The sequence below is a fragment of the Hemitrygon akajei genome, chromosome 5, assembly GCF_048418815.1.
Source record: "Hemitrygon akajei chromosome 5, sHemAka1.3, whole genome shotgun sequence".
Classification (NCBI taxonomy): domain Eukaryota; kingdom Metazoa; phylum Chordata; class Chondrichthyes; order Myliobatiformes; family Dasyatidae; genus Hemitrygon; species Hemitrygon akajei.
The window spans coordinates 37,162,953-37,223,900 of NC_133128.1; the positions used below are offsets into that span (position 1 = coordinate 37,162,953).

The 60,948-nt window shown below is 38.0% G+C and overlaps 1 protein-coding gene across 1 annotated transcript; it reads left to right on the forward strand.

The window, feature by feature from the left end:
- Positions 1-52,425: 52,425 nt before the first annotated feature.
- On the forward strand, positions 52,426-52,971 carry LOC140727198 (NXPE family member 3-like). The gene has a single exon (XM_073044466.1). The coding sequence runs from the start codon at positions 52,426-52,428 to the stop codon at positions 52,969-52,971; it is 546 nt and encodes a 181-aa protein (XP_072900567.1).
- Positions 52,972-60,948: the final 7,977 nt, after the last annotated feature.

The window sequence follows — 60,948 nt, forward strand, 5'->3', positions numbered from 1 at the left end:
TGCTCTTTAAATTTAGTTTACATTATTTTTCAGTTTAAACCTTTTCAAAAACGATTAATAGTTATCGTTTATAAACAGTTGATGAATGCTCGCATGTCGCCTAATGATAGGGTTCAACGCACCTGGGAAGTAGAACTTCAACATTCACTTTCAGATAATCAATGGAGTAAAATTTGTTATTTAGTCAATAATTCATCTATCTGCACACGGCATATCTTAATTCAGTTTAAGATAGTACACAGGGTCCATATGTCCAAAGATAAATTGGCGCATATTTTTCCTAATATAAGCCCTATTTGTGACAGATGTAATGCAGAAGTGGCTACTCTAACTCATATGTTTTGGTCATGTGTAAGTTTAAATAATTTTTGGAGGGATGTGTTTGGAATATTATCTAAAGTTATAGATATGGATGTTCAACCTAATCCACTTAAAGCAATTGGGATTATTCCAGAGGTAGCAAGCAAAGTGTCTGCTTCCGCCCAACATGCTTCCGCCTTTTTCAACTTTACTGGCTAGGAGAGCTATTTTGCTACACTGGAAAGAATCTAACCTGCCGACTGTTTTCTATTGGCTCTCCTCCATTATGTCATGTCTAAGCTTGGAGAAAATTAGAAGCCGGACATTTGATACATCCTTTGATTTTGAACAAGTCTGGCAACCCTTTATTCAATATTTTCACATGATTTAATTTTTTATTTATTTATTTTTCTTTATTCTCTTTGGGGAAAATCCTTATCCATGAAGGTTCGGAGATGACTGGAAGGATGTGTTTTTTTTTTCTCTCTCTCTTTTTTTCTAATTTTATCCTCAATTGGACTGCCCAATCTTTCTTTCTTTTTTTTCTTTCTCTTTTCTTTTGTTCCAGTTTAGTTAGTGTTTTTTTATCAATAAAATTTTGAATTTTTTTAATGATTGCTATAAGGAATTGTAGTTTTTTTTTACCATTGTATATATAACAGCAGAATATTTTACCTATTTGATTTTGACATTATATAATTTTCTGTTTTTATTATTGCTGTTCATACATCTTTTATATTATCTATTTGCTAAACTCCTCCTCTGATTTGTATATTCTTTATTTGAAAATCAATAAAAACATTGAAAAATGAAATAGAACATTTACACCCTTAGTCCAGTGGTCATGGAGCATACGGATCTCCAAAATGTGTCCGCAGCAGGGGTGATTGATAAGTTTGTAGCCTAAGGTAGAAGGAGATGAGTTGCACATCTCTTGTTACATGCACATGCAGTTCACCTCTTTGACTGACTATGCAGAAAGTTTGAAGTTAATCCCTTAACCCTTTTCACCCTCCTGACTGTTTCCCAGTTTCCCGTGTCATAGAACCATAGAACACTACAGCACAGTACAGGCCCTTCAGCCATCCATGTTGTGCCGACCCATATAATCCCTTTTTTAATTATTTTTATTGAATTTTCAAATAGGTTACAGAAAGAAAAAACAATTATCAACCCTTCCCCCCCCCCTTAAGCTCTCCCCCCTAACATACCCCTATAGAAAAAAAAGAAGAAAGAAAGAAAGAAAGAAAAGATGCCTGGATATCGGAAGATCCCCACATGCTCCATGGAGACAATAATAGCTTTAATATGTATATTTATTTCTTTCCCCAGATAACCAATAATTTTATCTTTGGAGCACCTATATATTTAATCCTACTTTTTGTAAATAAGGGCGCCAATTTTTCAGAACTATTTCATATTTATCTCTTAAATTATAAGTAATTTTTTCAAGTGGAATGCAGCTAAAAATTTCATTTTTTCAACGATCTATACTTAAATATGAATCTGATTTCCAAGTAACTGCAATAGCCTTTTTGGCTACTGCCAATGCAATTTTTATGAATTCTTTCTGATATTTATTCAATTTGGATTTCGATTTTATCCCTTCAATATCGCCTAGTAAAAATAATGTTGGATAATGTGGAAGTTGTATTCCAATAATTTGTTCCAGTAAAACTCTTAAATTTATCCAAACAGGTTGAATTTTAGAACAAGACTAAGTAGAGTGTAAAAAAGTACCAATTTCTTGATTACATCAAAAATATTGATCAGATAAATTTGAGTTTAATCTATTTATTTTTTTAGTGTAATATATATTTGATGTAAAAAGTTAAATTGTACTAATCTTAGTCGAACATTTATTGTATTTGTCATACTGTCAAGACATAATCTTGACCAACTTGTTTCATCAACTTTAATATTCAAATCAGTTTCCCATTTTTGTCTTGACTTATGAATTCCTTGTTTAATTGCCTGATTTTGAATCAAATTATACATACCAGAAATAATTTTTAAAATTTTTCCTTTATGAATTAAAGTTTCTATTTCATTAGGTTTCGGCAATAACATTGTTTGACTCAGTTCTTCTCTTAAATAAGCCCTTAATTGGAAATAACAGAAAAGAGTGTTATTTGATATTTTATATTTATTCTTTAATTGGTCAAATGACATTAATATACCTCCTTCAAAACAGTCTCCTATATATCTAATCCCTTTGTGAAACCAGTTATATAAAAGTTGATTATCCATTGTAAAAGGGATAAGTTTATTTTGAATTAAAGGTCACTTTGCTAATAAAGATTTCTTTATCTCATCATCAACATTTATCTTATTCCATAAATCAATCAAATGTTTTAGTATAGGGGATTTTTACTTTTCCCGTATCCATTTAGATTCCCATTTATATATAACATTTTCTGGTATATTTTCTCCTATTTTGTCTAATTCTATTCTAATCCATGTCGGTTTATCTTCATCAATAAAAGATGCAATAAATCAAAGTTGATTTACTTTGTAGTAATTCTTAAAATTTGGTAATTATAACCCTCCTAGGTCAAATTTCCATGTCAATTTTTCCAACGATATTCTTGACATCTTACCTTTCCAAAGGAATTTCCTCACACATTTATTTAACTCTTGAAAAAATTTCTGCAGTTATTGTATTGGTAGTGTTTGGAATAAATATTGTAATCTAGAGAATATATTCATTTTTACAGCATTGACTCTACCTATTAATGTTATTGGTAACATCATCCATTTATCAAGATCCTCTTGAATTTTTTTCAATAATGGCAAATAATTTAATTTATATAAATTCTTTATATCATTATCAACTCTTATACCTAAATACTTTATACCATTTATTGGCCATCTAAATTGAGTTTTTAATTGACATTGACTATAATCTCCTTTAGTAAGGGGTAGAATTTCACTTTTATCCCAATTTATTTTGTACCCTGATATTTTCCCATATTCTTCCAATCTAGAAGATAATTTATGCAATGAATACAATGGGTTAGTTAGATAAATCAGAACATCATCAGCAAATAAGTTAATCTTATATTCCTCCTGATTAACTCTGAAACCCATAATATCTGAGTCACTTCTAATTAATTCAGCTAATGGTTCTATCACCAATACAAATAAAGGAGGTGATAATGGACAACCTTGTCTAGTTGACCTTGTTAACTGAAATGATGTTGAAATTTGGCCATTTGTCACCATTTTAGCTTTGGGGTTAGTATTTAAGGTTTTAATCCATTTTATAAATGATACTCCTAATCCATATTTTTCCAATACCTTAAATTAAAAATCCCATTCCAATCTATCAAATGCTTTTACTGCATCCAAAAGCAACTGCCACACTCATTTCTTCCCTCTTTTGTGCCAAATGGATTATGCTAAGTAACCGAGTTACATTATCTGCCGATTGTCTATTTTTAATAAATCCTGTTTGGTCCATGTGTATTAATTTTGGTAAGTATTTAGATAATCTATTAGATAAAATCTTTGCTATTATTTTATAGTCCAAGTTCAACAAAGAAATAGGTCTATATGATGTTGGCTTTAAAAGATCTCTGTCTTTTTTTGGCAATACTATTAAAATAGCTGTCGAAAAAGATTCTGGAAGTTTGTGCGTTCTTTCCGCTTGGTGTATTAGCTCCATAAAAGGAGGAATTAATAAATCTTTAAACTTTTTGTAAAATTCAGGTGGAAAACCATCTTCTCCTGGAGATTTATTACTCTGAAGTGATCGTAGAGCTTCTTTGACCGCTTTTAATGTCAAAGGCACATCTAATCCCTTCTGTTCTTCTGAATTCAATTTTGGGGGAGTTATTTGTGATAAAAACCTTTCTATCTCAACAATCTCATTTTGTGATTCTGATTGATACAGTTCAGAATTAAAAAAATTTAAAGTTTCATTGATTTCTAAAGGTTTATAAGTAATTTTATTTACACTTGTTCTAATTGCATTTATCATTTTGGAAGCCTGGTCTGTTTTTAACTGCCAAGCAAGAATCTTGTGTGATCTTTCACCTAGTTCATAATATCTCTGTTTAGTTCTCATAATTGCTTTTTCTGTTCGGTATGCCTGAAGTGTATTATATTGTAGTTTCTTATTAACAAGTTGTCTTTGTTTTTCTTCTGTCATATATCTTTGAGATTCTTTTCCTAATTTTGTAATCTCTTTTTCCAATTGATCTATTTCTATCATATATTCCTTCTTAATTTTAGAAGTATAACTTAATATCTGGCCTCTCAGTTATGCCTTCATCACTTCCCATAATATAAATTTATCATCAACTGAATGTGAGTTTGCATCTAAAAAAAACTGAATCTGTTTTTTCCATAAAATCACAAAAATCTTGATGTTTTAATAATATTGAATTAAATCTCCATCTGTAAATCGATTCTTCCTTATCCATCATTATCATTGTCATTATCAAGGGGGAATGATCTGACAATATTCTTGCTTTATATTCCATATTTTTCACTCTGTCTTGAATATTTGCTGATAGTAGGAAAAAATCTATCCTTGAATAAGTTTTATGTCTATTTGAATAAAATGAATAACCTCTTTCTTTTGGGTTAATTCTTCTCCATATATCAATCAAATTTAAATCTTTCATCAATGATAAAGTTAATTTTGCTACTTTTGGTTTTGTAACAACCTTTGTTGACCTATCTAAAACTGGGTCTAGACAAAAGTTAAAGCCTCCACCTATTAATATTTTATCGTGTGCATCAGCGAAATTCAAAAAAGCCTCTTGTGTAAATTTTACATCATTTTCATTTGGTGCATAAATATTCATAAGAGTCCATAGTTCTGAAAAGATTTGACAATGTATAATTACATATCTTCCCGCAGAATCAATTAATACATTTTGTATTTTAATTGGTAAAGTTTTGTTGACAAAAATTGCAACTCCCCTTGCTTTTGAGTTAAATGAAGCTGCTATAACATTTCTGACCCAATCCCGCTTTAATTTTTGATGTTCTATTTCTGTTAAATGTGTTTCTTGTATAAAAGCTATATCTATTTTCATTTTCTTAATGTATGTTAAAATTCTTTTTCTTTTCACCGGTCCATTAAGCCCATTAACATTAAAACTTTAAAAAATTCATTACATTAGTCATTATTTTTAACGGGGTTACTCCAGTCTATAATAATACATAATATTTCAACTCTCGCAGTACCTTGGGGAACTATTTAAAAATTCTCCATGTTGCTATGTGTCTCCCCTCCGATCATCCAGGCAAAGAAAGATAAAAGAAAAATAGATTATAAAGAAAAAAAACAACCCCCCCCCCACTAATGTTGTGAATGAAATAAACACAACATTACCCCCCTCCATTGTGTGGGTCATGGCAAATGCCATGATTACACACGTGAATCCTGTAGCGATCGATCCGAAGTTTCCCCAGCTCCCCCATAACATGAAAAAAGCATATACAAGAGAAGAAAAAAAATATCACTACTCTCGATTAAAATTTCTCAAATTTTTACCTTTCTCCCCCTGTATCATATATTTAAAGTATATTTAAATATTCTTCTGTCCTTAACTTCAGTGTCTCCGTCCTCATCTTTAATCTGTTTCACTTTTAAATCTTTACTGTGTCAAGTGAATATTTGGGAGTTCTTGTGCAAACTCCTCTGCATCCCGATGAACAGTAAAAAATCTTCTTTTTCCGTCATCCAAAAAAATTATCAGTGTTGCCGGGTGGTGCAATATAAATTTATAACCCTTTTCCCATAAAACTTTTGTCGCTGGGTTAAATTCCTTCTTTCTCTTCAAAAGGTCATAACTTATATCAGGATAGAAAAGAACTGCTTTCCCTTCTATCATCAAAGGCTCATTTCTCTTTCTGGCATGTTGGGCAGCCGCCTTCAGGATCTTTTCTTTATCTTGATATCATAAGCATTTTATCAAGATTGGTCGTGGGTTTTGATCAGATTGAGGTTTTTGTCTTAAGGCTCTGTGGACCCTTTCAATTTCAATCAACTGGGTTCCCTCTTCCATTTCCAAATTTTCCAGGACCCATTTTTGAAATTTTTTTATTGGATTCTCTCCCACTATCCCTTCTTTAAGACCAACAATTTTAATATTATTTCATCTACTAAAATTTTCAAGCACGTCTACTTTTTTCCAACAGTCGTTTTCTTTCTGATGTCCAGGCAAGAATATTATCTTCCATTTTATTCACTCTATCAATAGTGTCTCCCGTTATTTCTTCCAGCTTTTTAATTATCTTGTCCATTTTCTCCTGTTTTTTCATCACTTTATCAAACATAGTCTTCATATTTTTAATATCTTCTTTTATTATTTTTAATGTTTTTAATTCTTTTAATTCATGCATTATTTGCGCCAAAGCTTCTCTTATGGTTCCAGAATATCGTCCACCTCCAACTTCTTCCTGTTGTTCTTCTTTTACCTCCTCATCTTCATCTGTATGTAACAGAGTTCGGGTTCATTTTCACTTCCGCTCCCAATCGTAGCTGGGATTTGTAGCTCAAATTGTTCATGTTTGTGCATGCCCTTTTCTGTGCGCACGCGCAGTTCCTGTTGTTGCTTCTTGGAGACTGTTGATGTTGCCGTCGATTTCTGTTCTGTATCGCCGGAGGTAAGATGCACTTGAGTCCGAGGCTGCTTCATGGTGGCCGGCCCAGCTTGTACTGTCTTCAAAGTAGAAGTTTTCTTCTTTGTCTGTTTAGGAGGCATATCTAAAGAAAATCCTGAGTAGTTTAGATGTAGTTTTTAGAAAATATTTACTAACTTTTCTTCACTTAAACATTAATTTATTAGTTTTTTTATGAGTGAGCTGGATTTCCATGTCTCGATCCTACGTCATCACGTGACGTCCCCCCACCCATATTATCCTTTTTTTAAAAGTACTAAACCCACACTACCCCATAACCCTCCATTGTTCTTTCATCCATGTGTCCAAGAGACTCTTAAATACCCCTCATGTTTTAGCCTCCACCACCATCCCTGCAAGTCATTCCAGGCACTCACAATCCTCTGTGTAAAAAACCTACTCCTGATGTCTCCCCTAAACTTCCCTCCCTTAATTTTGTACATATGCCCTCTGGTGTTTGCTATTGGTGCCCTGGGAAACAGGTACTGACTATCCACCCTATCTATGCCTCTCATAATCTTGTAGACCTCTATCAAGTCTCCTCTCATTCTTCTCCGCTCCAAAGAGAAAAGTCCCAGCTCTGCTAACCTTGCTTCATATGACTTGTTCTCCAAACCAGGCAACGTCCTGGTAAATCTCCTCTGCACCTTCTTCATAGCTTCCACATCCTTCCTATAATGAGGTGACCAGAACTGAACACAATACTCTAAGTATGGTCTCACCAGAAATTTTTTAGGGTTGCAACATGAGCACTCTACTCTTGAACTCAATCCCCATATTAATGAACTATAGCATCCCATAGGCCTTCTTAACTACCCTATCAACCTGTGCAGCAACCTTGAGGGATGTATGGATTTGAACCCCAAGGTCCCTTTGTTCATCCACACTCTTAAGTAACTGACCATTAATCCTGCACTCAGTCTTCTGGTTTGTCCTTCCAAAATGCATCACCTCACACTTGTCTGGATTGTACTCCATCTGCCATTTTTCTGCCCAACTCTGCAGCCTGTCTATATCCTCTTGTAACCTTTGACAACCTACAGCTCCATCCACAACTCCTCCAATCTTCGTGTCATCCGCAAACTTACTCACCCATCCTTCTGCCTCCGCATCCAGGTCATTTATAAAAATCACAAATAGCGGGGGTCCCAGGACAGATCCCTGCGGCACTCCACTAGTCACCAACCTCCAGGCAGAATACTTTCCTTCCACAACTACCCTCTGCTTTCTTACTTTAAGCCAATTTTTTATCCAAACAGCCAAGGTTCCTCTTATCCCATGTCTCATGACTTTCTGGATGAGACTCTCATGAGGGACTTTGATGTCCTGCATCTTGGGGTAATTATCTCTCTAAGTGTCCTGTCTATCACCCCTTCAGCCTCCTAAATGATCCAGAGTTCATCCAGTTCCAGTTCCAACTCCAGCTCCTTAACGTGGATTGTTAGAAGCTGCAGCTGGATGCACTTCTCACAGTTGTAGTCGTCAGAGACACTAGAGGTCTCCCTGCCTTCCCACATCCCAGAAGAGGAGGATTCAGCTGTCCTGCCTGGCATCTCTACTGTCGTAGCTTAGCAGATATGCAGAAGGGAAGGAAAGAAAACTTAACCTAGAGCTTTCCCTTTCAATGATTTCTCTGACTGAGGCCTCTCTTCGCTGAAGCCTTGAAGAGCCAAAGCCTCAAGATCACCACTCTGACTCTGTTCACTCAGACGACTGCTGCTGCACTTGCCCTTGCCTTCCTTTGGTTCACTCTTGCTTACTAATCTCAAGTGCTGACTGGTTGTTGGTCAAAGCTGGTTTTCGCTGTTGCAACCTACTGCTGCCTATCTACTCGGGCAGTGGGCCTGATTGAAATCGACTCCTCTCAAATCTTCCAATGTCCAGATTGGTCACTAGTCAAAACTCTACCTAAGAGTCTTGTAAATGTCTTTAATTACCTGCTTCTGCCACCACCCCAGGCAGTGCTTTCCATGCACTTGCCACTCTGTGTTTGGGGAGAAAAACTACCTCTGATATCCCCCTTATTTGTTTTTCAGTCATTAAGTCGAGACCGATTCTTTGTGATCTCATGGACTGCTGTACAGCAAGCCTCCTTGTTGGAAACTGCCTCTCTATGATCCCCTAGGTTCATATGCATTGTCTGAGTAATATTATCTATCCACTGTTTCCTCTGTTGTCCTCTCCTACTTATATCTTCTGTTTTACCTAACATGAGAGTATTCTCCAAAGAATCCTGTCTTCTCATGATGTGCCCAAAATATTCCTCCTTGTACTTTCCTCCAATCACCTTAACACTGTGTCCTCATGTTCAAGTTCAGTTGATTGTTATTCAATCGTGTTCATATGTACCACCAAACAAAACAATGTTCCTCCAGACCAAGGTGCACAACAGTCCATATAACTCACACACGATACATAGAGTAATATCAAATTAACAAACAAGGTGCGTTTACAACACAAGTTAAAAAGTGAACAGTATAATGCTACTGGTGCTTTATATGTGATAAAACCTAAATGGAAGAATGGAGTTCAGAAGTCTTATGCACTGGGGAAAGAAGCTGTTTCGTAACAGTTCATGTCATAATGCTGTAGTATCTCCTGCCTGATGGTAGGGTGGAGGGGGTCAATGAAATTGTTGGAGGGATCACTGAGAATGCCAAGGGTGCTGTATACACTCAAATATCTCTGAGTGGAAAAGAGACCCTGATGATCCTCTCAGCAGTACTCATAATCCTTTGTGGGGACTTGCGTCAGATGCCTTGCAATTCCCATACAAGACGCTGGTGCAGCTGGTGAGGACACTCTCAATGGTGCTCCTGTAGATGTTGGTCTGAATGGGGAAGGGAGGGGAGCCTAGTTTGCCATAATCTTCTCAGGATGTGGAGATGCTGCTGTGCTCTCTTGACTAATGAGGTGATGTTGAGGGACGAGATGAGATCGTCCATTACGTGCACTCCCAGAAACTTGGTGATCCCAACTCTCTCCACAGAGAAGCTGCCTACATACAGTGAGAAGTGATCAGACTGCACTTCCCTACGGTCCATGATCATCTCCTTGGTCTTGTCAATGTAGAGACTTAAGTTGTTGGGCTCACACCATTCTCCACCCCCATCCCCATACGCCATCTTATCATTGTTGTTGATGAGGCCAACCTCTGTTGTGTCATCAGTGAACTTGATGATTCTGTTTGAACTGGATCTAGTAGTGCAGTCATGCATTGGCAGTGTGCTGAGCTCGCAGCCCTGGGGGGAGCAGGTGCTCAGTTTGATGGAGCTGGAGAAGTTTCTGCCAGCACAGAATGGCTGGGGCAATTTTGTCAAGAAGTCCAGGATCCAGTCACAGAGAGAGGTGTTGAGACCCAGCAAAGACAGTTTACCCACCAGCTTCTGAGGGATGATCATATTAAATGCTGAGATGAAGTTGATAAAGAATATCCTGGTATATGAAGCACATTTTCCAGATGGGTCAGGATGGATTGGAGTGCAGAGGCTACAGTATTATCAGTGGATCGACTTAAGCGATAAGCAAACAGGAAAGGGGCCAATGTAGCAGCAAGATGGGATTTAATGTGATCCATAACCAACTGTTGAAAACATTTCATTATGTTGACGTCTGTGCCACTTGATGTTAGTCATTAAGTGAAGTTCTTTCACTCTGTTGGGCAGCTGATAATGGTGGCCGTTTGAAGCCTGTGGGAACAGTGGACTTTACCAGAAAAATGGGGAAGATGTTTGTTGGAATCTCTGTTAACTGGCCTGCACAGTCCCACAGCACCCGACCAACTATGTTTCAGGTCCCGTAGCTTTACATGTGTTAAAGCTGGCTAGCGTCTTCCTGACTGTACATCAGTTGTAGCCATACTGAATGCCTGCTCCTTAGGGGAAGGTTCTCTACCTTTCTTGTCATCCAATCTGCTTGCCCTTCACTCTGGTATAAGCTACTTCTGCCCTGGGGAAAATACACTGGCTGTCCACTCTATCTATGCCTTGTCTATCTTGTACACCTCTATCAAATCACATCTTATTCTTCCTTGCTTCAAAGAGAAAGGCCCTAGCTTACTTAACCTTTTCTCATTCCATTCTTCAATTTTTTATTGTAGTTAACATGATGGAAAAAATATGCCAAAAAAAAAAACAAATTAGAAAAAAAAACTAAACTAAGCAAAGCTGGGCTATTATATTACAACAGATATAATCAATAATGTCAATAACTCCGCTCCTCAATCCAAGTATTTAAGGATAATAAAAAGGATTCGGAAAAGGTCAAGTTACATAATATGAAAGTGTTGAATAAATGGTCTCCAAACTTCTTGGAATTTAACCGAAGGGTCAAAAATGACAGTTCTGATTTTTTCTGAATTTAAACAAGATATAGTTTCGGAAAACCATTGGAATTAGTAGGAGAATTAATCTCTTTCCAATTCAATAAAATGGATCTTCTGGTCATTAATGCAACAAATGCAATCATCCGATGAGCTAAAGAGGATAAATAACTACTTTCCACCATTGGTAAGCTAAAAATTGCGGTAATAGGATGAGGATGTAAATCAATATTCAAAACAGTTGAAATAATATCAAAAATATCTTTCCAGTATTTTTCTCCAGAGAAGGACAAGATCAAAATATATGAGTCAAAGAGCCTGCTTCTGAATGACATCTATCACAGATAGGATTTATGTGGGAGTAAAAACGAGTGAGCTTGTCTTTGGACATGTGGGCCCTATGCACCACCTTGAATTGAATCAGCGCATGTTTAGCTAATATGGAGGAGGAGTTAACTAATTGAAAAATTCTCTCCCATTTCTCTGTAGGTAAGAAAAGATGAAGTTCTTTTTCCCATTCATTCTTAATTTTATCTGATATACATGTCTGTATTTTCATAATCATATCATAAATAGTTGCTATTAAACCCTTCCGATAAGGGTTTAATCCTAAAAAAAATTTCCGTGATATCAGTTGGGTATGAATTTGGAAAAGTCTGTAACATATTATTCAGAAAATTTCTAATTTGTAAGTATCTAAAAAAAGGGACCTAAGTAAATTATATTTATCAGACAACTGTTCAAAAGAAATGAAACTGTTATCCAAGAATAAGTCACAAAAACATATTACATCCTTCGTTTTCCATATCAGAAAGGCTTGATCCATAACAGAGGGTTGGAAAAAGAAATTAGATATAATAGGGCTTGAAAGAATAAATTTATTCAATCCAAAAAAATTATGAAATTGAAACCATATTTGTAATGGTTATTTAATTATTGGATTAACCATTTGTTTACTCAATTTAGAAAGGGCAAAGGGAAATGAGGTCCTTAAGATAGAAACCAATGAGAACACTTGTACAAAATTACATTCCTTCCCATTATGGACTTTGAATTACATCCAAGTCCTGTGTCCAAAATATTAAATATCTAATATTAATTGCTCAGTAATAAAATCTTAAATTCGGCAAGGCTAAACCACCATCCTTTTTAGACTTCTGTAAATACTTTTTTACTGAACCTAGGATTTTTATTCTGCCATATATATGAAGGAATTTTAGAGTCAATGATATCAAAAAAGGATTTAGAAATAAAAATTGGTAGTGCTTGAAATAAATATAAAAATTTAGGTAAAATAATCATCTTAATAGCATTGATTCGACCGATCAGTGATAAAGACAATGGGGACCATTTAGTAAACAATTGTTTAACCTGATCAAGTAAAGGTAAAAAATTTAACCTTGAATGGACTCCACCCTCCGCACATGGACATGTAAGACACAGTTTATGTATGTTCGCCTTTAATCTCTCCCTTTTCCGACTTAAACTTTGAAATTTCAACTTTACTCAGTTGGATCTATAGAGTAACAGTTATAATTATGACTACTCTCAGAAGTGCCAAAAGAAATCCGGAAGAATTGTTTTGGATGTGTTTTTCTTCCCTTATCTAATATTATGAAGGTTACTTTCAAATTGACGGTCGTTTTGTTTTACAAGAAAAATACTTTCCTTCCAAGTTAATTATATTGAGATATATTTTGACTGTAATAAGTTTTATGTTCGGTAGAGGGAGACAGAGATTACTTTTTTCACTTCTCTTATGACTTAGGTATGTGGAGTTTGTATCTGCATCTATGCTTTTCTTGGGGCTTGCGTCGATTGGTATCGACTTGTTTCTGGGCTTTATAGTTTGGATGTTTTTTTTTCTTTTTTTATACCCATTATGGAATCCCGGAGCATATGCTAATTATTTTTATTGTTGTTCATCTCCGCCATTTTCGACTACCTTATCCGGACATGCATCTAACTAATCTTTTTAGATACAAAGTTTCATGATGATATCTAAACAGTTAAATGTTTTAACTTGGAATGTTCGCAATTGGAATCATCCTATTAAGCGTAAGAAAACATTTAAAGTTATTAACCGATTCCAGCCTGATATAATCCTTGCTCAAGAGACGCATATCAGGTTATGTGATAAAAATCGATTTTTTTTTTAATTTTGGAAGGTTTCTCAGTTTCATGCAAACTCCCAGAGTAAAACTAGATGTGTCTCTATTTTTGTTGATTCCAATATCCTTTTTAATCAGGAGGATATTATAGCCGATATTAATGGTAGATTTTTGATTGTTACAGGAATAATTTTAATAGGAAAATGGTTTTGGTTAATATTTCTGGGCCAAGTGTTGATGATCCCTCATTTTATAAAGCTGTTTTTGCTCTATTACCTGATTTAAATGAATATATGCTATTAATGGGTGTTGATTTTAATACTTATCTAAATCCTTTAATGGATAAGTCATCATCCAAACATCAACTTCCTAATCATTCTGCATCACTTATTAATTCATTTTTAATTGATTATGATTTAATTGAGATCTGGAGGCATATGCACCCTAGTGATAGAGAATACTCTTTCTTCTCACATGTTCATAATAATTTTTTGAGAATTGACTATTTTATAGTCGACCCTCAACTTTTATTTAATGTTCAGAAATGTGAGTATGATGCAATTGCTATCTCTGATCATGCTCCTTTAAACTTAATATTTGAACTGAAAGATGTTGTTTCTACCAGACCATTTTGGTGTTTTCCAGAACATTTATTACAAAGTTCAAAATTTGTTGAGTTTATTGAAACTCAGATAAAAGAGTTTTTTCTCTTTAATAATACAGAAAATGTTTCAAAGTTAGTAATTTGGGATACATTAAAAGCTTATTTATGTGGTCAAATTATTTTGTATATAGCTAAATTGAAGAAACAAACAAGAATGGAATTAGATGAAATCTCTAAACAAATTAAAGAATTAGATAACATCAATGCAATCTCTCCAAATGTTCTTTCATTTAAAAGAAGAGTAGAATTACAATCACAGTATAATTTATTACTAACATCCTATTGAAGGATATTTGCTTAAATTGAAAAGTCAATTTTATATCTTTGGGGATAAAAATAATAAGCTCTTAGCTTCCCAATTAAGAGCAGCTAGAGCTAAAAAACAAATTTTAAAGATTCGTAAAAATGATGGAGATATAGCAAGTAACCATGAGGATATTAGTAATACTTTTCAGGATTTTTACTCTGATCTTTATAGATCTCAATTTCCTGCAGATTCCTCCAAAATGATGGCTTTTTTACATAAGATTAAATTCCCACAAATTTCTGTTGAAGATCAACAGATGTTTGATGCTCCAATTACCGAGCATGAAATTCAGAAAGCTGAATGCAATCAGGTAAAGCTCCTGGACTTGATGGTTATTCAGTGGGATTTTACAAAAAATTTGGAAGATTACTTTCTCCGTATCTTTTGGAAATATTTCATGAATCCTTTGAGAAGTGTAATTTACCTTCTTTTTATGAAGCATCTATTTCCTTAATTCTTAAAAAAGATAAAGATCCTGTTGAATGTTCATCATATGGACCTATTTTGTTATTAAATGTGGATGTAAAAATTCTCTAAAATAATGGCTAATTGCTTGGAAAATCTTTTAACTAAAATCATCTCTATGGATCAAACGGGCTTTATTAAAGGCCGTTACTCTTTCTCTAATGTTCAGAGATTGATGAATATTATATATTCACCATTATCTAAGCAACCTCAATGTGTTATCTCTCTCGATGCAGAAAAGGCATTTGATTGAGTTGAGTGGTCATATTTGTTTAAAGTATTAGAAAAATTTGGTTTTGGTAATAATTTTAATAGGTGGATTCAAATGATTTATAAGAACCTTATTGCCACAGTCATTACTAATAATTACAGGTCTTCTTTTTTTCACTTTCTTGTGGAACTAGACAGGGATGTCCATTAAGCCCTTTATTATTTAATCTTGTATTGGAGTCTTTAGCTATAACATTATGTGAAGCTAAAAATATTCATAGTATCTCTATGAATGGAACCATACATAAGATTTCTCTTTATGCAGATGATCTTTTGATTTTTATTTCGAATCTTGAGGAATCAATTCCTAATCTTTTGGAAATACTTAAAGATACTGGTTAAATTTTTAGGATATAAACTTAACTTGAATAAAAGTGAATTGTTTGCATTAAATGCCCCTGTTAGTATATATAATGATATTCATTTTAGAATTGTTAATATATTTAGATATTTAGGTATATAATTACTAAAAAATATAAAGACCTTTATAAAGCTAATATAGTTCCTTTAATGGACTCCATGAAACAACTATTTTCTAGATGGAATCCACTTACTCTCTCTTTAAAAGGTCATATCCATGCTATGCAAATGATGATTTTACCTAGACTTTTATATATTTTCCAAAATATACCTATCTTTTTAACTAAAAAGTTTTCGATCAAATTGACTCTCTTATTACTTCCTTTATTTGGAACAATAAGAAACCAAGAATGAACAGGTATCATTTACAAAAATCCAAACAAGACGGTGGACTTGCACTTTGTAATTTAAGACTGTATTATTGGGCTGTGAATATTAGACAATTATGTTTTTGGTTATAGTGGCTCGATAAGAGCCAAAAACCACTATGGGTTGATTTGGAATTAAAAGATGTTAAACAATTTCATTTAACTTCAATATTAGGAGCTCCATTACCTTTACAGCTCTCTAAAATTCCAAATTTAAATCTTTACCCAATTAATAAACAATCCCTTTGGATTTGGGTTCAGTTTCACAATTTTAAAAATTTTAAACAATCTAAGTTGTCTAGCTTTTAATATCAAAAATTTTCAGTTAAATCTTCAATAACCGACCCCATTTTTCTCCTGTGGAGAAATAAAGGGATCCGTTCTTTTACAGACTTATTTTGTGATGGTCAATTGATGACTTTTGAAGAGTTAATTAACAAATATTCTCTCCGTCATACACATTTTTTGCAATATTTTCAGGTTAGATATTTTTTACAACAGTATTTACCCAAGTTTCCATATTTACAAGAATCTGATTTGTTGGATATCATTTTGAAGTTGAATCCTTTAGTGAGAGGTTCCATTAGCAGAATTTATAATTTATTTTTGTTACAAAAAGAGAACCTACCACTAAAGATTAAACAAGATTGGGAGGGAGAACTTAATATGATCTTTGTTAATGAAGATTGGCTTTGAGTTTTGAAAAACATGAATTCTTCTTCTATATATGCCAACCACTGTTTAATTTAATTTAAAATTGTTCACCGTTATTACTTAACAAAGGAGAGATTATCTAAAATATTTCTTAGTATAGACAACTACTGTGATAGATGTAAAACTGAAGTAACTACTTTGTCACATATGTTCTGGTCATGTTCTTCATTAAAAATTGTTTTGAAAATCTTTATTTTCTACAATTTCTAAAGCTCTGAAAATTAATTTGAAACTTAATAGATTGACTGTTCTATTTGGAATAGGTTCGCATCATATTCAGATCAACATGTAATTGCATTTGTTACATTATTGGCAAGAAGGGCTATTTTATTAAAATGGAAAGATATCTCTTCCCCTACATTAATTGAATCGTTTTCTCAAGTAATGTTATGTTTCAGTTTGGAAAAAATTAGAAGTAGAACTTTCGATCCCCAATTCGATATTGAGAGAAGGTGGGGTTCTTTTGCCAAATATTACCATTTAATTTGAATTATTCTATATGGTTTTCTTCCAATTTTCTTTTTTTATAAATATGAATTGGCGGTTGATGACTCTTTTTCTTTATATATTTAGATGATGGTTAAACGTATTGCTCTGGGGGGTTGATTCCTAACAGTTCTTTTTCCCCTTTTTTTTGTAGTCAGTGTTTTTTTCCCCAGTTAGACAGGGTTCTTTTTCTTCTTTCTTTTTCCTATATATAAAACAGTTTTTTCTATTTTTATATATTATGATCAGCTTTCTTTCCTTCAGTTTTATTAATTGTATATATATTAATCTGTTGAAGTTTTGTATCATTTTATAGCTGCAGATTATGTACCAACAAAAAGATTCTAAAAATGAAAAAAAATATAACCTTGAATAAATCTTTATGCTTCTTAGTAATTTTAACACCAAAATAAATAAAATTGTCTGTGACTAATTTAAATGGTAAATGTTTATAAACTGGAAGTTGCATGTTTAATGGGAGTAGTTCACTCTTATTAAGATTCAGTTTGTAGCTGGAAAAGCTACTAACCTGAGCAAGGAGAGATAAAACTGCAGGAATGGATTTATCAGGAATGAATTTATCAGGATCAGAAATATATAGCAACAGATCATCTGCATATGATGATAACTTGTATGTCCCATTCCCACAGTTAATGCCAAAAATGTTGGGTGAATCACGAATTGCAATAACTAAAGGTTCCAAAGCAATATCAAATAATAAAGGGCTAAGAGGACAGCCTTGCCTAGTACCACAAAACAACTGAAAATAGGAGATCTTTGATTATTAGTAAATATCGAAGCCAAAGGGGTATAGTATATCAATTTAATCCAAGATATAAATTTCAGACTAAAATTAAAATTCTCAAGTGTACTAAGTAAATATGGCCATTCAACTCTATCAAATGCTTTCTCTGGAGTTCTAGGTGAAGGAGTGTAAACTATATTAATTAATTTCCTAATATTAAAAGATGAATAATGATTTTAATAAATCTAGCCTGGTCAACAGAGATAATTTGAGTTATTATGTTCTCCAATCTAGTTGCCAAAATTTTTGAAAAAATCTTAGAGTCCACATTCAGCAAGGATATGGGCCTATATGATGCACATTCAATCGGGTTTTTATCTATTTTAAGATTTTGGGAAATAGAGGCTTCGTAAAAAGATTGTGGTAGTTTACCTATGGTTAATGCCTCCTTAGAAATTTTACATAAGCAAGGAAAGAGTACAGTAGAAAAGGATTTTTAAAATTCTACTGTGTAACTGTCCAGACGAGGTGCTTTACCTGAATTCATTGAAAAAATAGCCTCTTTTATTTCTTCTTCCATAATAGATGCATCTAATTTTAAACATTCATTGGATGATAATTTTGGAATATTCAGTTTCCTTAAAAATTTGTGTATTATAGTAGGGTCATCAGGGGATTCTGATTGATATAAAGAATTGTAAAATTCTTGAAAAGATTTGTTTATCTCATCATGATCAACTGTCAGGGTACCATCTCATTTATGAATCTTTATAATCTGGCATTTGGCTGAAGCAATTTTCAATTGATTAGCCAGTAACTTACCAAATTTATCACCATGAATATAAAACTGGGTCCTAGTTTTACTTAATTGATTTTCAATCAAAGAGGTTAATAATAGACTATGCTCCATTTGAAGTTCAATTCTCTTTTTATAAAGCTCCTTACTAGGAGCCATAGAATATTTCTTATCAATTTCTTTAATTTTGTCAACCAGCATAAGTATTTCACTATTGATTCCTTTTTACAGTCCAGCAGAATATGAAATAATTTGTCCACGAATATACGCTTTAAAGTGTCCCATAATATTCCTTTGGAAATTTCTTCTGAAATGTTTGTTGAAAAGAAAAAATCAATCTGTTGTCTAATAAAATTGACAAAGTCTGAGTCCTGAAGTAGAATAGAATTGAACCGCCATTGTCTAGCACTAGAAAATGGATCCATTATCTTCACAGATAGTCTCAAGGGTGCATGGTCGAAGCAAAATCACAGAAAAAGAAAAAGAGTTTTTACCTAGATATACAAGAATTTCCTACACTACCGATTGAACATTCTTCAATTTTTGTTTTACTTTCATTATTAATGTTCATTTCATATACACTACTATCCCCATTCAGGAAGGCCTTAAAGTTCTTACTTCTTTCTGGACAACAGACCTAACCAGTTTACTACAGCACAAATCCCCTGCATCAGACAGAACTAGTTCTCACCCTCAACAATGTCCCTTTTGGATTCTTGCCACTTTCTTCAAACCAGTGGTTTCCCCATGGCCTCCTGAATGGTCCCCAGCTATGCTTGCCTACTTATCAGCTACATGGACCGGCCCATCTTCCAAGCTTAGACTAGTAATGCTCCCCAGCTCTCTACACTACATTGACAACAGCATTGGTGCTGCTTCCTGCACCCATGTTGAGCTCAACAATTTCATCAACTTTGCCTCTAACTTACACCCTTCTCTCATAGTTACTCGGTCTTTCACAGACACCTCACTCTATCTCTATCTCTGGAGACATACTATCTATTGACATTCTCACAGTTACCTTAAATAAACCTCTTCCCACCCTGTCATATGCAAAAGTTTGATACCACTTTTGGACTGTTGTTCAGCATTCAACACCATAATTCCCTGCAGCCTCGACAAGAAGCTCATAGACCTTGGCCTTCACCCTACCATGCGTAGCTGGATCCTTGACTTCCTGTCAGATCGCCAGCAGGTGGTAAGAGTGGGCTCCCTCAACTCTGCCCCTCTGACCTTCAACATAGGCGCCCCTAAGTGCTGTGTCTTAAGCCCCCTCCTTTACTCTCTGTATACCCATTACTGTGTTGCCACCCGCAGCTTTAATCTGCTAATTAAATTTGCTGATGACATTACATTGATTGGCCGAATCACAAATAATAATGAGGCAGCCTACAGAGAAAAAGTCATCACCCTGACACAGTGGTGTCAGAAAACCAACCTCTCCCTCAATGTCATTAAAAAAAGGAGGTGGTTGTGGACTACAGGAGGAATGGAAACAAGCTCACCCCTATTAACATCAATGGATCTGGGGTTGAGAGGGTTAACAGCTTTAAGTTCCCTGCATAAACATCACTGAGGATCTTATGTGGTCTGTACATACTGGCTGTGTGGTGAAAAAGGCACAACACTGCCTCTTTTGCCTAAGTTGGTTGAAGAATTTTGGTATGACTCCCCAAATCCTAAGCACTTTCTACAGGGGCACAGTTGAGAGCATCTTGACTGGCTGCATCACCGTCTGGTATGAGAACTGTACTTCCGTCAATGCAGGACTCTGCAGAGAGTGGTGCGGACAGCCCAGCACATCTGTAGATGTGAACTTCCCACTATTCAGGGCAGCTACAAAGACAGGTGTGTAAAAATGGCCTGAAGGATTGTTAGGGACCCGAGTCACCCCAACCACAACTGTTCCAGTTGCTACCATTCAGGAAACGGTACTGCAGCATAAAAGCCAGGACCAACAGGCACATTTAGATGGAGACATAACAGAAAGATTTTTACTCCTCATGTATATGAAGGATGTAAGTAATAAAGTCAATTCAATTCAATTCAGTCGCTTTGTCTCCACGATATCTGTTCTCAGGATTAGGCTTTCCATTCTAACACTTCTTCGCAGTCCTCTTTTTAAAAAAAACATGTGTTTTAACTTCCATCACCCTCAATGCAGCCCTCCCCATGCACCTCCTCTTTTTCCTGCATATCTGCCCTTGCCTCTTCCCACCTCATCATAACAGGCTTCCAACACTAATTTCCCCTTGTCCTTGCCTAACATGCCATGAGTCTCTGTATCCAGCACATCATTGTCCCCAGCTTCCACCATTTCCAATGGGTTCCTTGGACTAGACACATTGTCGACTCCAACACCCTCCCCCCACTGACTTCCCTAGGGAATGCACTCACTACGTGACACCCTTATCCACTCATTCCACCACCACCCCCCACTGATTTCCCTCCTGCAACACCTGCCCTTATACCTCCTCTCTCACCACCATTCAGGGCACCAAGTAGTCCTTCTAGCTGAGGTGACATGTCAGCAGCAAGTCTGTTGGGTTTATCTACTGCATCCACTGCTCCTGGCATGGACTCCTCTGCATCGTGAGATAAGATGTCGAGCAACTTTGCTCCATCTGCCACAAAAGGCAGGATTTCTACTTCCCATTCCCATTTCCACATGTTGGTCCATGGCGTCCTATATGGTCATGATCAGACCACTCTCAGGTTGGAGGAGGAATACTTCATCTTCCATCTGGGTATCCCCCAACCTGATGTCACGAACATCGATATCTCTAATTTCCTGTAACCACATCTCTCCATCTCCATTTTCTATTTTTCCATTTCCTGTTCAGGCTGCTCACTGACCTCTTCTCCTCCTCAGCAGCTCATCGCCTCCCTCTGGTGCCCCTCCTTCTTCCCTTTCTCCTGTGGTCCACTGTCCTCTCCGATCAGGCTCTTTCTTCTCCAGCCCTTAACCTCTTCCAACTATCACCTCCCAATTTCTTATTTAATCCCATCTCCCCATCCACCCATCTCCCTCTTGCTAACAGTACACATTCCCTGATGGTTTAGATGTCAGTCATCAGGATTTCAGAACTGTTCGACTGTGGATTTTCAGGGTCTTACTGCATATCTTGTTGCCAATTCCAAATATCCCCAACACGTTCCCTGTTGTACTCTTGTGTCTTCTGTAAACTTGGAAACCTTTCACTCTGCCTCTTCTCCAGATCATTAATTGAGGATCAAGAACAGATCCTTGTAGCTTCCCACTAGTTATCGCATTCAGCCTGACAGAAAGAGGAAAAATTAATTCGAACTCCATGTGATACTGGTCATCATTCATGTTCAACTGCTCCCCAAATCTGCTTGTTTCTTAGGTACTACCTATTTATGAGGCACCTTATCAAAAGCCTTTGATAAAAAAAATTACAAATAAAATCTATCTAGAGATTTTCCTCTATTGACTTTGCTTGATGCATCCTGTAAGAAGTTAACAATATTGTTTAACTTTATGGACGTATGATTTAACTACATTCACTTAATTTGGCTACATTAAAGTTCTCTAAATGACTTGTTACTTATTTTTTTGATTATGGACTTATTCCAGCAACAGATGTTAAGGAGACAAGCTTAAAGTTTCCAAGCTTTGTGTCCATCCCTTTTTGAGCAAAGGCGTAACATACACATAGCTGAAGGCACTGCCACCCTCCAGGAGTTCCACCAATTCTGCATCCACTTTTTTGAAAACACTGGATGTGGGAGATTGGGTCTTCCCAACATCTCTGTTTCAGTGCCATTGGTATTTAGAATATTTTGTCCCTTAAAACAGGGAATCTTATTACTTGAAATCAGCCTGTTTGTCTTCCTTAGAATGTTTACAGTGTCCTCTATCATGAACACACACTGGATTAAATTATCTGCCAATTTCCTGTTTCCCACGATTAATTCTCCAGTCTCACCTGCCAGAGGTCTCACACTAAATTATCCTCTTCCTTTTTATATATCCACAGAGGTTCCCTCATGTGTGTTGATATTACTTGTCAGTTTATTCTCACAATCACCTTGCTCCCTGATTAATATTTCCGTATTCTGCTGCTGGTTCTGAAAAAATTCGTAGTACCCTCATTGATTTCTAGCTTTTGCCACTTTGTGTACTTCAGCTTTTAATTTAAAGTTTTCTTTGACCTTTTCTGTCAACTCTAGATGTTAATCCTACTCATCGATTTCCTTGTTTGCATTTGGATAAATTTCAATTGAGCATTGTAGAACATTTATTTAAATATCTCCCTTTCCTTTGGCTTACTATCTTAGTCCACTTTGGATGACTCTCCCTTCATACATTTGAATTGTCGTTCTTGAAGTTTGAACCAGGTGCTCACCATCAAACTACCTGGAATTGTATGACGCTGTGATCACTTCTCTCCTGAGGTTCTTTAACCACAAGATCTCTTATTAATCCTACATCATTGCAATACACAGGACCCCTTATGTTTAAAAACATGAAGTTTCTACTTTCAATCTTCATTATTGTTGAAAAGTCATGTCTGTGTCTAATTCCTAGATCATCATGACATGTCCGAAAATTCCTGGAAGACAAGAAATAACTGATAAACAATTCAAGATTGGGAAAATGAAATGCAATAGTCCCATTTTGTACTCTGGGCTAGGATAAATGCAGAAATGATACAATTTAGATACATTTTGTTTTCTTTTACCTTTCACTATTTTTCTTGTGGTCCGTACATGCTCATCCCCATTGGTACAGTACTCACCCGTGCATCAAGCAAGTTATATCTGTAAGGCCAGAAAAATCACAGTGCTTTGGGTGGGTCTCATACTTCAGGCTGATCTCCAGCTGAGAGTCCTCCAGGCTGAGACAGCTCCTCATACCTACTCCTTAAAGAGGACCCTACTCCAGCCCATCAGGAATCTGACTTCATTAACTCTGGAGAACTCTTGTCCAAAGTTTCCTTACCCTGCTCTGCTTCTACCTCCTACCAAGATCCTTAAACCTGACTGTCCGGTGGGCCAATTTCTGTACCTGCTTCTGCCCACTGAACTTGTGTCCTCATCCCTCAATTCCATTCTATGCCCTTTTGTTATGTCCTTTCCCACCCACATCCACAACATTTCTCAAACTCTCGATCTCCTCAGTATCTTTCAATTCCCTTGCCCTGACCTCAATTTCACCTCCTTGAATGCCCAGTCCCTATCCCCCACATCAAGAAGGGCTCAAAGCTCTATGCTTTTTCTCAACAAAAGAACCAACCAATTCCCCTCCACCACCACCCTCCTCCATCTGGCAGAACTGGTCCTCAACAATATTTCCCTCAGCTCCTTCCGCTTTCTCCAGATTTGAGGGGTAGCCATGGGCCCAAGCTATGCCTGCCTCTTCATTGGCTACGTAAAACAGTCCAAGTTCCAAGCCTTCCTCAGTAATACTCCCAACAATTCCTCCACTACAAAGGTGACTGCATTGGTGTTGCTTCATGCTTCCAAGCTGAGCTTGTCAATTTCATCAACTTTGCCTCTAACTTCCACCCTGCCCTTAAATTCACATGTCCATTTCTGACACCTCCCTCCCCTTTCTCAATCTCTCTATCTCCATCTCCAGAGACAAACTGTCAAATGTCATCTTTATAAATCTATCTATTCCCACAGTTATCTTCACTATACCTCTTCCCACCCTATCTCCTGTAAAAATGCTATTCCCTTTTCTCAGTTCCTTCGCCTCTGTTGTATTGGTTCCCAGGACATGTCTTTCCATTCCAGGATATCAGAGGTGTCCTCCTTCTTCAAAGAATTGGGTTTCCCTTCCTCCACTATTGACGCTGCCCTCACGTCCATCTCCATTTCTGGCGGAATATAAGGTGTTGCTCTTGTGTCATGATGAGGCCAGCCTCAGGGTGGAGAAGCAAAACCTTGTATTCTGTCTAGGTAGCCTCCAGGCTGATACTGATTTCACCTTTTGATTAAAGAAAAATTCTCTCCCCTCCCCTCTTCTTGTATCCCCCACTCCCCCCTCTTACTTCTTCTTACCTGTCTATCACTTTCCCCGGATACCCTCCTCTTTCCCTTTCTGTCATGGTCCACTGTCCTCTCCTATCAGATTGCTTCTTCTCCAGCCCTTTCCCATCCACCTGGCTTCACCTGTCACCTTCTATTTATTCCTCCTTCCCCTTCCCCCACCTTTTTATTCTGGCATCTTTCCTCTTCCTTTTCAGTTCTGAAGAAGGGTCTCAGCCCGAAACGTTGACTGTACTCTTTTCTATACATGCTGTCTGGCCTGCTGAGTTCCTCCAGCATCTATCTGGTGTGTGGCTTTGGAGTTCCACCTTCTGCGGACTTTCTCATCTTTATCATTATTAGTTGACCATTTTCAGCACTGTCTTGTTCTCAGTGCACCTGTGCCTGTTTTGCTTCTCAATTTACCATACTGTGCAATGTTTTAGGGAACCTGGATTTTTTTAACACAGTTTCAGATGGTATGGCCTCCACAGAGCGCTGATCTCCACATCATTGGATTACCTGCAGAGACAGAAGCAAGCGAGACAGCCAGAGTCTGCAGAAGAACTGTGGCGAGTTCTCCTCCATACCTGGAACAACCTACCAGCTGATTTTCTTAAAAACTGCATGATAGTATCCCTAAAAGAAGTGATGCAGTTTTAAAGGCAAAGGGTGGTCACACCAAATATTGATTTGATTTAGATTTTTACAGTTTACTGCTTTTTATAATGAAGCAGCCTGCAGAGAAGAAGTCATCACACTGACAGAGTGGTGTCAAGAAAACAATCTCTCCTTCATGTTGCGAAAACAAAGGAGCTGGTTCTGCACCACAGGTGGAACGGAGACAGGCTAACCCCTATTAACATGGATGGATCTGGGATTTTAGAGGGTAAACAGCTTTACGTTCCTTGGTATACACATCACTGAGGATCTCACAAGGATCTCACTTGATCGCAGCTGCACTTTTTTCACCTCAGACGGCTGAAGAAGTTTGGTATGGGCCCCTAAATCCTCAGCACTTTCTATAGGGGCACAATTGAGAGCATTCTGATTGGCTGCATCACTGACTGGTATGGGAACTGTACCTCCCTCAATCGCAGGACTCTGCAGAGAGTGGTGTGGACAGCATAGCACATCTGTAGATGTGAACTTCCCACGATTCAGGACATTTACAAAGACAGGTGTGTAAAAAGGGCCTGAAGGATCATTAGGGACCAGAGTCACCCCACCCACAAAGTGTTCCAGCTGCTACCTTCTGGGAAACGGTACTGCAGCATAAAAGCCAAGACCAACAGGCTCCAGGACAGCTTCTTCCACCAGGCCATCAGTCTGATTAATTCATGCTGATATAATTGTATTTCTATGTTATATTGACTGTCATGTTGTACATATGATTCATTATAAATTGCACATTTAGACAAAGATGTAACATAAAGATTTTTACTCCTTTTGTATATGAAGGGTGTAAATAATAAAATCAACTCAATTCACGTACTTGGATGATATACTCCTCTTCTCCAAGTCTTACTATGAACACGTCTGAAATGTTTGAAAGGTCTTTCGTTGTTTATTCCAGAACCAACTCTGTTGTTAGAATGGAGAAGAGTAAATTCCACGATTACAGTTTCCTTCCTGTAAGAGGAATTTGTACATGGACCCTAGCAAGACCCAGACCTGCAGGGATTTGCCACAACTCCCCAAGATGAAGCTGCTTCGGCATTTTCTGGGATTTGCTAATTTTTACTGGAGATTCATCTGCAACTTCAGTGACATTGTAGCTCCACTTACTGCTCTGATTAAGAGAAACCCTGGCCCATTTTGCTCCAGAAGCCAAAGCAGTTTCTTAGGAATTGAAGCCTTGCTTCACAACAGTTCCCCTCCTTGTCCTCACTGATCCAGAAATGTTGTTTATCATTGAAGTAGCAGCCACGTTGTTTTAATGGTCGGGTAGCTATATCCTACTAACCTTAGGAATATCTTGTTTGGCCACTGTCATGCTATCATCACTGATCTTTTGAAATTAGCAGTGCCACTGCTAGTTGGTCAAATGCTTACACAGCTGCAGAGAGATAATATCAAACCAGTTCCTGGGATATATCTAAGATAGACAAACAGTGAGATTTGTTTACAAGATGATTGCAAGGGCCTTTATGATGCAAATGAGATACAAAGTTTAAAATAGAATACTGCAAATACTTCTGGTTGTGATAACAAAGGATATGGAGACTTGGAAAGGGTGGCGAAGAATTTCACCACAATGTTATCTGGACAAACTTGAAATGTTCACTCTGAAACGTCAGAGTTTGGAGCCTGATGTGACAGAGGTTTAATTAAACCATAACAAGCATAGATAGGGTAGATACATGGACCTTTAACTGCAAAATAGAAATATCAAGTTGAAAGCTTTAACGTAAGGGGTAAGAAAGTTGAAAGCAGATTTGAGGTTTTTTATAAACAGAGTGGTAGTTGCCTGGAATGTGCTTCCAGAGGATGTAGTGGAAGCAGATACAATAGCAATGCTTAAGAGGCATTTAGACAGATATAGGAGTAAGACAGAGATCAGAAGGATAGAGTACAAGAAGAGAGGATTAGTTAACTGGCCCCATGGTCAGTGCAGACCTGTGAAGTCTAAGGTCCTGTTCCTGTGCTATGACAGAAGCCTTGATCAGATCAGATTTGCTTCACACAACGTAAAGAAAAAGCTTTTCAGCTCAACCAATGATTCGTACAAAATTCGTAAAAACTAGGCTTGTTGGTGTTTCCAGAAAAAGCAAGGAGGACCTAAAAAGAGATTTTAGAGAGCTAGGTAGAAAGCTGAGAAGCAGAACCTCCAGGGTAGTACTTTCTGGATTGCTGCCTGTGCCACACACCAGTGAGGGTAGAAACAGGATGATTTGACAGATAAATGTGTGGCTGAGGAGCTGGAGCCGGTGGGTGGGGGGGGGGCAGGGCTTCAGATTCTTGGACATTCTGATTACTTCTGGGGGAGGTATGACCTGTTCAAAAGTGACAGGTTGCACCTGAACCTGAGGGGGACCAATATTCTCGCAGGCAGGTTTGTTGGGGGAGGATTTAAACTAATTTGGTAGGAGGGTCGGAACCGGAGTGAAGGGACTCAGGATAGGATGGATGGTGAAAAAGTAAAGATAGCATGCAGTCAGACTGTCAGGGAGGGCAGGCAGGTGAAGAGATATTGTCGCAGTGAACAGGGTGAATATCAGTACATTGGGAATGCAAAATCAAGGGGTTCTGGAGATGTCATCGTCGAGAATGGCAGCTTAGGTCACTAGCTCCTCCGAAAAATGCGTATTAAGCCCCGTTATCCCATCAAATATAATATTTTTCAAAAATATTTGAACTGAAAAGTGGGGCAAGAATGGGGAAAAAGAATGGAAATAAAAAAGCGACACTGCAGAGCCTGCGTCCGAGTGGAGTGCAGCGAGCGGCTCTCCTACCCGACCGTGTGCTAGCGAGGCGGACGCTGGGCCTCGCTCAGGTGAAGCGGCGAATGTCTTCAAAATCCTGAAAGAAATAATGGAGGTCCAGAAAGATATAAAACAGCAGCTCCGTGATATTAAGTCAGAGCTCGCCAGCGTCAATCAAAAAATAGCGGTGGCAGAGACTCAAATTGAGAAGGTGGAAGATCGCGTTCAAAACATGGAACAGATACTGAGTAAGACAATAAAAATATTACATCACCAAGAAGGTAATCTGCTTGACATGGAGGGAAGATCACGGCAGAAAAATATCAGAATCTACAATGTTCCCAAAGGAGCGGAGGGCCCGTCTATGACGGAGTTTGTCGGAAAGTTACTGCGGGATGCGCTGGATCTTCCCTCGGCTATGGAGCTGGAAGTCGAAAGAGCCCACCGCGTGTTAGTCCCAAAACCCAACCAGGATAGAAAGCCACGCTCAATAATAATTAAATTCCTTCGGTACAGCACCAAGGCGGAGATTCTACGAAGGGCCTGGGGTAAGAAGAGAGTGTTTTTTGATGATAAATTAATATATTTTGACCAAGATTACTTTCCCCCCACGGTCCTGCAGAAACGCAAAGAATACTCTGAGGTAAAGCGAGTACTAAAGCAAAAAAAGATTAGATTTCAAACTCCGTACCCTGCTAAACTTCGAGTGTTTTATGACAATGGGACGTGGTTGTACCAGACAGTTGAAGAGGTGACTACAGACATGAAGGCCAGAGGGTTGCCCGTCAGCGTGACCAAAACGAGGGAAAGCCTGACTGAGGAATTATCCCGCTCCGCTTGGGAAATAGTGCGAGAATCGAGAAGGCAGGAGACAGGAGGAGGCCAAGAGAACTATATCAGGAAGAGACCAGGAGTTTCCCAAAGACAGTGCTCACCCCCTTCAGAAGAGCCATAAGGTTTGGCTAACTTTAAAAATGTTGAGAAGCTAAACGGAAGCAAAAGTACATGGAGATATACCTATCTCGAGAAATACTTATTATAATGTGAATTTTATATTACTTAGTTGTTATTCTTTATTTGCTCACTTACTCCTTTTTCCCCACCAAAATGAGAATATATGTATGTGTATGTAATGTGTGTGTGTGTGTGTGTGTATAGGAGGAGTACACAGGGAAATCTTTTCTGTCTAATGGAATTGTTCACTGACTTTTATGAATACTGCAATGGGGGAACTCAACTCACAAGTAAGAGGGGTTATCCCCCACAGCTAGACATTTCCTCTAGCTCAACGCAGGGTCATCTACTAGAGACCTCAGCCTTGGAATCACACGTTCGTTGCCATTTTTGTTATTATTTGCATTTCTTGATTCTTATTTGTTCAGGGAGTAGATCGATTAAGTTTTATTCTAATTTCAATGATACATTGACAGATAATTACAGATGGCTAAGGACAAGGTAAAATCCATATCTTTTAATGTCAATGGGCTGTTAAATCCAATCAAACGTAAGAGAATCTTATCCAATTTGGAACAATTTGATTCATACTGGGAAAAATAGTTTAACTAGATAATGCCTCATAGGCCTCATTTTATTCTCACAAATCAATGAATCTGTTGTAAAAAAAACATCACTCCCTACTTGTACATAGTTCTTTCCTTTTGCTTGTTTTTTCTTTCCACTCTTTTCTATAAGTGTGTACCTCAGATAAATACATTGTGGAGATTTGTGATATATATGATATATATGTACAATGTCTGGAATACATCTTATGGAAATGTTTGTTTGATGATGAACAATAAAAAATAAATTACAAAAATAAAGGAATGCAAAATCAAAAAGGATAGCAAATACAGGACTCAAGGTGTTGTATCTCAATGCACAGAGAATAAGAAATAAGGGGAATGATCTTGTTGCACTATTACAGATTGCCAGGTATGATGTTGTTGCCATCACTGAATCATGGCTGAAGGTTAGTTGTAGTTGGGAGCTGAAAGTCCAAGGTTACATGTTGGATCAGAGGGATAGGAAGGTAGGCAGAGGGGGAGGCCTACTGCCTCCCCTGGTATTCTACTGGTAAAGAATAGCATCAAATCAGTAGAAAGATGTGATAATGGATCGGAAGATGTTGAATCCTTGTGGGTTGAGTTAAGAAACTGCAAGGGTAAAAAGACCCTCATGGCAGTTATACACAGAGTGAGTTTGCTGAATGCCCAAGAGATGGCTTTTCAGAGCAGTTTGTTGTTAAGCCTACCGGGGATCAGCTATACTGGATTGGGTGTTATGTAAGGAACTGGAGCTGATTAGGGAGCTTGAGGTAAAAGAACCCTTAGGAACCAGTGATCACAATATGATTCAGTTCATCTTGAAATTTGATAGGGAGAAAGTAAAGTTTGATGTAGCAGTATTTCAGTGGAGTAAAGGAAATTACAGTGTAATCAGTGAGGGGTTGGCCAAAGTAAATTGGAAGGAGCTGCTGGCAGGATATCAGCAGAGCAGCAATGGCGTGTGTTTCTGGGGAAAATAAGGTAGGTGCAGGACATGTGTATTCCAAAAGTGAAGAAATATTCTAATGGCAAAATAGTACAACCATGGCTGACAAGGGAAGTCAAAGCTAATGTAAAACCTGAAGAGGGGGCATACAACAAAGCAAAAATTAGTTTAAAGATAGATTAGGGAGATTTATAAACCTACAGAGAGCAAAAGTCAAAACAAAGCAAAAATTAATTTGAAGATAGAGGATTCTTTGCGGAATTCTCTGCAGAATTTTATAAATAATTTTCCTCACTACTTTCATCTGAGTTATTTTAGTTCTATCAGATTCATTTAAGCATGGTACAAACGTTTGTAAATCACCACCATCATTTAATGAGGCATGTATTATTCTTTTAACTAAAAAAGGTAAATATCGAACAGAGTGTTCCTTGTATTGGCCGATTTATTTATTAAATGTCGATGTTAAAATTTTGGCCAAAGTTTTGGCCCAGAGATTGGCCAAAACTTCTATTATTTCAGATGACCAAACCGGTTTTATTAAAAATCTTCTTCTCTTTTTTAATATATGGTGTTTATTTCATATTTTATATTCACCCTCAATTGGGACTCCTGGATGTGTTATTTCTCTTGATGCGGAGAAAGCGTTTGACCGTGTAGAGTGGAATTACCTTTTTGCGGTTTTAGAAAAATTTGATCTCGGGTCAAAGATTTATTTCATGGATTAAATTATTATACCTATGTCACACTGCTTTTGTTTTACTAACTCTCAGCAATCCCAGTCTTTTAGCCCTAAATATGGTACCCATCAAGGATGCCCTTAAGTCCCTTCCTTTTTGATTTGTCTATGGAGCCACTGGTGACTGCATTTCAAAGTTATCCTGAATTGACAGGGATTTGGAGGGGGAAGTGTTGAGCATAAAGTTTCTCTTTATGACGACAATCTATTACTTTTTCTATCAAATCCGTCCATTTCCTTACCCCCAATGTTTTCACTTCTTGATCAATTCAGCCAGCTTTCTGGCTATAAACTCAATCTACGCAAGAGTGAACTCTTTCCAATTAATAAAGAAGCACAAGCATTAGTATTTCGTGACCTCCCTTTTAAAGTAGTTAATAATCAATTCACTTCCCTTGGTATTACAGTAACAAGGAATTTCAAGGATCTTTTTCATGAAAATTTTGCTTATCTTTTGAACTCTACAAAACAGAGTTTGACACAATGGTCACCCTTATCTATGTCTCTGGTAGGTCGAGTTAATGTTATTAACATGTATATCCTTCCTACATTTTTATACTTATTTCAATCTATTCCAATTTTGATTTCTAAATCTTTTTTTGACTACTTAGAGTCTATTATTTTGTCCTATCTATGGAAGGGCAAATGCTCTAGACTTATTAAAGCTTACCTCCAAAAATCTAAAAAAGAAGGCGGTATGGTTTTACCTAACTTCCGTTTATACTATTGGGCAGCTAACATTCGCTGTCTTACTTTTTGGTCCTTTTTTTATAACCAGTCTGATTGTCCTAAATGGGCGGCAATGGAGTTGAACTTCACTAAAGATCTCTCTATTCCTGAACTTCTTGGATCTGCACTCCTTTGTCACTTGCCTAGACTAATTGTTAATCTTCTTATTAGACATACTCTAAGAATATGGGCCCAGTTTAGAAAATTTAATGGTCTTCATGGTTTAGTCTACTTAATGCCTACTTCTTTAGATAGCTTCCAATTAGACATTTCATTAATCCTTTATTATCCAATTTCCCTGCGATGCCCGAGAAGAACGTTGTGGACCTGTTTCTTTCTATTATTCCATGGGCAAAGGCTTAATATCTTTTATTCATGATAAATTAGTGAGCCTAATTAGTAAGCCTTTGATAAAATTAGAACTGCTTGGGAGCATGATCTAAATATTTCTTTATCTGATGTGGTTTGGGACTCAATTCTGAAGTCAGTGAATTCAACCTCTGTATTTGCTCACCAATGCCTTTTACAGTTTAAAGGTTGTACATAGTGCTCACATGACCAAATCTAAATTGTCCAGATTTTACCCTGACATTAGTCCTGTTTGTGATAAGTGCAAAGATGGTGAGGCTTCATATGGTATCCATATGTACTGGGCCTGTCCTAGTCTAGAGAAATTCTAGAGAGAAGTTTTCTTAACCTTATCCCATATTCATAATTGCCACTTAGAACCTAAACCCCTGATTGCTGATTTTGGTACCTTGGATGAGGCAGATATACATTTGAGTCTGACTAAACATCGAACATTATCTTTTGCCTCTCTTTTGGCCAGATGCTTAATTCTTCTTAGGTGGAGAGATGTTGCCCCACCCACCCATGCTCAATGGCTTAATGATATTATGTCCTGTGTAGACCTTGAAAAAATCCACTATTCATTTCTCAACTTGGACATAAAGTTTCAAAAGGCATGGGGACCTTTTCTTGAATACCTTCACAACTCCTCTTTAAATTAAGTCAATTTCCTTTAATACCTTACTTTCAGCTTTTTTCTCTCTCTGTAAGTTCTGTGGTTTTATTTTTGTTTGAAATTTCATTTTAGTTTTGGTAGTAGGCATTATTATTCTCTGTTTTTATTTATATTTACAGTTTGGGGGGTTTGAATGCTCTGATTAATTTTTTTTTACATCTTGTAATGGTTGGCCTGGAGTTTTTCTTTCTGTGGGAGGGTGATGAAGATACTAACTTGATACAATTTTATTCTGGGTGCTTTTTCCTTACTGTTCTGAGCTATATAATTGATATGTTTATTTTGGATTGTATTAATCTTCATTTTGCTGTTGGGTTTTTGCTTCTAGTGTTTGTAGAAAAGCAAAAAAAATCAATTAAAAAAAGAAGATAGAGGATTAGGAAGTTTTATAAATCTACAGAGAGCAACTAAAAGAATCATTAGAAGGGAAAAGATGAAACATGAAAGTGAGCTAGCAAATAATATTAATGTGGATAGTTAAAGCTTTTTCCAATATGTAAAAAATAAAAGGGAAATGAGAGTGGATATAGGACCGCTAGAAAATATTGCAGGAGAAATAATAACGGGATAAGGAGGAGCTGATGAACTAAGTGAGTATTTTGCATCCGTCTTCACTGTGGAAGACACTAGCAGTGTGCCAGATGTTGTAGGTGTGAAGGAAGAGAAGTGGATACAGTTACTATTACAAGAGAGAAGGAGCTCAAAAAGCTGAAAGACCTAAATGAACACAAATCACCTGGACGAGAGGAACTGCACCATAAGATTCTGGAAGAGGTAGCATTAGAGATTGTGTTGGCATTAGAAATGATCTTTCCAAAATCATTGGACTCTGGCATAGTGCCAGAGGACTGGAAAATTACAAATGTCACTCCACTCTTTCAGAAAGGAGGAAGGCAGTAGAAAGGAAATTATAGACCAGTTAGCCTGACCTCAGTAGTTGGGAAGATGTTAGAGTCAATTGATAAGGATAAGGTACTGGAGTACTTGGTGACACAGGACAAGATAGGACAAAGTCAGCATGATTTCATTCAGGGAAAATCCTACTAGATGAACCTGTTGAAATTCTTTGAGGAGATGTTAGATTCAATTGTTAAGGATGAAGTTAAGAAGTACTTGGTGACACAGAACAAGATAGGACAAAGTCAGCATGGTTACTAAAGGGAAAATCTTGCCTGATAAATACGTTGGAATTCTTTGAGGAGATTACAAGAAAGATAGATAAAGGGGATGCAGTCGATTTTGGACTTTGACAAGGTGCCACACACGAGGCTGCTTACCAAGTTAAGAGTCCATGGTATTACAGTAATCTTACTGTATTGGCATTGGCTGATGGTAGGAGGCAGTGAGTGGGAATAAAAGGATTCTTTTCTGGTTAGCTGCCAGTGACTACTGGTGTTCTGCAGTGGTCGGTGTTGGGATTACTTCTTTCTATGCAGTATACAAATGATTTAGATGATAGAATACATGGTTTTCTTGCCAAGTTTTCAGATGATACCAAGATTGGTGGAGGGGCAGGTCGTGTTGAGGAAACAGGAAGTCTGCAGGAGGACTTTGAAAGATGAGGAGAATGGGCAAGACAGTGGCAAATGAAATACAATGTTGGAAAATGCATAGCCATGCACTTAGGTAGAAGAAGCAAATGTGCAGGCTACTTTCTAAATGGGGAGAAAATGCAAACATTTGAGCTGCAAAGGGACTTGAGAGTCCTTGTGCAAGAACACCCTAAAGGTTGATGCAGGTAGAGTCAATGATGAGGAAGGCAAATGCCATGTTAGCATTCACTTCAAGAGGCCTAGAATACGAGAACAGGGATGTGATGCTGAAATTTTATAAAACGCTGGGTGAGGACTCACCTTGAGTCTTGTGGCAGTTTTGGGCTCCCCATCTAAGAAATGATGTGCTGACATTGGAGACGATTCAGAGGAGGTTCACAAGGATGATTCTGGAGATGAAGGGGTTATCATACATGGAATATTTGATAGCTCTGGGTCTGTACTCGCTGGAATTTAGGATGAGGGGGGATCTCATTGAACCTTTCAAATGTTGAAAAGCCTGGACAGAGTAGATGTGGAAAGAATATTTCCTATGGTGAGGGAGTCCAGGACAAGAGGGCACAGCTTCGGGTTAGAAGTGCAACCAATTTAAAAAGAGATGCAGAGAATTTTCCTTAGCCAGAGGGTACTGAATTTGTGGAATTTATTGCTACAGGCAGTTGAGGAAGCCAAGTCATTTGGTGTATTTAAGGCAGAGCTTTGAGAGGTTCCTGATTGGACATGGCAACAAAGGTTACAGGGAGAAAGCCGGGGAGTGGGCTGAGGAGGGGGAAAGGGATCAGCCATAATTAACTGGCAAAGCAAACTCAATGGGCCAAAGGACCTAATTCTGCTCCTGTGTGTTATGGTCTTATGGACACAGCTTCGGAATACAGGGGTGTCATTTTAGAACAGAGATGAGGAGGAATTTCTTTAGCCAGAGAGTGGAGAATCTGTGGAATCCTTTGCCACAGGCAGCTGTGGAGGCCAAGTCTTTATGTATATTTAAGGCAGTGGTTGGCAGAGAGACACAGCACCTGGTCATTTGTAGGAGGGGTGGACTTCCTCGCCGCCACGTCATTTTCCACCTCAAACCGGGCGTAGAAGTTATTCAGCGCACTTGGGAGGGAGGCATCACTTGCACAGTCAGGTGATGTTGTCTTGTAATTGGTGATGTCCTGGATGCCCTTCCACATGCGCTGCGCGTCGCCACTGTCCTGGAAGTGACTGTGGATTAGCTGGGCATGTGCACGCTTTGCCTCTCTGATGGCTTGGGACAGTTTGGCCCTTTCTGTTAGAATTGCCTTGTCGCCTGCTCTGAAGGCAGAGTCGTGGGACCTCAGCAGCTCACGCACCTCTGCGGTAATCCATGGCTTCTGGTTGGCACGTGTAGTGATGGTCTTGGACGGAGTAACATCATCAATGCACTTGCTGATGTAGCTGGTCACTGATGCTGTGTACTCCTCTAAGTTGGTAGAGTCGCCATCAGTTGCAGCCTCCCTGAACATGTGCCAGTCAGTGTACTCAAAGCAGTCTTGAAGAGCAGAGATGGCTCCTGCTGGCCCGGTTTTCACTTGCTTCTGAACTGGTCTGAAGCGCCTGATGAGCGGTCTGTATGCTGGGACTGTTCGACCCCTCGTCACTTTCCTCCGACCTCCACGTCCTTGCACCTGGGACCACCATGGTGGTCGACCGAGCAGTGCAGCGCACGTCCACCTTCCTCAGCGTCTTCTTCCCGACTCCCCTGAAAAGACTGCGAAAACCCCCAAGCTTCGAGCCCCACAAGACAAAATAACATTCCCCCATTGGTTAACAAATGAATAATCCTTAATTTAGGTGCTTTTTTGTTAAATTCTCTTCCTTTGTAGCATATTGTCATTGTATGCTTAATTTTGCACTGTATCAATGTTCCTTATTGTGATTTGTGGTTTTTCATTTTGTAAAATGTATAGAAAAAACTAATATAAATTTTTTTTTTAAAAAATTTTAAAAATGAATACAATCCCGATATCAGCAAGTCTAAATCGAAAGAACTGCGAGAGAAAGCACTTATCATACAAAGAAGCATTCCTTCTCTTAACAAAGAAGCCATTTTGATTAACATACACAGTACATTGTACATGTATAAGTATCTTATATATTTACATTTACTGTGTTTTTATTATTTTTGTGTTCTTCATCTAATTGAGTTTTTATTTGTTTACATATCATTTTGTTCTCCTCTACGCTCGTGTACTGGAAATGACATTAAACAATCTGGTACTTGAAAGATATTAACACGGATTGAAGATTGGCTGACTGGCACAGAATGGGAATGAGGATCTTTTGTGGCTGGCTGCCAGTGACTGGTGTTGTTTCCCAGGGGTCAGTGCCAGGTCTGCTACTTTTCACATTATACAGTAATGCTTTGGGTGATGAAATTGATGGCTTCGTGGCCAAATCTGCAGTCGATACAAAGAAAGTTAGATGCTCACAGATGTTTAAAGAAAGCTAGATGTTCACACATAGAGTGGTGGGTGCGTGGAATGTATTGCCAGTGACGATGGTGCAGGAGGACACAATAAAATCTTTTAAGGGTCTCTTAGATAGGTACATGCAGCTTAGAAAAAATAGAAGGCTATGCACTAGGGAAATTCTGGGCAGTTTCCAGAGTAGGTTACATGGTCGGCACAACATTGTGAGTCGAAGGGCCTGTAATATGCTATAGATTTCTATGTTTCTACGTTTTTATGTATTAAATTTTATGTCTTTATTATTTACATCCTTCATATACATGAGGAGTAAAAAATCTTTACATTACATCTCTGTCTATATGTGCAATGTGCAATTTATTATAAATAGTATGCGCCACAGAACAGTCAATATAACATAGAAATACAGTTGTGTCAGCAAGAATCAATTGTCACTGAATTACTACACGGTGAAGCCTCTTCCAGGGATACCCACCTTGAATAAGATTAAATCTTCCAAGAAGGTTTTTAGCCCCAAACATCGACTGTGCTCTTATCTGTAGATGCTGCTAGGCTTGTTGAGTTCCTCCAGCATTTTGTGGAGATTCTCTGCAGATTTTCTGCATCTGCAGATTTTCTCTTGTTTACAATATGTTTGAGTTCAGCTTGAAATTTGATAAGCAGAAAGTCAAGATTGACTAGTAGTTTTTCAGTGGAGTAATGGAAATTACATTGGTATGAGAGAGGAGTTGGCCAAAGTAAATAAGAAGGAGGTGCTGGCAGGGATGACAGCAGACAAGCAATGGCTTGAGTTTCTGGGGAATATTTGGAATTTAAGATAGATGTATTCCAAAAAAGAAATTCTCAAATGGCAAAATAATACGACCATGGCTGACAAGGGAAGTCAAAGTTAATGTAAAAGCCAAAAAGAAGGCCATTCAACAAAGCAAAAATTAGTGCAAAGACAGAGGATTGGGAAACTTTTAAAACCCTACAGAAAGCTACTTAAAGAATCATTAGAAAGGAAAATATGACATCTAAAAGCACGGTAGTAAACAATATCAAAGTGGATACTAAACGCATTTTCAAATTTGCGAAAAATAAAAGCGAGGTGAGAGTGGACATAGGACCACCAGAAAATAAGGCCGGATAAATAATAACGGTGGACACTCTGGAAGACACTACAGGGTGCCGGAAATTGACGGGTGTGAGGGAAGAGAAGTGAGTGCGGTTACTATTACAAGGGAGAAGGTGCTCAAAAAGCTCAAAGACCTAAAGGTACACAAGTCACCCAGATCAAATAAACTGTACTGTAGAGTTCTGAGAAAGGTAGTGGTAGAGATTGTGCAGGCATTAGTAATGATCTTTCAAAAAATTATTGGACTCTGGCATGGTGGCAGAAGACTGAAAAAATGCAAATATCACTCCACTCTTTAAGGAAGGAGGAAGGCAGCAGAAAGGAAATTATAGACCAATTAGCCTGACCTCAGTGGTTTGGAAGATGTTGCAGTCAATTGTTCAGGATTTGGTTATAGAGTATTTGGTGACACAGGACAAGATAGGACCAAGTCAGCATGGTTTCCTTCAGGGAAAATCGTGCCTGACGAACCTGTTGGAATTCTTTCAGGAGATTACAAGTAGGATTGATAAAAGGGATGCAGTTGTATTGTTGAATATTTGGACTTACAGAAGGCCTTTGACAAGGTGTCACAAATGAAGCTGTTTGCGAAGTTAGGAGCCCATGGTATTACAGGAAGGTTACTGGCATGCTTCATGTATTTGGCTGATTGGTAGGAGACAGTGAGTGGGAATAAAAGCATCCTTTTCTAGTTGGCTGCCAGTCACTTGTGGTGCTCCACAGGGGTTGGTGTTGGGACTGCTTCTTTTTATGCTATATATCAATGATTTAGATGATGGAATAGATGAATTTGTTGCCAAGTTTGCAGATGATATGAAGATCAGTAGAGGGACAAGTAGTGTTCAGGAAACAGGTAGGCTGAAGAAGGGAAATGGGCAAGAAAGTGGCAAATGAAATACAATGTTGCTCAGAGATAGTGTCACTGCTGCAGAAAAGGAAGAAGTCATGGAGGGGTTGTCTATGGAGTCTCTGTGGGTGGAAGTTAGGAATAGGAAAGGTTCAATAACTCTACTGGGTGTTTTTAACAGACCACCCAATAGTAACAGGGACATCGAGGAGCAGATAGGGAGACAGATTCTGGAAAGGAGTAATAATAACAGGGTTGTTGTGGTGGGAGATTTTAGTTTCCCAAATATTGATTGGCATCTCCCTAGAGTGAGTGTTTTAGATGGGGTGGAGTTTGTTAGGTGTGTTCAGGAAGTTTTCGTGACACAATATGTAGATAAGCCTACAAGAGGAGAGGCTGTACTTGATCTGGAATTGGGAAAATAACTTGGTCAGGTGAAAGGTCTCTCAGTGGGAGAACATTTTGGAGATAGTGATCACAATTCTATCTCCTTTATGATAGCATTGGAGAGGGATAGGAACAGACAAGTTAGGGGACCTTTTAATTGGAGTAAGGGGAAATATGAGGCTATCAGGCAGGAAGCTGGAAGCATAAATTGGAAACAGATATTCTCAGGGAAACGTACAGAAGAAATGTGGCAAATGTTCAGGAGATACAGATGTCTCCTCCTTTACAAAGGTACAGCTTTCCTATGAAACCTTTCTTAAGCCAAAATGGCGTAAAGCGAAGAACCGTTAATTTATATGGGAAAAATTTTCTTAAAAGTGAAAATCGTCTTTGTAATGCAAAAACAGGTGACTAATGAAGGTCTTTTGTAAAAGTGAAGTGGTGTGAAGTAAACATTTGTAAAGCAGGGACACCTGTATTTGTGTGGGGTTCTATGTAGATACGTTCTACACAGGATATAAGGTACAGGAAAAGGATGGTAAGGTACAGGAAATGTGGTATACAAAGGCTGTTGTAAATCTAGTCAAGAAGAAAAGAAGAGCTTATGAAAGGTTCAAAAAAGTTGGTAATGATAGAGATCTAGAAGATTATAAGGCTAGCAGGAAGGAGCTTATGAATGAAATTAGGAGAGCCAGAAGGGCCAATGAGAAGGCCTTAGTGGACAGGATTAAGGAAACCCCCAAGGTATTCTACAACTATGAAGAACAAGAGGATAAGACATGAGAGAATAGGACCAATCAAATGTGACAGTGGAAAAGTGTGTATGGAACCGGAGGAGATGGAAAAGGTACTTAATGAATATTTTGCTTTAGTATTCACTATGGAAAAGGATCTTGGCGATTGTAGGGATGACTTGCAGCGGACCTGAGCATGTAGATATTAAGGAAGATAATGTGCTGGAGCTTTTGGAAAGCATCAAGTTGGATAAGTCACCGGGACCGGACAGGATGTACCCCAGGCTACTGTGGGAAATGAGGGAGGAGATTGCTGAGCCTCTGGCAATGATCTTTGCATCATCAACGAGGATGGGAGAGCTTCCAGAGGATTGAAGGGTTGCAGATTTTGTTCCCTTATTCAAGAAAGGGAGTAGAGATAGTGCAAGAAATTATAGACCAGTGAGTCTTACTGCAGTGGTTGTTAAGTTGATGGAAAAGATCCTGAGATACAGGATTAATGAACATTTGGAGAGGCATAATATGATTAGGAATAGTAAACATGGCTTTGTCAAAGGCAGGTCATGCCTTACAAGCCTGATTGGATTTTTTGAGGAGCCTGGACTGACACCTTGCGCTATTGTCCTGTTTATTATTTATTGTAATGTCTGCACTGTTTCGTGCACTTTACGCAGTCCTGTGTAGGTCTGTAGTCTAGTGTAGCTTTCTCTGTGTTGTTTTTTTTTACGTTGTTCAGTCAAGTTTTTGTACTGTGTCATGTAACACCATGGTCCTGAAAAACATTGTCTCATTTTTACTATGTACTGTACCAGCAGTTATGGTCGAAATGACAATAAAAGTGACTTCTTTTTTTTTCTTTTTTTAAAAATTTTATTTAATTGCATTTTTAAATGATTACAAGTGTAGAAAAAAAAAGTATGTGACCCTTCCCCCCTCCCCTTAATCCCTCCCCCCTAACTTCCCTATATAAAAAAAATTAAGAAAGAAAGAAAAGAAAGAAAGAAAGAGTGCCTGGTTGTTGGAAGGTCTCCACATGCTCCATGGAGTTCTTAATAACTTTAGTATATATATTTATTTCTTTCCCCAAGTAACCATTAATTTTCTCTTCAGAGCACCTATATATTTAGTCCTGTCTTTTGTAAATAAGGGCCCCAGATTTTCAAAAATGTTTCATATTTATCTCTTAAGTTATAAGTAATTTTTTCTAATGGAATACAGCCATAGATTTCTTTTTTCCAACAATCTATACTTAAATATGTATCTGATTTCCAAGTAATTGCAATAGCCTTTTTGGCTACAGCCAGCGCAATTTTTATAAATTCTTTCTGATATTTATTAAGTTTGAGTTTCGGTTTTGTCCCTTCAATATCACCTAGTAAAAGTAATATTGGATTATGAGGAAGTTTTATTCCCGTAATTTGTTCCAATAAAAGTCTTAAATTTGTCCAAAAAGGTTGAATTTTAGAACAAGACCATGTAGAATGTAAAAATGTACCAGTTTCTTGTTTACATCGGAAACACTGATCAGATAAACTTGGATTTAATTTATTTATTTTTTGTGGTGTAATATATAATTGATGTAAAAAGTTATATTGCACTAATCTTAACCGAACATTTATTGTATTTGTCATACTATCAAGACACAGTCTTGACCAATTTGTTTCTTCAATTTTAATATTCAAATCACTTCCCCATTTTTGTCTTGACTTATGGACTCCTTGTTTAGTTGCCTGTTTTTGAATCAAATTATACATACAGGATATAAATTTTTTAATATTTCCTTTTTGAATTAAAATTTCTATTTCTTTAGATTTCGGCAATAACATTGTTTGACCTAATTTTTCTCTTATATAAGCCCTTAATTGAAAGTAACAAAATAAAGTGTTATTTGATACTTTATATTTATTCTTTAATTGATCGAATGACATTAATATACCTCCTTCAAAACAATCTCCTATGTATTTAATCCCTTGTTGAAACCAATTATATAAAAGTTGATTATATTAAAACTGATAGTTTTTCTGGAAGAGGGAAAAAATTTTTTTTCCGATTATCGAGATGCGGAGGTGTTCGCACAAAAACTTCCATCTATTCGCTAATTAAACGTAGAGACTTATAAATGTAATGGTTAAAGACGAAGACAGAGACAGCGAATGGAATTGATGGACGTTTAAGGATGATACAAGGGAGAAAAGTAAAATTTTAGAAATGTTAATTGAGAAGAATATGTTTTTTTTTTCCTTTTCTTATATATACACTTTTTACGTTGCGGGGGGGATGGGGAGCTTTGAATCGGTTACTACGGGATCCACGTGTGTAATCATGGCGATTGCCATGACCCGTACAACAGAGGGGGGTAATGTTGTGTTTTTTTTCTTTCACAACATTAGTAGGGGGGTATTTTGTTTTTTTCCTTATACTCTATTTTTCTTTTACTTTTTTGCCTGGATGATTGGTGGGGACACACATAGCAACATGGAGACTTCTAAAAGGATTTCCCAAGATACCATGAAAGTTGAAAGATTAGGTATTATTATAGATTGGAGTAACATAATTAAAAATAATGACTAACTTATTGAATTTTTTAAGTTTTAATGTTAATGGGCTTAATGGACCAGTAAAAAGAAAAAGAATTTTAACATATATTAAAAAAATGAAAATAGACATAGCTTTCTTACAAGAAACTCATTTAACGGACATAGAACACCAGAAATTAAAAAGAGACTGGGTTGGAAATGTTATTGCAGCTTCATTTAATTCAAAGGTGAGAGGAGTTGCAATATTGGTTAATAAAAACTTACCAATTAAAATACAAAATGTATTAATTGACTCGGCAGGAAGATATTTAATTATACATTGTCAAATTTTTTCAGAACTATGGACACTTATGAATATTTATGCACCAAATGAAAACGATGTAAAATTTATACAGGAGGTCTTTTTGAATTTGGCTAACGCACATGATAAAATATTAATAGGTGGAGATTTTAATTTTTGTCTAGATCCAGTTTTAGATAGATCAATAAAGGCTACTACAAAATCAAAAGTAGTAAAACTAACTCTATCATTGATGAAAGATCTAAATTTGATTGATATATGGAGAAGAATCAATCCAAAAGAAAGAGATTATTCATTTTATTCAAATAGACATAAAACATATTCAAGGATAGATTTTTTCTTATTATCAACGAGTATTCAAGATAGAGTGAAAAATGTGGAATATAAAGCAAGAATATTGTCTGATCACTCTCCTTTAATAATGACAATGATTATGATAGATAAAGAGGAATCAATTTATAGATGGAGATTTAACTCAATTTTACTAAAACGACAGGATTTTTGTGATTTTATGAAAAAACAGATTCAGTTCTTTTTAGATACAAATTTACATTCAGTTGATGATAAATTCATACTGTGGGAAACAATGAAGGCATATTTGAGAGGTCAGATAATAAGTTATACTTCTAAAATTAAGAAGGAATATATGATAGAAATAGATCAATTGGAAAAAGAGATTATAAAATTAGAAAAAGAATCTCAAAGAAATATGACAGAAGAAAAACAAAGACAACTTATCAATAAGAAGTTAAAATATAATACACTCCAGACATACCGAACAGAAAAAGCAATTATGAGAACTAAACAGAGATATTATGAACTAGGTGAAAGATCACATAAGGTCCTTGCATGGCAGTTAAAAACAGATCAGGTTTCCAAAACAATAAATACAATCCGAACAAAAGTGAATAAGGTTACTTATAAGCCTCTAGAAATTAATGAGGCTTTTAAGAACTTTTATTCTGAGTTGTATAAATCAGAATCAAAAAATGATGATGTTAAGATAGAAAGATTTTTAGCACAAATAACTCTTCCAAAATTAGATATGGAAGAACAGAAGGGATTAGGTATGCCTTTTACAGTGAAGGAAGTTGAAGAAGCTCTAGGATCACTTCAAAGTAATAAATCCCCAGGAGAAGATGGTTTTCCGCCTGAATTTTATAAAAAGTTTAAAGATTTATTAATTTCTCCCTTTATGGAGTTAATACATCAAGCGGAAAGAACGCATAGACTTCCAGAATCTTTTTCAACAGCTGTTTTAATAGTATTGCCAAAAAAAGATAGAGACCTTTTAAAACCAGCATCATATAGACCTATTTCTTTATTAAATACTGATTATAAAATAATAGCAAAAATCTTATCTAATAGATTATCTAAATGCTTACCAAAATTAGTGCATATGGATCAAACAGGATTTATTAAAAATAGACAATCGGCAGATAATGTAACCCGGTTAATTAGTATAATCCATTTAGCGCAAAAGAGGGAGGAAATGAGTGTGGCAGTTGCTCTAGATGCAGAAAAAGCATTTGATAGATTGGAATGGGATTTTTTATTCAAGGTATTGGAAAAATATGGATTAGGAACACCATTTATAAGATGGATTAAAACCTTAAATACTAATCCCAAAGCTAAAGTAGTGACAAATGGTCAAATTTCGACACCATTTCAGTTAACAAGATCAACTAGGCAAGGTTGTCCATTATCACCTGCTTTGTTTGTGTTGGCAATAGAGCCATTAGCTGAATTAATTAGAATGGACCCAGATATTAAGGGTTTTAGAGTTAATCAGGAAGAATATAAGATTAATTTATTTGCTGATGATGTTCTACTTTATTTAACAGATCCATTACATTCATTAGGTAAATTATCTTATAGACTAGAAGAATATGGGAAAATATCAGGTTATAAAGTAAATTGGGATAAAAGCGAAATTTTACCTCTTACTAATGGAGACTATAGTCAATGTCGATTAATAACTCAATTTAGATGGCCGGCAAATGGTATAAAATATTTAGGTATAAGAATTGACAATGACACAAAAAACTTATATAAATTAAACTATTTACCACTTTTGAAAGAATTTCAGGAGGATCTTGATAAATGGATGGCATTACCAATAACATTAGTAGGTAGAGTAAATACTATAAAAATGAATATATTCCCTAGATTACAATATTTATTTCAATCATTACCAATACAATTACCCCAGAAGTTTTTTCAAGAGATAAACAAATATGTGAGGAAGTTTCTCTGGAAAGGTAAGATGTCAAGAATATCGTTGGAAAAATTGACATGGAAATTTGATCTAGGAGGGTTACAACTTCCAAATTTCAAGAATTATTATAAAGCAAATCAACTTAGATTTATTGCATCTTTTTTTGAGAAAGATAAACTGGCATGGATTAGAATAGAACTAGACAAAATAGGAGAAAACGTACCAGAAGATTTTATATATAAATGGGAATCTAAATGGATACGGGAAAAGAAAGAATCTCCTATATTAAAACATTTGATTGATTTATGGAATAAGATAAGTGTTGATGATGAGACAAAAAAATCTTTATTAGCAAAGAGATCTTTAATTCAAAATAGACTTATTCCTTTTACAATGGACAATAAAAGTGAGTTGACTTGAAATGGCTAGCAGAAGAGGGCATAGTTTTAAGGTGCTTGGAAGTAGCACAGAGGAGATGTCAGGGGTACGTTTTTTAAACAGAGAGTGGTGAGTGCATGGAATGGGTGCTGGCAGCAATGGAGGAGGTGGAAATGATAGGGTGTTTTTAGAGATTGCTATTTGGATGGATGGAGCTTAGAAAAATAGAGTTCTATGGGTAACCCTAGGTAATTTCTAAAGTAAGTACATGTTCGGCACAGCTTTGTGGACCGAAGGACCTGTATTGTGCTGTAGGTTTTCTATGTTTCTATGTTGGAAAATGCATGGTCATGTACCTTGGTAGAAGAAATAGATGTTTAAGGCCAGATTATTGAGTGTATTTAAGACAGCTTGATAGGTTCTTGATTGGCCACAACATCAAAGGTTACATGGAGAAGACCGGGGACTGCGGCTGAGGAGGGGGAGAAAAAGGATCTACCATGAAACAATGTTGGAAAATGCATGGTCATTCACTTTGGCAGAAGAAATAAATGTGCAGGGTATTTTCTAAATTGGGAGAAAATCCAAAAATATGAGATACAATGCGATTTGGGAGACCTTGTGCCGTAGACCCAAATGGCCCAATTCTTCTTCTATGTCTTACCTCTAGCCAGCTAGTGAAGTTGATGTTATCATTTGTTAAGGTACTCACTTGATACCAATTCCATAACCAGACTAAACTGTATTTAAAAATTACTATTGCATAATCTTAACACTCTGGATCATTTATGGAACTTTAACCTATAACTTTTATCCAATGCAAGGGTCACTACATAATTGAGTAATGTATTAACTGCTTACTGGTACCATTAATTGTGTACAATTCTGAGAAAATTGATGGTTATTTCAGCAACTGTGCTATTAAAAAGTCAGCTCTCCCAATGTTTACTTCAAATACAGTGTTCATTACTGATCATTTTCATCCAATGCCAGTGTCACTAGATAAGGTTACTTCCAACAATGTGCGGTGCAGGTAAGTAAGTTTGATGTCTTATCTGATTTTGCATTTACATCCTGTTCTCATATACTATAAAGAAAACTTTGGGTATTATGGCTTTCTTTAATCTCTTATCATAATAGCAGCACTACTTTAATCCTACCTCCATTGAAAGATTTATTGAATAATTTATTAACTGCCTATCCCTCCCTCTCTGTAAATTAAACCAATTATAGCAATTGTCCATAATTCTGAGATAAATTGTGCTTATTTCAGCAACGACCCTTTTAATAAGTCAACTCCTTCCATGTTTAAGACCATAAGGTATAGGAGTAGAATTAGGCCATTTGGCCCATTGAGTCTGCTCCACCATTTCATCATGGCTGATGATTATTCCTCTCAGCCCCAATTTCCTGCCTTCTCCCCATATCCTTCATGCCCTGACCAGTGAAGAATCTATCAACCTCTGCCTTAAATATATATAAAGAATTGGTATTCACAGCTGCTTGTGACAACAAATTCCACAGATTCACCACTTTCTGGCTAAAGAAATTCCTCCTCGAGGGATTCCAGTGATGTCATGGTCCAGAATGGCAGCTTAAGTCAATAGCTCCTCCAGAAAAATGAAATAAATGTGCGGACTATTTTCTAAACGGGGAGAGAATCCAAAACACTGAGATGCAAAAGGCCTTGGGAGTCCTTGTGCAGAACACAAGGACTTTATACCTGGATCTCTAATATCTCTTTTCAGGTCCTCTTTGCTTTTACTGGAAACACCAACAAGCCTAGTTTTTACGAATTTTGAACGAATCATTGGTTGAGCTGAATGGCCTTTTCTTTATTTTGTGTGAAGCAAATCTGATCTGATCAAGGCTTCTGTCATAGCACAGGAACAGGACCTTAGACTTCACAGGTCTGCACTGACCATGGGGCCAGTTAACTAATCCTCTTTTCTTGTACTCTATCCCTCTGGTCTCTGGCTTATTCCTGTATCAGTCTAATTGCCTCTTAAGCATTGCTATTGTATCTGCTTCCACTACCTCCTCTGGAAGCACATTCCAGGCAACTACCACTCTGTTTATAAAAACCCTCACCCTCAAATCTCCTTTCAACTTTCCTACACCTTATGTTAAAGCTTACAAATTGACATTTCCATTCTCCAGATTAGGATCAGTCTATCTACCCTATCTATGCGTCTTATGGTTTTTTAAACTTCTATCACATCAACCTGAAAACTCTGACATTTCAGAGTAAACATTTCAAGTTTGTCCAGATAACATTCTGGTGAAATTCTTCTTCACCCTTTCCAAAGCCTCCATATCATTTGTTGTCACAACCAAAAGTATTTGTAGTATTCCCTTTTAAGATTTCTATCTCTTTTGCATCATAAAGGCACTTGCATTATCTTGTGAACAAAAATCACTGTTTCTCTATCTTACATATCATCCCCAGAACTGGTTTGATATTATCTCTCTGCACCTGTGTAGGTATTTGGCCAACTAGCAGTGGCACCAGGGACTTCCTGCTAATTTCAAAAGATCGGTGACGACAGCATGTCAGTGGCCAAACAAGATATTCCTAAGGTTAGTAGGATATAGTTTCCCGACCTTTAAAAGCACAAAGCATTTGACCAGCAAATGACTGGAAGACTTCAGATGGATGATCCTTGCTTAGAGAAAAGATAAGGCTGAGATGGGGCCCAAGGATTCCTAGCAGGGATGAGGTGAGCATTCGTCTTCTCAAACGCCTGTATGGATTGAGAACTATGACTGTTTTTCAGGAGGCTCAGCTAATCTAATTAATTAATTTTACCAATTTCGGTCAGGTGTCGAACGCAAGTCTACACCCCAGTATGGTGTGGGAAAGGGGGTGCACCATATTTGGGATGAAGCCTATGAAGAAGTGTAGGTGGACACTACTCATCTCAGTGGCATGGTATGGAACACTGAGAATTCCTGCTTCCATTTGCTGCTGAGTACCCTCGACTTGTTCAAACGCTGAGCTCAGAACCGCATCTGGGGACGGTCACTCTCCATTCACATTTTGATCAACTGTTGCAAGAACACTACAATGAAAGTAACCTTTAACAAACCAGGACCCACGTCAGCTTCAGTGAGACTAGAAACACCACAGGTGAGAAAGTCAGTAGACCACGTGGTCCTGCTAGTAGCATCATAGTAGCTTGTCAACATAATGGGAGCCCACAAGCCGCACAATAGGCCGATCTATCATCAGGCTGGGTTGAACTGGGGAAGCTATGGAAAGGTTCAGTACCTTTACCCAATGAACTACCAGGAGAGACATAGACCAGGTGGGCCCAAGTGCAGAGGAGAACATAGACGGTTGCATAATCGATCTTTAAGACCATAAGACACAAGAGCAGAATTAGGCCATTTGGCCCATCGAGTCTGCCTCGCCATTTAATCATAGCTGATCCTTTATCTCTCCTCCTCAATGCCATTTCCCCGCCTTCTCCCCGTAACCTTTGATGCCATGTCCAGTCAAGAACCTATCAATCTCTGCCTTAAATACACCCAACAACCTGGCCTCCGCAGCTGCACGTGGCAACAAATTCCACAAATTCACCACCTTCTGGCCAAGAAATTTCTTTGCATCTCTGTTTTGAATGGATGTGCCTCTCTATCCTGAGGCTGTGTCCTCTTGTCCTAGACTCTCCCACCATGGGAAACATCCTTTCCACATCTACTCTGTCTAGTCCTTTCAACATTTGAAAGGTTTCAATGTGATCACCCCTCATCCTTCTAAATTCCAGCGAGTACAGACCCAGAGCCATCAAACAATCCTCGTATCCTAGAATCATCCTCTGGACCCTCTCCAATGCCAGCACATCTCTTCCAAGATGAGGAGCCCAAAACTGTTCACAGTACTCAAGTGAGGCCTCACCAGTGCCTTATAAAGCCTCAGCATCACATCCCTGTTCTTGTATTCTAGACCTCTTGAAATGAATGCTAACGTTGCATTTGCCTTCCTCACCACTGACTCAAACTGCAAGTTCACCTTTAGGGTGTTCTGCACAAGGACTCCCAAAGCCCTTTGCATCTCAGATTTTTGGATTTACTCCCCATTTAGAAAATAGTCCACACATTTATTTCTACTACCAAAGGGCATGACCCTACATTGTCCAACGTTATATTTTATTTGCCACTTTCTTGTCCATTCTCCTAGTCTGTCTATGTCCTTCTGCATCCTGCCTGTTTCCTCAACACTATCTGCCCCTCCACAAATCTTTGTATCATCTGCAAACTTGGCAAAAAAAGCCTTCTACATCATTCTAACTGGCTGCTGTGAAGTGCCCTATTGTGGATGAGCAATGGTAGGAGAATGCCAGGTTGGTGTGAGGCAGTGAACAGGCATCAGGAAGAATTTTACCAAATAAGTGGGAGGAATTTGATCAAGAGGAATGCTCTAAAAGCTGGCAGAGTCAATGGGCCAAAAGGCCAAATTCTGTGTCAGTAAAGGTTATGAAATACAGAAACTCTGATAATCTGCCTATAGGAGCTCTCCAGGTTGCACAAGATCTGACGATGCAAATTCCCCCATAATTTTTAAAGCCTTTGTCAGAGCAGCTATGTTAGTTGCAGAAATCCAAACATCTTCAGGAGTTATGGAAGTACTAATACATTCAAAAGGCAACAAGTCTTATTTTAAAAAAAAACTATTTTCATGCAAGTTCCCTACAGTAATTAATCAGATGCATTATCTTTAAGAATTTAGCTTCTGGCTTACAATGGGAGGCAACTTAATAGATTTACATTGTAAACTAACAAGGCTAGCTCTTCTATTGATACTTATAAAATCCTTCATCAAATAATATCACCTCCATTGAATCCAGTAGATGGTGGCATGCACTGTCACAGCGGCCTCTCTGGATCCAGTCAAAGGTGTAATTGTTCATCCTGTCTTTTTTTTCCAATCGCAAGACTCTTTCCTGGTAAGTTCCTGGATTGAATGGAGCCTGACGTTACAAATCATGTTGTTGCCCGGACTTGTCGAGTATTGTCATGGCAAAGGAGTGTGCGGTCCAGCAAATAGTGAAAATTATTAACTTGGACATTTTTATTGTGATAGAAACATAGAAATCCTACAGCACAATACAGGCCCTTTGACCCAAAAAGTTGTGCTGAAAATGTCCCTACCTTAGGAATTACTAGGGTTACCCATAGCCCTCTATTTTACTAAGCTCTATGTACCTATCCAAAAGTCTCTTAAAAGATCCTATTGTTTCTGCCTCCACCACCGTTGATGGCAGCCCATTCCACGCACTCACCACTCTGAGTAAAAAACTTACCCCTGACATTCCTCTGTACCTATTCCCCAGCACCTTAAACCTGTGTCCTCTTTCGGCAACCATTTCAGCCCTGGGGAAAAGCCTCTGACTATCCATATGGTCAATGCCTCTCATTATCTTATACACCTCTATCAGGTCACCTCTCATCCTCCGTCGCACCAAGGAGAAAAGGCGGAGTTCATTCAACCTCTTTTCATAAGGCATGCTCCCCAATCCAGGCAACATCCTTGTAAATCTAATCTGCTCCCTTTCTATGGCTTCCACATTCTTCCTGTAGTGAGGTGACCAGAACTGAGCATAGTACTCCAAGTGGGGTCTGACCAGGGTCCTATATAGCTGCAACATTACCTCTTCTGATCACAAGACCCCATTGGACATTGTGTTGTCAATGAGCCAGTGAACTGGGATTTGGAGTGTTCTACATTGCCAGTGTTCATTGATAACACAGTCAGCAGCGGAACAACATTGCTTCAGTTGTTGCACAAAGCAGGTCCTCTTGTCCCAGTCTCAACTGCAGCAATTGTCCGGAGGAGAAGACACCGAAGGTGATGTAGGAGGGAGCATTGTTCTCCAGTGTTCACTGAGTGGAAGGCAAGCTAGACTGCCTTCATCTGTGGCTGCACTAGTGCATAATGAGCTTGTTTTTGCAGAAACGTGGCTCAAAGGCAACATACCATGCTCAATCAATCTACACATCATCAGGCTGAAGTTACGTTATTTTTGTTGACACTCCTTTTCTGCTGACGTAACTGTCTGACCTGTGTGTAACTGTTGGCTGTGTTTCATTTGGCTATATTCATCTGTATGGTTGAATGATAGTGAAGCATAAAATTGAACTACTGTAAAGCCATCAATATTAATCAATGGATTTGAGACATTCTGACTGTGTACCATTGTAACTGCTCAAGGAAGACAAAAAAATGGTCATGTTAATCAACCTGATTAACATTGTTCATTTTTGACTTTTGGAAAAATTGGTTTATGGATATTCTCAGGAAAAGAACACTTATGTAATCCCTTTTTGACGCACCAAGCCCCTATTTCTCTCACTTATTTTAAACTTACCTGATTTATTGAAAATTGATTATAATAGTGTAAAATCTCCATACAAATGTGCAACATTTAGTTGTCCAGAAAATAAGCTAATAACACTGAAGTACCAGGTGTGCTGAATTATTGGGGTTTTGCTGCAATGTGAGAATTGTTAGAGCTTGGAATCTTCGGAGCAGCAGCTGACTTATTTACCTCAGCATACCCAACCTCAGTGCTCACGTGACCATAGTAGTTCTGCGGCTGTTCCAGACTAACCACTGGTTAATGGTAACTTGAATACATTGATGAAATGGGATTTAACAATTGTAACATTAGCAATGTAATTGAATGTCGGGGGGGGGGGGTAGATTATCTCCAAATGGAAATAGTCATAGGTTGGCACTTACCATATATAACTTGAGGAAACTAAATGATAAAGGCTCCAGGATTCCACTGTGAGAAATGCCCCTCTTTATTCAGCTCTAACCTTGTGAGATAGTTAATTCAATGCCTCCCTTTGGAGTTATGTTGTTTAAAATGTCTATTCAATTTTCAAAAAAATTATCATCAGGATTGTGACTTAACAAGTTAAATACATTTTAGTTAGGTCTTAAAATGTTTGATATTGGCAACCATATCAAGGCTGGCCCTCTGTGTGCTTTGGATGTGGAAAACAAGATTATGCTGGAATATTGTGCTCATGGTCCACCAATCCAATTCAGAAGTCTTTCAAGCCAGCATTTGTATTATATTTCAAATAAATTGAATGAAATTAAAGGAGGGAAAGATACAGTTATTGGCATTACCATATGTGCCCATTTCAACACTTTCCCAGTGGGAGTCTACATCAGAAGGCTGCAGTACATCCAGAGATTGATTCTGCAGCTGCTCAGCAGGAATCCAGATACAGTGATTGTTATACAGACTGGGAATGCACGGGAAGCTAACCAAGATTACATTCTTAACTACAATGACTGGTTCTCTTATCAACTCGATGTATTGATGAGAAGAATATTTGCACACATGAATGTTGCATTTGTGGATGTGTGGGAAACGACCATAGCCCACTACCTGCCCCATAACATACACCCTCCACAAATTATTATAAAGAATGAAATAGATGTGTTTCTTTCATATGTGTGCCCTTCTGAAAAGGAATAAAGGTATTTGTTTACCATGCACAGCAAAATCTACATAATGACATTGGAAATCTTAGATTTGTCTGTCTAAAACTGGTGCAATTTGAACCATAGAACCATAGAACACTACAGCACAGAAAACAGGCCATTCAGCCCTTCTAGTCTGTGCCAAAACTTTATTCCGCTAGTCCCATTGACCTGCACCCAGTCCATAACCCTCCAGACTTCTCCCATCCATGGATCTATCCAATTTATTCTTAAAACTTAAGAGTGAGCCCGCATTTAGCATGTCAGATGGCAGCTCGTTCCACATTCCCACCACTCTCTGAGTGAAGAAGTTCTCCCTAATGTTCCCCCTAAACCTTTCCTGTTTCACCCTAAAGCCGTGTCCTCTCATATTTCTCTCTCCTAATCTAAGTCAAAAGAGCCTACTCCCATTTACTCTGTCTATACCCCTCATAATTTTGTAAACCTCTATCAAATCCATGCTCATTCTTCTACACTCCAAGGAATAAAATCCTAACCTGTTCAATCTTTCCCTGTAACTCAACTCCTGAAGACCTGGCAACATCCTAGTAAATCTTCTCTGCAGTCTTTCAATCTTACTGATATCCTTCCTATAGTTAGGTGGCCAGAACTGTACACAATACTCTAAATTTGGCCTCACCAATGTCTTATACAACCTCACCATAACAACCCAACTCCTATACTCAATACTTTAATTTATGAATGCCAGGATGCCAAAAGCCTTCTTTACAACCCTGTCTACCTGTGACACCACTTTCGGGGAATTATGTATCTGAACTCCCAGATCCTTTTGTTCCTTCACACTCCTCAGTGCCCTACCATTTACTGTGTATGTCCTACCTTGATTTGTCCTTCCAAAGTGAAGCACCTCACACTTGTCTGCATTAAATTCCACCTGCCATTTTCTGGCCCATTTTTCCAGTTGGTCCAGATCCCACTGCAAGCTTTGAAAGCCTTCCTCGCTGTCCACAACACCTCCAATCTTAGTGTCAACAGCAAACTTGCTGATCCAATTTACATTATCATCCAGATCATCGATATAGACAACAAACAACAATGGTCCCAGCACAGATCCATGAGGCACACCACTAGTCGCAGGCCTCCAGTCTGAGAAGCAATCCTCCACTACCACTCTCTGTCTTCTCCCACACAGACAATTTCAAATCCAATTTACAACCTCTCCATGGGTACCTAGTGTCTGAACTTTCTAAACTAACCTCCCATGTGGGACCTTGTCAAAGGCCTTACTAAAGTCCATGTACAAAACATCCACAGCCTTTCCTTCATCTACTTTCTTGGTAACCTCTTCCAAAAACTCTAAAAGATTCGTTAAACACAATCTACCACACACAAAGCAATGCTGACGATCCTTAGTGAGCCCTTGGCTATCCAAATACTTGTATATTCAAACTCTCAGAACACCTTCCAATAATTTACCTACTACTGATGTCAGGCTCATTGGCTGGTAATTACCTGGTTTACTTTTGGAGCCTTTTTTAAAAAACGGAACAACATAAGCTACCCTCCAATCCCCCGACACTGCACCTGTGGCTAAGGACATTTTAAATATTTCTGCCAGGGCCCCTGCAATTTCTACACTTGTCTCTGTCAAGATCCATGGAAATATCATGTCAGGCCTGGGGGATTTATCTAACTTTATTCCCTGTAAGGCAGCAAGCACCTCCTCCTCTTTAATCTCTGTATGTTCCATGACACTACTGCTGGTTTCCCTTCCTTCCATATATGCTACGTCAGTTTCCTGAGTAAATAGTGATGTAAAATAACTGTTTAAGATCTCCCCCATCTCATGAGGCTCCACACATAGACGATCACTCTGATCTTCTAGGCGACCAATTTTGTCCCTTACTATCCTTTTACTCTTAATATACTTGTAGAAACCTTTTGGGTTTACCTTCACATTATCTGCCAAAGCAACCTCATGTCTCCCTTTTGCCTTCCTGATTTCCTTCTTTAGTATTTTCTTTCATTTTCTATACTCTTCAAGTACCTCATTTGTTCTTTGTTGCCTATACCTGCTATACACCTCACCTTTTCTTAACCAGATCGTCAATATTCCTTGAAAACCAAGGTTCTCTAAGCCTGTTAACTTTGCCTTTGATCCTGGCAGGAACATGCAAACTCTGCACTCTCAAAATTTCACCTTTGAAGGCCTTCCACTTACTGAACACATCCTTACCAGAAAACAACTTATCCCAATCCACTTCCTAGATCCTTTCTTACTTCCATAAAATTGGCCCTTCTCCAATTTAGAACCTCAACTTGGGGACCAGACCTATCCTTACCCATAATTAACTTGAAACTAATGACATTATGGTCACTGGACCCAAAATGTTCGCCTGCACATACTTCTGTCACCTGACCTGTCTGGTTCCCTAATAGGAGTTCAAGTATTGCATCCTCTCTGGTAGGTACCTCTACATATTAATTTAGAAAACTTTCCTGAACACATTTGACAAACTCCAAGCCATCTAGCCCTTTTACATTGTGGGAGTCCCAGTCAATATGTGGAAAGTTAAAATCCCCTCCTATTACAACTTTCTGTTTCTCACATCGGTCTGCTATCTCTCTACAGATTTGCTCCTCCAATTCACTCTGACTATTGTGCGGTCTGTAATACAACCCTATAGTTTTTATTTGAAGATGAATTCAATGCATGAATTAATTTGTCACTGTAAACAAGTATTTTGTCATAAGTGATTCATTTTTGGGCATTCTGTACCGGAAGATTCAATAAAAGTAATAGTGTTAACTTTGAAAGGTTAGGAATTTGGGTTTTGAACATCTGGGTCATCATCTTTGTGTCTTCATCTGTCACATCAAAATTGAAGTTGCATAGGAGGTCTATTATATAAAGGGAATAATACCCAATCTATTGGAATACATTCATGACTTACAAAATAACAATTTATCAAGCAACTGATTGTCATAATCCAAATTGCTTATTCTGTAAAGGATTCATTGAATATCAGAGAACTTGGGATTTGTTGATTTTGTGTCTTAAATTAGTTGCTTTTGAAGATTATCTTTATTGACATAGAAATTATTTGTTAATAATCATCTTGAAGCTAATATAGAATTAGACTGAAAGAATTCACAATGTTCAAAAACAGACCAGAGAACTGCTATGTGAGGATGTTAGATTAGATTCTGATATGCGTCTCTATTGTGGACTGAGAGTGGGAAGGGGCAGGGAGAGGGGAATCAAGGTTGGGAAAAGAGGAAGGGAGCACAAAGCACCAGAGACTTTCTGTAATGATCAATAAACTACTTGTCTGGAACTAACTAACCTTGGATTGGTGTGTCTATCTCTGCACCATTCCCGACATCCTTTTCTCCCACCATATTTACAAACTCTCTTTCTGTTGCACGTTGGCAAATACATTGCTATACAAAAGACAGTCATATTATATACAGTGCCTATAAGAAGTATTCACCCCCCCCCCCATGGAAGTTTTCATGTTTTATTGTTTGACAACATTGAATCACAGTGGTTTTAATTTGGCTTTTTTGACACTGATCGACAGAAAAAGACTCTTTTGTGCCAAAGTGAAAACAGATCTCTAAAACAAACATACAGAACCTAGGACTTTTGCGCAGCACTGCAAGTCTAACCCTCTTTCAGCGTTATCATAAATGAGCAAGCACAGTAATTGCTATACTTTGTAGCCTGGGAAAAACACACACTCAAGCCAACAAATACTTGTTAGGGTGTTTAATTCCTTTATCTATTTTAGATGTTTTAATGCAGAAAGAGGGTATCAAAATAAAAACAGCAACACAACTTTAAAAAGAACAGTTCCTGCTGTTACAATCTCAGCTTAATTTCAGTCCATTAATATCAACTAGTTACATATGCACTATGAAAGTAAATAAACCAAAATATACAAAACCAATAGAGTAGTGGCAATTCTAAAAAAAAATACAAACATCAGAATCTCACCAACCCTGTACCTTATATACAACATCAACATATAAATAAATACATCTTATCTTAATTAAGTATACTCGCTTAGGGAGACACGTGCTCATGTATAGGCTAGACCCCCAAACGAGTTTTCCTCACCCACACTACGCAAACAGAAATGAACACATTCACATTACTCTGTTATATTCACATTCAGTCATGAAATAATAAAGTACGACAAAATAAACTTTTACAATATACTACCTTGTAGTTAAATTACTAGAAAAACTAACCTACTAGGCCGATAAGGAACTTCGCACAATCACGCTATCCAGCGCCGATGCCTTACTCGCAAAAATTTAAAGCATCCACATGTAAAACATGTCAAATTACCGATATTGTAGATTTACAAACAAGCATACTTGAATTTACATGGATATTATCAAATATTATTGACCTTTGCTTACCATGCCTGGGAAAAGCAACTCCCAGCACTCGACACAAACAAGAGAGAATCTGCAGATGCTGGAAATCCGAGCAACACACACAAAATGCTGGAGGAACTCCGCAAGCCAGGCAGCATCTATGGAAAAAAGTACAGTCGATGTGGCGTTCTGAAACCCTTCAGCAGGACTGGAGGGAGAAAAAGATGGAGTCACATGGTGGGAGAAGCACAAGGTGATAGGTGAAACTGGGAGGGGGAAAAGATGAAGCAAAGAGTTGGAAAGTTGATTGGTGAAAAAGTACAGGGCTGGAAAAAGGGGGAATCCAATTGGAGAGGACAGAGGGCCATGGGAGAAAGAAAACTGGGGGGGGGGGGAGGAGGAGCACTAGAGGGAGGCAATGGGCTGGCAAGGAGACAAGGTGAGGGAGGGAAAAGGGGATGGAGAATAGAAAAGGAGGGGGGGATTAGCGGAAGTTCGAGTAATTGGTGTTGGGGGCTACTCAGACAGAATACGAGGTGTATTCGGACTGTGGCTTCATCGCGATGGCAGAGGAGGCCCTGGATGGACGTGTCAGAATGGGAAGGGAAAGTGGAATGAAAATGGGTGTCCACTGGGAGATCCTGCTTGTTCTGCTGCGCGGAGCGCAGATGTTCAGCAAAGCGGTCTCCCAATCTACGTCGGGTCTCACTGATATACAGGAGGTCACAGCTGAAGCACCGGGTACAATGGATGATCTTGTTCTTCCTTCCATGGCCTTCTGTCCTCTCCTATTAAATTCCCCCTTCTCCAGCCCTGTAACTCTTTCACCAACTTCCCAACTCTTTACTTCACTCCCACCCGTTTCATCCTCACCCTCCAACTCTGACTCAACTTTTTTTTCTTCAGTCCTGCCGAAGGGTCTCGGCCCGAAACATTGACTGTACTCTTTTTCATAGACACTGCCTGCCCTGCTGAGTTCCTCCGAATATTTTCCATGTGTTCTCAGCAATCGCCATTCATTCCGGAACTTTGTAACTCTTCCTCCACACCGCATGTGCACAATGACGTCACCGGTTTCTCTTAAAGGCACTTTAGCATTACCAGGGTGAATACACAAGCACACTTTAACAATAAAATTTAATATTAACGGTCACCTGATACATATAATACAAAGCATGGCTAATAATTTATGTTGCAACATACAAGGAGCTGTAAAAGAATGATGTGCTATGAAATACAAACTTCAAGACAACTATTTGAGCTTAATAGCTATGACATCATGCAAGTTCTGTACTTACAGTAGGTTCATTTAAATTTATGTAAACTATGGTTGGAATACACTGTACTGCTGCTACAAAAAGTTAATACTCAATATGCATGCTCGTGACAATAGACTTGATCTTTAACTTGTAATAGAAAATGCCATGCTCCAAATGATATTTAGTACTTAATGTGATATGGACACTGCCCTCTTAACATATTACACATAAAAATAACATAATGGAAGTTTCCATGTTCTGTCACTACATTCATAGGACACAGACACTGAACTACTTGGAACAGGACTAGATGTGAGAAGGAAGCAAGGGTTGAAGGGAAGATAGGACGCTGGACATGACACCGGCCCCGGACCGGACAAGGACTCCAGGCCTGGGCTAGGACCTGACGAGGATAGGGAACCAGGACATGGAACTGGGGACTAGGAGCCTCAGCTTGGACTCCGAGCCAGAGACTGGACAAGGGCCCAGAACCTGGGTCTTGACTCGGGCTCGGACTCCAGAACCCGGCGAGGATAAGACGTAGCTACAGAACGAGGAGAGGCACAGGGCTGGACGTGAGACTGCTGGATGGGACAAGGGAACCTCAGCACAGGACGAGGGAATCCCAGCACCGGGCAAGGTACTCCTGTGCTGGGTGAGGCACATGGACATGACAAGAACCCTAACCTACACTTTATCCTCCCATCTTTGGCCATCCTAGTACCCTATTCCTGTTTATCCATCATATCCTATTAAAAAAACCCTATACTCCTTAAGAAAGCTAAAAAATACCCTAACCTGTGCTCTCTCACCCATGCCCAGCAACCCTTTTAATGTGAATTCCTGCACCCCCAATTCACTTAGATTAATTCTCATCATCTCTCTCTGTATCCCATACTTCCTGCAACTCAGAACTACATGTTCTACTGACTCCTCTTCCTGACATTCCTCACACAATCCTGTCTGGTGTTTCCCTATCAATTTCAATGTTTGGTTTAGTGCACAGTGCCCCAGCCTTAACCTAGTCTACACAATTTCTTCTCTTCTGTATCTACTACCTACAACACTTTGTTGTATTTGATATAAATGCCTCCCTTTCCCCATCCTGTCCCATATTTCTTGCCACATTTGGTTGATTTTTTCCCAGATTACACAATTAACCTCTGCTTTACTGATACTAATGTGCATTTCTATATTTTCTTTCTTTAATGCCCTCTTTGCCAACTCATCCACCCTTTCATTCCCCTTCACCCCTACATGAGCTGGAACCCATAGAAATTTAACCTGACCTCCCTGACTTGCAACTCTTGTGACTGACTGAAGGAATTCATGAAGTACATCTTGCCGGCTGTTTGAGTGAGAAGACCTTAAACTTGCTAGAACTGAAGATGAATCTGAGCATATCAACGCTTTGACTAGTCCAGCTTTCTCCACCCAATGCAACGCAACCAACACCGCCATCATCTCCACTGTATACGCCGCTAATTTATCAGATGTACTTCTGCTGATTGCAATTGCTTTTGCTGTTATAGCCACCCCAAACCCTGTCACTCCTGTTTCAGGTTCCTTAGCACCATCTGTATAGACCTGAGTATAATCACTATACTTTCCATCACATGACATTTAAATGCACTTACCAAATCAGTTTTATATTTTCCTTTCCTTTTTACCTCTAACAAATGCCAGTCTACGTCAGGCCATACAAGCTTCCATGGAGCTACAACTGGATAAACTACTGAAGGACTTATCCTTAGATCAAACACTCCACATGATCTAGCAATATCATTCCCTACCCGACTAAAGTTTTCCCTCTGAAACCTCCCATTTTCCCAGGACTCCTGCAACACTCCTTTAGCAGGGTGAGAATCATTGTGTCCCTGCAAATTAGCCCAGTAGTTTGCCATCAATTGCATCCTTCTTAATTCCAAAGGCATTACTCCCTTTTCTACCTGCAGGGCTGACACTGGTGATGTTTTAAAAGCCCCACTGCACACTCTCAAAACCTGAGCCTGAATCACATCCAGTTTCCTTATAAGAGACCTAGCTCCTGATCCATATGCTACACTTCCATAATCCAACACAGATCTTACTAAAGCCACATACATTCTCTTCAATGCTGAACAACTTGCTCCCCATTCCCTACCGGTCAAACATCTCATCATGTTTATTACTTTTTTACATTTCTCCTCAACTTTCCTGATATGGTCTGCTCATGTTAATCGTGAATCAAATATAACTCCCAGAAATTTAAATGATCCAACCCTTTCTAATTCAATCCCATACATCCTTAACTTCTTCCCTACCTCAAACCTTTTCCTAGTGAAAAATACAGTTTGAGTTTTTTTCTACTGAAAATCTACATC

Bases quoted from the DNA above. Each gene is read 5' to 3' on its own strand.
- LOC140727198 (XM_073044466.1), top strand. From the start codon at position 52,426: ATGTTTGATATTGGCAACCATATCAAGGCTGGCCCTCTGTGTGCTTTG.